General features: G+C 33.0%; 5 protein-coding genes and 5 pseudogenes across 7 annotated transcripts; 8 read left to right on the top strand and 2 right to left on the bottom strand.

Moving 5' to 3' along the window:
* Positions 1-10,080: 10,080 nt before the first annotated feature.
* LOC18594198 (uncharacterized) lies at positions 10,081-15,124 on the top strand. 2 transcript variants are annotated; one of them, XM_088807889.1, is made up of 4 exons: positions 10,081-11,188; positions 12,087-12,158; positions 12,532-14,394; positions 14,488-15,124. In XM_088807889.1, the coding sequence occupies exons 1-4, from the start codon at positions 10,258-10,260 to the stop codon at positions 14,847-14,849; spliced, it is 3,228 nt and encodes a 1,075-aa protein (XP_088664015.1). In that variant the 5' UTR covers positions 10,081-10,257; the 3' UTR covers positions 14,850-15,124. The 2 variants fall into 2 exon arrangements, with proteins under 2 accessions (XP_088664015.1, XP_088664014.1); XM_088807888.1 differs by having other exon boundaries at positions 12,388-14,394.
* Positions 15,125-15,590: 466 nt separating this feature from the next.
* On the bottom strand, positions 15,591-17,347 carry LOC148761585 (target of rapamycin complex subunit LST8-like). Its single transcript, XM_088808652.1, has 5 exons — positions 17,306-17,347; positions 16,778-16,855; positions 15,991-16,107; positions 15,806-15,900; positions 15,591-15,681 (listed from the first exon to the last, which is right to left on the bottom strand). Exons 1-5 carry the CDS (start codon positions 17,345-17,347, stop codon positions 15,591-15,593), a joined length of 423 nt encoding a protein of 140 aa, XP_088664778.1.
* Positions 17,348-20,525: 3,178 nt separating this feature from the next.
* LOC18594187 (receptor-like protein 6) lies at positions 20,526-24,428 on the top strand (annotated as a pseudogene).
* A 12,369-nt stretch (positions 24,429-36,797) lies between these two features.
* LOC148761584 (zinc finger BED domain-containing protein RICESLEEPER 2-like) lies at positions 36,798-39,410 on the bottom strand. The gene is made up of 5 exons (XM_088808650.1): positions 39,266-39,410; positions 39,151-39,167; positions 37,412-39,067; positions 36,982-37,309; positions 36,798-36,871 (listed from the first exon to the last, which is right to left on the bottom strand). Exons 1-5 carry the CDS (start codon positions 39,408-39,410, stop codon positions 36,798-36,800), a joined length of 2,220 nt encoding a protein of 739 aa, XP_088664776.1.
* Positions 39,411-43,187: 3,777 nt separating this feature from the next.
* On the top strand, positions 43,188-46,097 carry LOC18594186 (receptor-like protein 6; annotated as a pseudogene).
* An 808-nt stretch (positions 46,098-46,905) lies between these two features.
* LOC18594185 (peptide-N4-(N-acetyl-beta-glucosaminyl)asparagine amidase A pseudogene) lies at positions 46,906-49,188 on the top strand (annotated as a pseudogene).
* Positions 49,189-50,054: 866 nt separating this feature from the next.
* LOC108662971 (peptide-N4-(N-acetyl-beta-glucosaminyl)asparagine amidase A-like) lies at positions 50,055-52,265 on the top strand. Its single transcript, XM_018125134.2, has one exon. The coding sequence runs from the start codon at positions 50,256-50,258 to the stop codon at positions 52,116-52,118; it is 1,863 nt and encodes a 620-aa protein (XP_017980623.2). The 5' UTR covers positions 50,055-50,255; the 3' UTR covers positions 52,119-52,265.
* A 195-nt stretch (positions 52,266-52,460) lies between these two features.
* On the top strand, positions 52,461-55,978 carry LOC148761583 (peptide-N4-(N-acetyl-beta-glucosaminyl)asparagine amidase A pseudogene; annotated as a pseudogene).
* A 3,632-nt stretch (positions 55,979-59,610) lies between these two features.
* On the top strand, positions 59,611-61,841 carry LOC108662665 (peptide-N4-(N-acetyl-beta-glucosaminyl)asparagine amidase A pseudogene; annotated as a pseudogene).
* Positions 61,842-67,063: 5,222 nt separating this feature from the next.
* Positions 67,064-70,697, top strand: HEME1 (Uroporphyrinogen decarboxylase). 2 transcript variants are annotated; one of them, XM_007021674.3, is made up of 6 exons: positions 67,064-67,158; positions 67,253-67,407; positions 67,797-68,179; positions 68,292-68,576; positions 69,305-69,540; positions 70,102-70,697. In XM_007021674.3, the coding sequence occupies exons 1-6, from the start codon at positions 67,136-67,138 to the stop codon at positions 70,268-70,270; spliced, it is 1,251 nt and encodes a 416-aa protein (XP_007021736.3). In that variant the 5' UTR covers positions 67,064-67,135; the 3' UTR covers positions 70,271-70,697. The 2 variants fall into 2 exon arrangements, with proteins under 2 accessions (XP_007021736.3, XP_017980720.2); XM_018125231.2 differs by having other exon boundaries at positions 67,065-67,175.
* The last annotated feature ends 1,392 nt before the right edge of the window (positions 70,698-72,089 follow it).

Here is a 72,089-nt window from a genome sequence, read left to right as displayed (position 1 = left end):
TAAATTTCGATTTCGAGTGGTAAAATTACCATTTTGCCCTTATATTCTAAAAATACCGAAAACTCATATTTTTCACTGCTAAATCTTCCAATTGTACTTCAATACTCATATCATACTCAAACATGTCAAATGGGGCTAAGAAAATCTTTTCTAAAATTCTCATTTTGTCCTCAAATTGCAAAATGACCATTTTGCCCCTAAATAGTGAAAATTTCGGTTTGACTCCAAATTGATCTTCGAACTCTGAATTACCATTTTGAGTCATCCCTAAACTGTGAAACTCTTAATTTCACCTTAAAATTCCTATTTGAACTAGTTCGAGGCTTAATTGACTTAATGGTACCATTAGGGGCAATATCGTCTTTTAACGTTTCCTCGAACTTCCTAAATATGCAAACATTCTATTGAGCATGTAAATGACGTAGTAATTATTTTATAGAACAGGGTTTGACACCTTAGTTCTCAAAATACCTTATTATACCTCAATTCACATCCGATAAGCTTTATTTGTCACCATATCAAAGTACGGGGCATTTCATAATATTCATATTTTGGACCAATCAAAATTTAATTATTGGTTATCCAATTTGACTCTAAATAAATAAAAGTAATTTAAAGATAATATTCATATTTTGACCGCACCTGAGCATTTAGCTCATTGGTTGGGGCATGATCCCTTACTTAAAATAGCAGGGTTCGAATCCCCCTCCCCCAATTATAAAAAAAAAATTATATTTTTGACCAATCAAAATTTAATTATTAGTCATCCAATTTTTCTCTAAATAAATCAATGTAGTTTAGAGATAATATTCATATTTTTGACCAATCAAAATTTAATTATTGGTCATCCAATTTGTATCTAAATAAATCAATATAATTTAGAGATAAGATTCATATTTTGGACCAATCAAAATTTAATTATTGGTCATCTAATTTATCTCTAAATAAATCAAGATAATTTAGAAATAATATTCATATTTTTGACCAATCAAAATTTAATTATTGATTATCTAATTTATCTCTAATGAATGATAATTTAGAGATAAAAATCAAATTTGATTATTTAATTTATCTCTAAGTAAATTTAGAGATAAAACTTATATTTGGCCAATCAAAATTCAAGGACTCATAGTTCGGCCAATCAAAAGACTTTCAATGAGTCATCATAATTCACCTTTAATTAAATTAAAATAATTTAGAAATAATTCAAAAGGACCACATCCTCATCAAGGTCTCTCATCTAACACTATAAATATGGGGCTCCTCAAAGCCATTTGATTCATTCAGAAGCATTCGAAGATCCAGAACATTTCGAAATCTTGAAGAGTAAAAGATTTTTGAAGTGAAGATATCAAGTGGCAGCGAAGTTCGTGATCAAGATATCAAGCAATAACAAAGTGGATGAGTTTTTTTTTCTGTGGTTAAACCTATCCTCATTTTTTATTTTGATTGGGAAATCTAAATTATGTATGTTATCTTAATTTTTTCATAATTTAACTCTAATTAACTAATAGTATTATAGTATAATTGTTAACTAGATTTGTAATCTAACCAGATTATAGTATTGTATAATAACTCTAACTAAATAATTTGTATAATTATTTAAACAAATTTGTTAAGGGAAAACTACATACAATCATTTGAAAAACAACTGTCTCAAAGAGATAGAAAACTACATTCAACACGCTTTCATGCTTTTTCTTTCTCTAAGATTTTTCCTTTTTAACTTTTAGAAAAGTGCTTTTAACTTGAAAATGCAAATGCAGTGGAAGGATGGGAAAACTTTTCCAGCAATTTCCTATCTCCTCTCCTTTGAATCATGTTTGAAGCTTGACTTGTTTTTTTGTCAATGAATGATATTGCAAATGCAGTGGAAAAAAATGGCTTAATTTGATAAAGAAACTTGACTTGTTTTTTGGTCAATGAATGATAATTTTTAGGTCTAACTTTGTTCTAATGGATGTATTTATGTGTGTAAGATGCATGCATATAGACATGTTTGAATGTCTATGTGTGCATGTATATATACACACATATAAGGCAATGATTTTATTTTCAGCAAATAACATCCCCCAAGTCGTGTAATCTGTAGTTGGCTGGTAGGTATATATAATTATATAAGTATGAATGTTAGAATAATTTCTTGATCAATGAAAATAATTATATTTGTTTATTATATTGTTTAAATTATTATTTTAAATATTTTTATCATTAATATTAATAAAATTTATCTAATTTGTAAGAATTTAATCACATCAAATAACTTTGATTAAAAATATTTTTCATTATAAATATAATAATATTTTATCTCATTTATAAATAAGATTTTCAATTATATTTAATGATTTTCCTTCAAAAATATTTTTATTAATTTTAACAGTTTTGAATACCTTAATGGTTAATAATAAAAAAATATCAATTATATATAATTAAAACATGAATTATCTTTTATTTATAGATAATTAACTTTATATTTTAGAAATAGTTTTATTTCACATATAATTGTTATTTGAAAATAAAATTGAAAGTAAGTATTTACTTACAATACATGTGACAATAAATATTAATATTCATAAAAGAACTAAAACAAAAGAAATTTAACAATTAATTTTCTTGATACATTACCTTGCATAAAACTCAATTCATTCATACACAAGATTCATAATTTATAAATGAATATTAGTCACGTAAAAGATGATGATAAATGTATTAAAAAAATAATAGACCTTTCATATATTTCAAGTTTTAATTGCTAAAATATCCCTTCAACCTTTCAATTATGATGGTTAAAACCTTGCTTTACTTCTTTGCCAATAAAAAATATCTCTTCAACCTTTCAATTATGATGATTAAAAGGTATTGCGCTAAACAAAAAACTTAAAAACTTAAAAGAGCACAAATCACGAAGACTAAAAATGATTTGTATTGTATTTTCTTCAAAAACTTCTTTCTTTTAGGTGGAGTAATAATCTACTAAATATTGTAGTTGGAATAAGACATGAACCAAGATGGTATTAACTATGATCTGATGCAGGAGCAATCGCAAAACATTGCAAAATGAAGTTCTGACTAATTTTTCCCTCAGCTGGTATCCTAAACCTAAAGTATGCTTTAATAGTAATTTCAAGCAACAGATTCCGTTTTGGAACATTAACAACCTGTGCGATTACAAGTTCATATCTTGTTCTTGATAAATATGATTTATGCTTTTTTGAGAAAATTACAACTGTGCCCCACCCCCCATTGAAAATTGGCTTTTCTGAAATGTGAACTAGACAATATGGTTGATGCTTTTTTATCTGACAAGACAATACGTTCCCCCTTTTCCTCCTTTCTTATTTTATTTTATTCAAAGAAAGAGCAATCTGATTTAATTACGTCAAATAATGAATCATATGTATGAATGCGTTAAAAGCAACTTCAGGCTTGATAAAGGGTATATTTAACAACCATGCTGTAAATGACAAAATTATTTATTGTTGTAATCACTTGTCCACTAAATTCCTTTATTCTCCATGGTTTTATATATGCTGCTATAATATTATCAATTGTAAGGATTTTCATGAGGAGATCCCATGCAACTTCCATAAATAGTTTGCTCTTGATAGAGAAAAGAAAAAATAAATTATTTGGTTTTGTTCTCATTATTATTATGTTTTTTTTTTTCTAGAATGACTTTCTCAAACACAAAATTATACATGTAATGCACCTATATAATCACCTATAATAGTAATGGAGGATGAAGAAACTAGCAATACAAGTAGCATGCTTATGAAATTATATGCTCAGAAATTATGTCTATAGAAACATTTCTAAAATTTACTTTGAAAGAGAGTCATGACTTGGTCTTGGTTTGTTCGTAACCATTAAATTATTAGGAAAATAAATCCTCAAATAATTATGAGTGATGCTAAAAAAGCTTGAATTATTAGGACCCAATTAGTGTGAAGGAGGTCCCTTCATTATTTTAACACCCAACACCTAGAAAAGAGAAGTCATATCAGCTGCGAAGACTAACTGTGTATAAAGCATGAAAATGTAAACAAAGACTATCTTTTTTGGACTATATATTTAACAAAAAGTTAAAATATTTTTATATGTTTCTATTATTATATTAATTTATTAATTAATTTAATATACTTAAATATGATACATGGTACCTTTCTAACTCTGCTTGAAGATTTTAAAAATTTCATTGACAATGTATACAAAAATAATTTTTAAATCTACCTTCTCTTCTTTATCTTATTATTCTTAAGGCTTTATTAAGGATAACAAATATATTGAGCCTATAATGCTTCTTTTTTTATTCTTTTTCTTTTCAAATTTCATTCTTTCAATGTACATTTTTTTTGCTGTTAATAATTTTTTTTGAATATATGACCAACAAACATATCATATTTTCTTTGTAAAAAAACCAAAAGGAATTTCATATTTTCTAATTTTTTTCATTAGATTGTATTACAAGATTATTAAAATTCAGTGTTTATATGCCAATTAAGAAAAAAAACATACTGAATGAAAAAATAATAAAGAAATGAAAAGGGAAAAAATACAAACAACTCAAAATAATGTTAACCTTTTGTTTAATTTAGATATTCTAAATTAAAAATTAAATGGAAAAAGTAGTAGTACATACTTTCATTATAATAATTTGAAATAAGAATCTTGATCTCTAATTTTGAGAGCAAGAACCACAATTTAATATACTTAAATAGGTATATACAAATTGAATCTTTATTCTATACATTATATAAAAAATTTAAAACTCCTCAATCAAATTTAATTGATCATAGTGATTATAAATAAAAATGTTAACATTGAAACATTAAAATAATATACATAATTAAATAATTTAAATGCATAAATGATGATCGAGGAATCTATATTATCATATTCATAAGCCATTAAACATATATAATAATATATATTCTTTACTGTATTTCTTGTATATATTCTTTTAATTTCATAGCCTCTTCTTGTCATTTTGTTTAATTTTGCAGCTAAGGATCCATGCAAGACTGAATTAAGTTTGTTGAGTGAAGAGTGGCAGGCCCAATCTTTTGAGAAAAAACTGTTTGAAACAGTGAAGACGCTTTCATGCTTTTCCTTTTCAAGTTTTAGCAAAGTGGTTTTAAGGTGAAAATGCAAATGCAGTTTGATTGTGTGTGAAAGTGGTTTTAGTTTTGTCACACACGGCTTCTTGCATGTGAAATGAATTTCTTCCTTTTTGAGCTTTCTCTCTTTTTCTTGGAAAAAAACAAACAGAAAAAGCTCTCTCTCTGGCCCTCACTTTAATTGTAATAATAATAATAATAATAATAATCATTCCAATTTCTTAAAGTTGTTCTGAAGATGACCTGAATTTGTTGCAATCTATAATAAGAAGTTCCTTTATTCAATAAATTTTTAATTTTTTAATTACCTCAACTACATACAAAAATGATTTCATAGCTGCATTTTTCTGTTAAAAAAATTGAACAGAAAATTATGGATTAATTTTAGAAGTAAAATCGGAAACTCCAACAAACGGGGAATTTTAGGAAAATTTTCAATTCAACTATCTGATTTTTTATGTTTAATCTATTTTAAAAGTTATACAACTAAAACATGAAGTTTGTTTAATTTTTTGTTAATAAAAAGGAACAAAAATTAAATGTTTATTTCAATTATCATCTCTTTGTCACTTATATGTTCAATTTTATTACTTTTTTTGTTTCAAAGTTCACATTACCGTCTTTTGTATTGTTTTCAAAACAATATTCAATTTTGTTTTTGTATTATTTTTACTTTTCATTTGTTTTATATCAATGACAAAAGAATCATAAATTGATTCAATATTGAATATTTGTATTTATGAATATATTGATTTATCATAAATTGATAAATCTTATTTTTAAATTATTTAATTTTTTTATCAAGTGAGTTAAATAGTAAAAAAAATACAAAGAAAAATAATGCTAGTCTAACTTTTAGTAGGTGCTTTTTAACTTGAAAATGTAATGGAAGGATGAGAAAAACATGCTTATAAAATTTTCCAGCAATTTCCAGATTCCTCTCCGTTCTATCATCTTGAAGCTTTTCCTTTAATATTGTTAAGTTTGGTGCGGTTTTCTCACATGTCCTTTTTTGATCACTTCTTTGGGGCTTCTTGCTTGCGTTGAGATGATCGGCATCCTCCGAGGGGGATCTCTGCGGTGGGAGTGCTCTTTTGTAACCACTGGGAGGGTCTTGCTGTCTGGAATCGGGTTGATTTTAGGATGCTTTTGTTTTCAGGGCTGGATTCTGTTCAGGGAATGTCATGCCAATTTTACTTTGGGTAGATCTCTTTATGTTCACAAGTGTACAGGCTTTTATCCAGCTAAAACAACTTTTATGCCACCAAGAGTCTTTAGTCAATCAAGACTAAAGACTTGAAGTGGCAGGTTGAATGTTGGCTCAATAAAATCAACACTTTTCGAAAAAAAAGAAAGTACCGTCCCGTCACACACGTTTTGTTTTTGACATAGATTCTTACTTTTAAGTTATCTCTCTTTTTCTTGAGAAAAAAATTAAAAAAATCAAGATGGTGCACTTGAACATTTAATTCATTAGTTGGTGCATAATTTTTTACTTCAAAAAATAAAATTCAAATCTTTTTTTTTTAAATATAAAAAAATATAAAATTAAATTCTGACTATAATTTTTCCCTCATCTGGCATCCTACAGTAACAGTATGCTTCAACAGTAATTTCAAGCAACAGATTCCGTTTTGGAATAGCCAGAAGGAAAAAAAAAATAGAATACCAGTTATGGAACATTAAGAAGCTGTGTAATTACTAGTTCATATCTTGTGATGTTGCTGGTGCTTTCTTGGAAAGGACAATTGAAGTTGCACCCCCACCTCTCATAAAAATGGCTTTCTAAAATGTGAACTGGACAGCCATTGATGCTTTTCTATATGACAAGACACTATTTTATTCGTTTTATATTTTTATTTTATTTTATTTGAAAAAAAAGAAATTTGATTTAATTGTGTCAATCAATGAATCAAATGTATGAATTCATTAAAAATAATTTTAGACTTAATAAAGCATTTAAGCATTGACCTTTTGATTGATGCATGATCTCTTACCTAAAGAGTAAGATTCGAATTTTCTTTCCTTCAATTATATATATATATATATATATATATATATAAATCCTTTAAACTTGATAAAGGTTACATTTAACAACCTTGCCATAGATGATAAAATTATTTATTGCTGTCATCACTTTTCCACTGAATTCCTAATTGGTCCTCCATGGTTTTATGCTGCTATAATATCAATTGTAAGGATTTACATGAGAAGATCTCATAAGTCTTGATGACGCAGAAGTTAGAATTATATGCTAACAGAAGTCTTTAGCAATCGTGTAGAGACGTCGGATGGCATATTGGTTTTATTGTTAATAAAATCATTTTTTTAAAAAAAAAATCACTTTTAAAAGAAAAATTGCTCTTGAGGGAAAAAAGGAAAAAAATTATTTGTTTTTGTTCTCATTATTATTTTTTTCCTAGAAGTACTTTCTCAAACACATAAAATTATACATGAAATGCACCTATATAATCACCTATAATAGTAATGGAGGATGAAGAACTAGCAATACAAGTAGCATGCTTAAGAAATTATATGCTCAGAAATTATGTCTACAGAAACATTTTAAGATTTGCTTTGAAAGAGAGTCATGTCTTGGCCTTGGTTTGTTCGAAACCATTAAATTATTAGGAAAACAAAGCCTTAAATAATTATTTGCGATAGTAAAAAGCTTGATTTATTAGGACCCAATTAGTGGGAAGGAGGTCCCTTTCATTGTTTTAACACCCAACACCTAGAAAAGAGAAGTCATCTCAGCTGAAGAGTCCTGGTAAATATATTAATTAAAGAACAAACAAAAGCCAAGCATGTAATGGGAATTCGAAGTAAATTAATTAATTAAGACCAAAGAAAAGCAAAAGGATATCCCACATTTGAAGCAATCAGTAATTGCTGGGAAAGTTGGCGAAGACTAACTGTGTATAAAGCATAACAACGTAAACAAAGACTATCTTTTTTGGACTATATATCATTCCCTGTTGAGTTGTTAAATTTAACAAAAAAAAGTTAGAATATTTTCATGTGTTTATTTATTTATTATATTAATTTGTCTATTAATTTAATATGGGATACATAGTAACTTTCTAACTCTGCTTACAGGTTTAAAAATTTTCAGTGATGATATATATAAAAATAATTTTTAAATAATTAAAATTTAGAATTACTCTATATTTTATAAAAAAAAATGTAAATGGTGTTGATCATGTGTTGACATGGCATTGATTGAACAGATACCATGCATTTTGCTAACATGGGACTTGTTGGTATGGTGAAAATGTTGATGTGCACTCGCTGATGTGGCAAAAATGTTGTGGATATCAATGGACAAAAATCCATCAAATTTTAATCTCAAATACCTTAACCTTAAATTAAATGAGATTAACAAAAAAAATTAGGAGACAAAAAATATTAACAATCCAATAGAGGGAGACAAACATCTTACTCCTGAATTAAATGAGATTAACTACAAAGATCAGGGAAAAAAAATTAGCAACCGATTAACAAAAAAGATTGGCGAAAATCCTCAACTACACACTTATTTTACCCTTTTAGCTGCTTTCGGGACATGTCCTGTTTGTCTGCGTGCCATCGAAATCCTTCTTATAAAGACCTGTAATCGTAACTTCTTTGACAAATATGACACTTGTTTACAATTAAGTTAAATCCTCTCTGCCTTTAAAGAAAAGAAGAAGAAGAAGCTAAATCCGTTCTAGTCTATTCGTAGACTTGTAGTTTATCATCATTGCAAGTGATAGTTTACTAGTAAGAAGTCTAATTTTGTATTCACAAGCCAAACAAAAAATGCTCTCTCTCACCATCCCTAAATCCACATTTTTCACAAATTATTGTATGAAAACTAAATTCATATTTTTATTATATATATATATATATATATATATGATTAAATGGTTTGAGATACATCATTATTGATTTTGCCCATTTTCATATTGATTCCAAATTTTGATTCCAAATTAGTAAAAACCAAATGTCACCATCAACTTCTATTTATCATTTTAACATCAGATAACTCCAGTAGTGATGTGGAAAATATTTTTTTGTGAGGTGATCCAAATAAAAGAAAATGTTTTCGATAATTTATTAAAATAACAGAAAATATTAAATATTCTTGAAAAATATTTTATACTAAAAAATTTTCTCCACAATGTTATTTTTTGGTTACTAAATAGGCTTAAGTATTTGATTCAATAATAAACATATATATAATTTTTTATTTCAAAAATTAAATTTAAATTTTTAGATAAGCAAAAAATTAAAGATAATGAAGAGTTTTCAGTAGATTAATAATGAATAGATAAATAGTTCCAAAAAAACATAATAAATAGACACATGGGAACTGCAAAGCGCATGCATTACAAGAAAAACTAGTATCTTGAAAAATATTAACATTAATGATAATCGAGTTAAGGGTCGTAGAGTCATTGCGCTAAGTTCGACGTTGACTCAGTGGAAGTATTCTTACCAAGTGCGTGTTTGAGAAGACTTCATAAATTATAGCCACCACAAAAGTCTTTGTTAGAACTTATGGACGTTGACAGAAAGTGATTTCTCATTTTCACATTTTCATACGCTATTGTGTGGAGCTAATATCTTAATGGTCCTACTGTTTCGATGTTCGTTTTGATTGTCAGAATAAACTTTTTTACATATCTACACATATTTCCTTAATCATATATAGTTGTTTATTTTAGTATTTGAACAAATACCTCCTTGGTAATTAGAATTTAGGGTTTTAACTTGAAGTTTCAAGTTTTAATCATGATCTGATAGGAGGATGAGATTTATGTGATGAAGAGAGTTATTTCTCTTTATGTAATTATGTATCACATGTGTCAAAAAAATTAAATTGATAATTGTAATAAATTTTATCAATAAAAATACTTCTTTTGGACCTTTAAATATGTTAATAAAATTGAATAAAGAAATGATAACATTGCTCTCTAGAATTCTCTCCAATATGCAAGTGGTAAATTTCCTCTCAATGTGGAAGGGCGGTGGAAGCATGTGGAAATAGGTCCCATCACAATTTTGGTCACCTTGTGTGTATGGTAAATGAAACATCATCTTTCCCACTTATAGCTCAAAAATTTTCCTTTCACAAGTTCCACTTCTACATAGCATTATGGGAAACACTGGGTTCATTTTGGCTCTTACGGTGGCGGTGCTGTTGCCCACTTTTGGGGTTTCATTCTCTATGAAATCAACAACCAACATCAGTACAGACCAATTGGCTCTTCTTGCACTGAAAGCCCGTGTCAACAGTGATCTTCTGGCTACCAACTGGTCAACTGCTACCTCTTGTAATTGGGTTGGTGTCACTTGCGGATCCCGACACCACAGAGTCATAGCTTTGAATCTATTTGGCATGAATCTCTCTGGAACCATACCACCAGACATGGGAAATCTGTCTTTCCTTGCTTTCCTCAACATTGCAAACAACAGTTTTCATGGTTCGTTGCCTATCGAGTTGGCTAATTTGCGTCGGCTGAAATCTCTAGTTTTGCAATACAACAATTTCAACGGGAAAATCCCATCCTGGTTTGGTTCCTTCTCTAAACTTCAAAACTTGAGTTTGGCCAGTAATAACTTCGTGGGAGATATCCCATCTTCTTTGTGCTCTTTGTCAAAACTAGAGTTATTGAGCTTGCATAACAACAATCTGCAAGGACGTATCCCTGTGAAAATCGGAAATCTTTCTAGCTTGAGATTTTTATATTTGCACAAGAATCAGCTTCAAGGCTCCATACCTTCCTCGGTCTTCAGCATATCTTCATTGCTACGGATTTCTCTTGGCAGCAACCAGTTAATTGGTTCCATACCTTCCATCCCGCTCAACATGTCTTTCATGCACTCAATTGATCATCTATGTGAATTAAAAGGGCTTTATTTGAGTCACAACCATCTTTCCGGCCCACTTCCAATGGATTTATTCAAATGTCAAGAGTTAGAAGAATTATCCTTCTCTTATAATAATTTGGTGGGAACTATACCAAAAGAAATTGGGAATTTGACTATGCTTAAAATTCTCTATCTTGGTCGGAACAACCTCAAAGGTAAAAGAAAATTAATTGTTTTACCTGTTTTTCGGCTTATGATATCATGTGAATTTTCCACATCCTTCTATTCTATATCTTTCTAGTTTTTTAGAGTCTCTTTGGCCTGGTTTTTTTCTAACTTAAAAGCTATTATGAAGCTTTTATGAAAAAATAATAGTTTTTAAAATTAAGTTAAAATTATTTGATAAATTTTTTTTTATAAATTCTTTTTTATAAGTTATAATTTTAGTTAAAATTATCATAGAATGTATTTTTTTTATAGGGTAATATTGTAATTATTTTTAACAGATAAAGATATTTTTGAAATAAAATAAAAATTTTTTTGTATTTTTAAAAGAAGAGAAGAAAAGCTCCTCACAGAAGCTTTTCTTGAAGCTCTTTTTTTAAAAATTTTATTCTTTAAAAAAAAGCTATTTTTTTTTAAGAGCTTCTCAAAATTTATGTTTAGGTTGGCTTTTACTTTTAAGAGGTACATAAACTGAAAAAAAGTCAGACCAAACAAGCACTTAGAATAGTGTCGCACTCTTTATTTAAATAATTATTTTTATTTAAATTAATTATTACCATTGATTTTCACCTTTTTTAATTTCTTTTTTATATAATCAAGAATTTTATTTCTATTTTGTTCATGAATCATTCAACCAAAAATTCAAATATACTATCTACTTATCTATGTTCTTTTTTTTTCAACTTTTTCTAATATATTTTCATTGTATTATATAAATTTTAAAAAGGAAAATAATAAATTATTCACAAAGTGAAAGATTGCATTGCTTTCCATTATCTAAATTCTAAACTTTGTTTGATAATTTTGATAGTTTCATTTGACAAATAAATGGACCTTATATTTGTTGCTAAATTTGAAAATAAGTAATGGATCAATTTCATTATGCAGGCGAAATTCCACAACAAATTGGTAACCTAACACTTTTGGAAGTACTTGACTTTGGCGAAAACAACTTGACAGGTAATATGTTACATTTATTCTTATGTATGTTGAGTTTCTGCATAGTTGCAAATGTTATAAATATTTGAAAACTATTATTTACCAATCCCAACTGTTTCACTCTTTGTTATATATATTTATAATATAAAATATAAAAATAGAAATGTGTGTAAAACTTTGATGATTAATTTTGTTATTTGCTTCTGGATCATTGGAACAAATCCAAATGACTCTTGTGATTTTGTGGCAGGTAAAATACCAGTTGAGATAGGCAACCTACCAAATTTGGTACTTTTGAATTTGGGATTGAACAGTATCTCCGGACATATCCCTCCTGGTATCTTTAATAGCTCAACTGTGACGCTCATTGACCTCGATTCAAACCATCTCTCAGGTTGTCTTCCATGGAGCACAGGACTATGGCTTCCAAAGCTTGAACGGCTTCTACTTGATGAAAATGAGTTAAACGGAACAATACCTACCTCCATCTCCAATGCCTCTAAGCTAACAATTCTTGACTTGGCAGGGAATTTATTTTCTGGATATATTCCTGTTGATCTCGGCAATCTAAGAGATCTAGAATGGCTCAACCTACATTCTAATAATTTAGCTAGCACACTTTCATCCCCAAAATTGAGCTTTCTCTCATCTTTAGCATATTGCAAAGACTTGAGAATCTTGTCTTTTAGTTACAATCCATTGATCGATGCTGAACTTCCTATTTCTATAGGAAATCTTTCTATTTCGCTACAATATTTCTATTCTGAGGGCTGCAACATTGTAGGCAACATTCCGGAAGAGATTAGCAACCTAAGCAACTTGATTAGCTTGATCATAGCTAACAATCAACTGATTGGATCTATTCCCACCACAATAGGAAGATTAGAACAGTTGCAATTTCTCTCTCTTGAAGGCAATAAGTTAGAAGGATCTATTCCATTTGACTTATGCTGTCTGAAGAGTTTGGGTTTCTTGTATCTTGATGAGAACAGATTGGCTGGACCAATACCAGCATGCATGGGTGATCTCGTTTCTCTAAGATATCTATATTTGGGCTCCAATGAGTTTACAAACTCAATACCTTCCACCTTCACAAGGCTTATAGATATCTTGGAACTAGACTTGTCTTCCAATTTTCTTAGTGGGGCTCTCCCAATTGACATTGGAAAGTGGAAGGTTGTTACTCGTATTGATTTTTCCAAAAATCAATTATCAAGTGAAATTTCGAGTAGCATTAGTGCTCTTAAAGACCTAGCTTATCTTTCCTTATCCAGTAACAGATTGTATGGGTCTATACCTGAGTTATTTGGTGGGCTAATAGGATTAGAATTCTTGGATCTATCAAGGAATAATTTCTCTGGAATTATTCCAAAGTCCCTACAAAAACTCTTGCATCTCAAGTATTTGAATGTCTCATTCAATAGGCTACACGGAGAAATTCCTGATGGAGGACCCTTTGCCAACTACTCGATTCAATCATTCATGGGGAATGAAGCGCTATGTGGTGCACCTCGGCTGCAATTCCCACCATGCAAAACTAATTCTGCTAAACATTCTAGGAAAGTTACTAAGCTTATAATATTTATTCTATTGCCAGTTGGCTCAACGCTATTAATTCTTGCCTTAATTGTCTTTTTCTTGCAAAGACAAAAAAAGCATTCAAAGCAAAAAATTGATCGAGAAAATTCGAATGTTTTTGCAAAGTGGAGAAGAATTTCATACCAAGAGCTTCATCAAGCCACAAATGGTTTTTGTGAAAGCAAATTACTTGGTGAAGGGAGTTTTGGCTCGGTATACCAAGGTACTCTTTCAGATGGACTCAACATTGCCATAAAAGTCTTTAATTTGAAGGTAGAAGGATCATTTAAGAGCTTTGACGTAGAGTGTGAGGTCTTGCGCAACGTTCGCCACCGAAATCTAGTCAAAGTCATCAGTAGTTGTTGCAATGTGGATTTTAAAGCCTTGGCACTTGAGTTCATGCCTAATGGAAGCCTCGAGAAGTGGTTGTATTCTCATAACTATTTTCTTGATATCTTGCAGAGGTTGACCATTATGATTGATGTGGCATCCGCATTAGAATACCTCCATCATGAACAGACAATTCCTATGGCCCATTGTGATTTAAAACCTAGCAATGTTTTATTAGATGAAGATATGGTTGCACATTTGGGTGATTTTGGCATTGCAAAGCTGTTAGGTGAAGAGGGTTCAATAGTACAAACCATAACACTAGCAACAATTGGGTATATGGCACCAGGTAATGCTTAAACTTTAAATATTTTTATCCATTATGATAATTCGTGTAAAATCATTTCATACTTTGACTATCATTTTCATCATTTACATGTAGAATTCGGAGCACGAGGAGTTGTTTCCGTAAAAGGCGATGTGTACAGTTTTGGTATTCTTCTAATTGAAACCTTTACAAGAAAAAAGCCCACAGATGAAATGTTTGTTGAAGAAATGAGCTTAAAACATTGGGTGACTAAGTCATTACCATCTGCATTAACGCAAGTTGTAGATGCCAATTTGCTAATTAGTACCAAGGAGCGAGAACATTTTGCAATAAAAGATTGTGCATTGTCTATTTTGCAATTAGCGTTAGAATGTTTAGAAGAGTTGCCAAAAGGGAGGATTGACATGAAAAACATTGTTGCTCAGTTGAAGAAGATCAAAATCAAGTTTTTGAAGGATTCTAATAGGCGAGCTTGATGAAAATACCATCGTATTGATGACATTTCCATTGGACTCCCTTTAATCCCAAATCGAGAAAATAAGTTTGAGTGCAGGTTCAACATATCAATGTCAAGGTGCTTTTATTTTACCTAGTAATTGGTTGTTTCCTTTTTTTTTTTTTGGACGCAAGTGTTTGTCTTGATTTCCTTTTCTTTGCGTGATGGTTGCTTTAGGATGTTGTTTTTAATTTATTGAATTTTCAGAACTTTATTTAGTTTTATGTTATGCTATGAAAACTCAAGCCTAAATAATTTTTTTTTACAATATTATATAGAACTATTTTTTTTTTACTATAATTTTTTTTCACGAGTCATCAAAAACAATGAAGCTTCCAATAGAGAACAATATATCAGAAAAACATTATAGGGATCCAGCAGAAAACAATACATCAAAAAACCATGATAGGGATCCAGCAGAGAACAATTCCAATGATAATGCTAGAACAAAATTATCTTCAAAGCAATTATATAAATTAACATTAAATGACTTACAGAATTCATCAATAGCAGTATTTGGAATCAATTCTTCCAAGTATCTTGTTAGGCTCATTTGTTCGAAGTTGTGCCTTTATTCTTCAAAGAGAAGTTGAGGAACATTAACTTCCACCGTCTAAGAAAAGTAAAAATGACATCACAAATCATAAATCTTAAGTTATATTACAAATTAGAACCTCAAAATGTGTGGTTAGAATGATAGCATGGCTTAAAAGTTGAGACTTCAGTAGATGCCTATTAAAGTTTTCTCCAATGTGAAGCCATCAACATTCCATATCTTTACAGCGTGGTCAGAAGTTGCAGCGGCCAAATATCTGAGAGATATGCCAATGGTAACTACACTAGCATCTCAGTGCAGACACACAAAAATAATTGGTGCCTGTAAGAAGTCAAAAATGAAAAAAAAAAATAAATGGATTCAATCTTAAGCAGTAGAACCTGTGGGTTTCACAAAACTCAGGGGAAAGGAAACATTTGAGTATGTATCCATTATGTGCTTGTAGCTTGTGAAGTGGCTCAAAGTTAGTCATAGTCTGCAAGAAAAAATATGCCTCATAAGGCAAAACAAGCTAAGTTGATAAAGACAATAGATACCACAACTAAATCAGAGATAAAATTGTAACCTGATTTCCTCTTAATACGTGCCAAACATAGCATGTCCCGTGATTATTTGCAGCAACTACCAGGCTTCCATCCCACATGACTGTAAGAGACCTCACAGCTGTATCAACCTCAGGCACCTAGGTTTACAAAATTCATAATGTTGACTACTTAATGTTCATCATTATGAGGTGCATGACTGAGTCTATGCAGATAGGGGTTGGGGAATGGGGGAGGAGACGGAGAGGGGTAAAGAAGCAGATGATGCAAATGGAATAGCCAGAGACCTAAACTTAGCATATATATTAGGCCTTTCTGGAAGGACATAGGACCAGGATGCCTATTATAGCTTTTCGAGTTAGCTTGGGGTACAGTAAAACCATTTAAGTGTATGGACATGATATAAACAGCCCAAAAGTACTATAAACAATTTCTGGCTAAATTTATTAACACTGCAGTCTGAAATTCAATCGATTATTTTTCTTTCATGTGATGACCAGAACAGCTATCCTTGAGTGTTTCCAAGCTCCTCCACACAGCTTTAAAGCAGATATCTTTTAGAAACTTATAGATATATTTTAAAAATATTTCATAATTTTTCCAATGAGAAAATAAAGGAAAAATCCTATTATTTTATTAACAAAACACAAGTTTTAATATGGTATAGAACTAGCAATCTAGATGCCCACGAAAGCACAGGGTTCATGTTGATTCATGAGATATCTCAAGCATATGTTCTTAACTGAAAGCAGCAAATCCAAGATAAAGAAATAAAAAATTATAATGAAGATATTAGAAAGAAAACAATACCAATTCACAACTACAAGAGTTAGCTGTCAAATCCCATACACGAATGTTGCCATTTTGGTCACCAGATATCAACTCAATCTACAAAAGCATGGATATGCAATCAAGAAAACATTTCTAACAATCAATGCTGTACAAGTGAGAGAAAATGAACAAGAGCATCAACAAGAACTACTGGGTAAATGGGTGGTTTTCCTAGCTTCTTAGAAGTTTAAAATCTTACACTAGTTGGCAACACTACGTGATGGACCCTAGATCTTTATTTTTATTGGTATCAGTTTTGAAGCATTGGAAAAATAAACATTATTGTTGACTTGAATTTGACCTAAACATTGAATCATGATTTGTATATTCTCCTACAACAAGCATTTCAGATCTGAGGTTGAAGGAAAGTCCGAAGAATCCTGGAAAGTGGCTTATGTGACAGAGACAGGACTCTGCTATGTAAGCAACATATAAACAACTCATAAAGGCCACAACCCAAATGCTTCAGATAATTAAAACTATACAGAATAGTTGGAGGGCACATACAATTAAGTTGCATATTGCTACAACAAACCTACGGCTGATCATTGTTAAGAAAACAAATTTCTCTTTGGTAAATAAGTAAAATAAAATGATGAGTGCCCTATATATTGGCTGATGAGGCATGAGAAAAATAAAATAAAGCTGGTTGCAATTTAAACTTCCTAATTATATTTCTTACCTAACTTAATCACCTAAGACAAAATAATAAAGAATCTACTAATAAACCAGACGAAGGAAGCTAGTCTAATGGCCTATTCATTCATAAAAGTTCACATGGCAATAGAGGAACTGTGGGTATAAATTAAGAAATATATTAATGGAAGAAAGAAAAAAGAAATGAAGAAAAGACACAGATATTTGAATAGCAGCCCAATGCTATTAAGAGTCTGCACCAGTAGATACATTTTATTGAAGGCAAAGAAACTGAAATTTGCTTTAAATTACTTGAAGTTGTTTTACTAGAAAATTCAGAGTCAGGCCATTCAATGCATTTCTGGTACTCTAGATTGATATGAACGCCATCTCTGCCTTGAAAGCCAAATCTAAGAACTGGAAAATTAACTAGAACTTAAACATTTAGATCATGAGGAGCTATCATCTACAAACTACAGAAAAGGTCTTTCTACCATAAACTAAGGAAATTATTTTCTCTTTTTGCAGGAAAAGTTGCTCGCATCAAGTTCTCGACCTCTATTCACAACTGGTGCTTAAATCAATAAATCATGCTTAAAGTCCCTAATTGGTATTATAACAAACCCTAATCTAAACTTGAACTACATAAATCATGATCAAAATTTAAAAAAAAAATAAGAAAACAAAGAAAGAGTACCTGAATCAACGATTACACGAACATGTACCTTTGAGCTAAAACTTACACAATAAAAACTCTATTCAACATATATATTTGGTGAAGAAATAATGAAGAAAATTAACACAAATTTAAAAAAATAATGAAAAAAATTAACATAAAATCAAAAGACTTGAGAAAATCATCTTACTAACTAACCGAGAATCTTTAGATCCATGCCAACCAAGAATCTTCTTAGTAAGCAAAAGGAAAAATGAACAAATCATCTATTATTATTAGCTGAATGAAGAATCGAAGAATATTTAGTGAAAGTAGTGAAATTCTTTGATGAGATACGATTCAAGAAAAAGATAAAAAAGGATTTGGTGAAATTCTATGATGTGAAATTGAGAATGAAACAATCCAAAAATGGTTTGGTGAGAAATGAAGTTAGAGAGAAGAGTTGATGTAAGAGAGAGGAAGAGTTGAACCATAAGAAAAAAGAATCGTTAAGACTCACAAAAGGCAAATTGTTTACTTGGGCTGTCCTAATAAAATAATTATGTGGGCCATAGCTGTTTTTATTTTGTCAGCTTCTCTTTCTCTTATGAAATCTCTTTTAATAAATTTTAAGATAAATCTATTTTAATTTACTTTAAGTGATTACACTTCAAATAGTGTAGTTAAATAAAAATGTATTAAATGTTACAAGAAGAATTTAATTACATTAAAATAATTACAGCTAAAATTATGCATTAAAAAGTAAAATATGTTGTAGTGTCTCCAAATTTTCAAGTAATTACACAAGAATTGAATAGAGCACAGTAAGATGATATACTCAAATAACTTGGTCACTTTTTATCTTCACAATTCTATGTTAAAGTAAACTTTAGTTTCTGTTACAGAAACTTCAGATATATAAGAAAGATAATAAGGAAATTCATGTTTTGTCTGCTCAGGTTACCGAAATTGATTAAGAAAGCTACATTTTTCCTTTTAAGTTTATTTTTCAAATCATCAAAAGAAAATTCGAGGAAAGAAATTAATTCGATGCACATTAGTTTTGGATTTTCATCATCCTTTTCTTACACTACTATTAGCTTACGAGTCAATTTTTTGGCCCGCATATGCTAACCAGTTTTTATTTATTATTTAATTATTTGTTTTCAAGGTAAAACTTAAATGCTGAGATAGCTATATGTATTCAATTTTTAACTAAGTTTTTCAGCATTAGTTTTAAGTTTTACCTCCAACTTTTTTCTTTAATACAGATTAAACCAGCAAAGCTGGTATCTAGCCACCATTAATCATGGCTTCTTTTCTGTTCACTCCCTACTCTTTTTGTCCATGGCAAATCTATAATCAAAAGCCATTAAAAATATCTCAAAATGCTTATAGGCCTTTGTCTAGAGGTTTCTACGTATCTTTTCTAGAGAACAATGAGTTTTGTTATGGAAATTTTCCAACTGACTCGTTGCTGCAAATAATCTAAGCGACAGCTCCTGGAATGGACTCTTGACTGTGAATTAGTGTAGGTTGCAAACCACATTGATTCTATAATTGTTGTATAATTGCTGGTTCGAAATGAAGAGGATCCAAATATGTTACTATAACAATCCAGGCTAATCTTATTGCTTACAGTGCCCGACGTCAACAAATATGGTGGCACTGCAGGCCTTCGAGACGGTCATACCACCTCACTTAATTAGTTCCTAAATAAAAGTTTGAAGCCTGTACTACTCTAATAAAGCCTCAAGATTACTCATTGTGCAAATCTTTGTTTTCACTTGCATAATGTTACTCTGGAAACTAAATGTTAACGAAAAAAACTAAGCCCAATAATCTTGCGAACAATGTTCTTGGTCAAAACCGGCAAGTATTCTATAAATGCAGCCTTGCACCAAAACCTTCTCTGATTTGCCTTTATGCACAAACTACTATTTTACACCTTGTTCTAGTGCTTCTGTCACCATTGGGCGTTGATTTAATAACTTTTCTTTATGTGGAAACATTTGATCATATTAAAGTCAAAGGTTTACTTTCCTTTCGCTAAAGACAACCCCCTTTGTATCCAATGTGAAAAGAATCTGGGATGAGATTCATTTATTATATTTTAATGTTCATTATAGGCATTCCTGCCTCTCAGTTATAAATCCAATAAAATAAAATGTGGCACAGGAACTAAAGATTAACGTGATAGAAATAAAGTCTCCCTAATAAGTTCTTTCAAATTTAAGTCCCTTCCACTAGAAAAGATACAGGAAAGTTGCCCAAATGGGCGATCATTGTATAATTGACAAATGGAGTAGATATAATAGCTTGCTGGGAGCATAGTTTCCAAGCGCAACTTATATAAAGGCCAGAACCCATCTCTCTTCAGTCGTCATAATTTCTCATACAATCCAATTCTTCACTTCTTTCAGTTCATAAAGAAAGATGGGTTGTTGCCCAATGTGGCTATATCAAATGCACTGCTTCCTTTTGGCCTTCTTACTCTTTCAATTTAATTCTTCATCGATATCCCTTCTATCATCTCCTCCTCCTCCACAATTATGCCTTCCTGAACATAGTTCTGCTTTGATCCGGTTCAAGAACAGCCTGTCTTCTTTTAAAGAAATAAACATCCCGTCTTTTCCCAGTAGCTCTGAAATATGTAGAGATTCTGATCCTAAGACAGAATTCTGGAACCAAAGAACAGACTGTTGCTCCTGGGAGGGTGTCACATGCCACAGCATGACGGGTCCCGTGATTGGCCTTGATCTCAGTTGTACTAAACTTGAAGGCAGTCTTCCATCCAACAGCAGCCTCTTCCTCCTTCAGGATCTCCGGTGGCTTAACCTTGCTCACCTCAAATTTTCTGGTTTTCAAATTCCTTCTGAGTTTAGTAAGTTAAGGACTCTAACCCATCACAATCTTTCCTATTTAGGGTTCCATGTTATGGTTACAGAGCAAATCTCTCTTTTGTCAGAACTGGTTTCACTTGATCTGTCATCTCCTCAACTAATGCTCGATAACCATCATTTTAACCTGCTTGTGCATAACCTAACAAAGTTAAAAGATCTTTTCCTTGACCATGTGGATATGTATTTGGTTAGACCAAATTCCTTTCTGAACTTGACTTCCTCGTTAAAGCGTTTGAGTCTCTATGACTGTCAACTGCAAGGAAAATTTCCAAGTGAAATTTTCAGCCTTCCGCATCTAGAAAAAATCATTTTAAGCGAAAATCGTTTTCTCAGTGGTTATCTCCCTAAATCAAATTGGAGTAGTCCCCTTAGATTTTTGCACCTTTCAGAAACAAGTTTCTCAGAAGAGTTACCAGACTCAATTGGAAATCTTGAAAACTTGGAAGAACTTGACCTTTCTTTTTGTCATTTCACAGGGTCAATCCTTTCATCTCTTGGAAACCTCACAAAAATCACTTTCTTACATTTAAACTCTAACAATTTTGAAGGTCAAATTCCAGATGTTTTTGGGAACTTCAAGAAACTAATTATGTTGGATTTTTCTTTTAACAATTTACATGGTTTATTGCCCTCATCAGTATTTGACCTCACTGGAGTTACGGACATGGCCTTGAACAATAATCATTTAGGGGGTCCCCTTCCATACAACATAATGGACTCTCAAATCTTCAACACCTCTTTTTATCTGCAAACTTGCTTGATGGCAGAGTACCAGGTTGGTTGTTTAGTCTACCAGTGAACCTTGTTTTTCTTGATCTTTCATCAAACAATTTGAGTGGCAGCATTGAGTCATGCATGCTCTCAAAGCTTAGAAATTTACGGGAGCTTGATCTTTCAAATAGAGAAAATTGTGAGAAATGACTTTTCTTGATAAAAATATTTTAAAAGTAACTATCAAAATAAATTTAATTGTTTTTAGTCATATTTAGTCATGACTTGACGGAAATACTCTTTAAACTATTTCAAATAAATTAAATCATTCATCACAATTTCTCTCCATTTCTCCCCATTTGTGTTTTGGATTTCTCTCTCACCATCCCAGTCTCTCAAATTTTATCGATTTCTCTGTTCGGCATTCGTCTGCTATGCTTCTGATTTCTCTCTCTCACGTTTTCAGATTTCTCTTTCTTAGCTTTCAAGACACCAAGCAATGGTTTTAACATGCTTGGATGGGTGGCTGTTTGAAAAATTCAATTTTTAGATATTTTAGATAAAACTAAAATGGTATAAATAATCACAAATGTATGAAATAGCTTTTAATTGAATCAATTCAGGACCTAGATATTAATAAACTCAAAATTTTGAAATTATAAATTTAGGTGTTTAAAGAATTTTTTTTATTTTTAGTCAAAGTGGGTGTTTTAGATAAAAAAAAAATATTTGTATTTTGATTTATGAAAACATGTTAGAAACACTTTAATCTATGCCAAATTGTCAAAAAAAAAAAAGAAAAAAGGTGAGAGGATTTGAAGTTTCACAGGTTTTTGTACATGGCTTGTCACAGGCTTTTGTATATGGCGTGTCACACGCTAACCATAGCTTGTCACAGGCTTTTGTACATGGCGTGTCACACGCTAAACATGACTTGTCACAGGTTTTTGTACATGGCATGTCACAGATTTTTATACATGGCGTGTAACACGCTAATAATGGCTTGTTACAGATTTTTGTACATGGCGTGTAACATCATAGCGTGTAATTTTATCCAACTTGACTAAAAATAGTTAAAACTATAAAGAATGTCATTTTTAAAAATATCTTATCTTTAAGGACTACTTTTTAAAATGCTCATTTCAAATAACAGTTTATTATCATTGAGTAGCTGTAGCAATGACGTGAATTCCACCTTCCCCAAGCTAAATATTTTGTGTTTCTCTTCTTGCAACATACACCAATTCCCAAGTTTCTTGAGAGCATCCGAGACTTTGTCCCATTTAGATCTTTCTAATAACAAAATTCAGGGTTCCATTTCCAAATTGGAGGCCGAAGGGTGGGAGAGTTTGACCTTTTTGGACCTTTCTTTCAATTTGTTGACAAATGTAGACCACTTTCCTGGGAAGACTCTTCAGACAATTGACCTTCGTTCAAATTCGCTTCAAGGACCACTTCCTACTCCACCACATTCAATACATCATCTCTTGATTTCAGAAAATGAATTGACTGGAGAAATCCCTTCAGGGTTTTGCAATATAACTTTCCCTCAAGTCCTCGACATGTCAAAGAATAACCTGAGTGGAATCATTCCAAGATGTCTTGGAAATTACCGCTTCCTCTCTGTTCTGAATTTACGAATGAATAACTTCGATGGCAAAATCCCAAGAATGTGTACTGATGAAGGTAGTTGGTTGAGAAGCCTTAACCTCAATGGCAACCAACTAGAAGGATCCATACCACGATCTTTGGTGAATTGCAGTGAATTGGAAGTTTTAGATTTGGGAAACAACAACTTGAATGACTCCTTTCCTCATTGGTTAGGTGTAGTTTCGAGTCTTCAAGTCCTGGTCCTGCGATGTAATAAATTTCATGGTCCAGTACCAAATTTGAGGAGCACATCTTTCTTTACTAGTTTGAGAGTCATTGATATCTCTCAGAATGAGTTCAATGGCCACTTCCCAACTAAATTCTTTCAAAATTTGAAGGATATGAAGGATATCCATGAACAGCCAGCCGGTCCATCCTATATTGGAGAGGTATATTATAATGATCCCATGATTTTAACAATCAAAGGATTGGAGAGAAATTTTGAGAAAATACTGGATATTTTCACAACTATTGATTTTTCAAGCAGTCAATTCGAAGGACAGGTTCCTGAAGTAGTGGGAGAACTTAAAGATCTTTTGGTGTTCAACTTCTCTCATAACAGCCTAACAGGTCAAATCCCATCATCCTTGGGGAATTTGTTAGCACTGGAATCATTAGATCTCTCATCAAATAAGATTGAAGGAAGGATCCCTATGCAATTAACGAATCTGATATTTCTTGCAGTGTTAAATCTTTCTCAAAACAATCTCGTGGGACCGATTCCTAGAGGATATCAGTTTAATACTTTCACAAATGATTCCTACATAGGTAACTTACAGTTATGTGGAGTTCCATTGTCAAAGGAATGTGGGGAAAGTGAGGGAACAGAACCTCCTCCATCAATATTTGATGAAGATGATGATAATGGAAGATCACTTACTTGGAAATTTGCAATGATGGGTTATGGATGTGGACTTGTGTTGGGATTGAGCATGGGATACATTGTGTTCAGTTCACAACAGGAAAACCAGCTTGGCTAGTGAAGACAATCCAAAGAGCCCCAAACCAAAAAGTCAGAAAGCAAATCCACAAAACTAGAGGGAGAAGAAATAAGCCAATACAACTAGTACTCTAATGTCAGCTGTTCCATATAAATATAAGCAACTCTTCGAAGTTTAATAAATAGTTTCCAATAAAGTTTTTAACTCTATGTATACTTTTGTTTCTCCCATGGTGACCTAATTGTCAAGAGGTTGGGGTTCTTTACTTCTGTAGGATCTGCTAAAATGTAAGCTTCAGCTATTCTTTGTAAGCATGAAACATACTGCCGCTTGGATTCATTTCGTCCTTTTAGTAATATTGCAGAGAATGTTTTTTTTTTGTTTCCAAACTTTATTTCCTCTAGTTGTTGAGTTCTATACTGGGAAATGTTTGAGGTCCAAAGAGGAAATTCTAGATTTCATTATTGAAAGTTGCAGATCAGCAATTGGTTTTTTGTTTTGTTTAGCTCTTTGGATTAATTTTTCTACGAATTCTAGTTCATTCAATGCATACGCACATTTACTTTATAATCAGTGCAAAAGATAAATACTAGTGATCTAACAAGTTCACTTTAAAGTTACCTCTCCACCTAATGGTGGTACTTAATTAGATTCTGATGTTTTGGTCTTTGAAATTCATGTTTTCTTTGGTCAGAGATTTCTAAATTTAGTAAGGAAGGCTGTTTTCTCCTTTCTGATTTGCTTTCCTAAATTACCAAAGGCAAGTGAAGGGAAACTCACTACAAGCACCTCATGTATGTATTAGTTTCGTCATTGTTTTCACTGCTGCTTAGCTTACAAGGCAATATATTGTTGACCAATTTAAGCTTTGCAGTTTTTTTAATACTTATTTCTTTTAGAAGTAAAACTAAAATGCTGAGATAGCTATGTTCAATTTCAAATTCTAAAGGAAAATATTTAATTTCATGTTTCTGGTAAGCTGTCAAAAGTCATTACCAGTCGGGCTTCCTCAAGTTTGATTTTGAACACAGTTTTGCAGCAGTGATATCACTCCAACAATCTTTCTCTAACACACATTAAACCAGCAAATTAAGCAGCTACCAAGCCACCATTGATGGCTTCCTTTCTGTTCACTCTCTACTTCTTTCTCTTGCTGTTCCTCTACCAACCTCAATTCTCCATGGCGAATCTCCACAAAAGCAAGGATCTCCTTAGATCAAATCTCATCTCTCAACTGACCAGCACAATACCCTCCAATGACAACTCACCGACTCTCTACTTTGAAGTAACCAAACCCATCAGACGACCAAATACTAAACCATTTTCACCTTGTTCTTCAGCAAGATTTTGGCTTCACTTATGGACGACCCCCGGTTCTTGTAAACTACATCCCTCCTCATTGTTACTCTCAAAGTTTCAGCAAAATTGTGCTTGAATGAAAGGCAACATGCAAGTCTAATTATCCAAGGGCATATTTTAATCTTGCTAATCAAAACTCTCGCCAAGCAAGAGTAACTCCCTAACATGCAAAGATATTGAAATTATAAAATGTTAAGAATTAATGGAATGAGTGCAACCACAAAGCAAGTAACTGACATCCCTTCAGCCAAATTAAGCATGCTCAAAACATTTAGGCCAAAATTACTAATACACATATAGGTATCACAATAGAATTTTGAGTAATCTCATTCATAAACATATGTTTCAAAATTTCATTTTCTAATTATAGAAGTCAATATAATTTCACTTCAGCTAACAAAGTTAACAAAAATTTGAAACTTTCAAATATTAGAACAAAACATAATTTCACACCAATTTCAGATTTTATTGATCTACTATAACATGCTACCACCATACTTAACCCTTATGACATAAGTAAATAATGAAATCACAATTAACCCCAATAGAATGGTGTCATGACCCAATTCAAGGCTCACGACCGGCGCAAAGGTATCGAAGGAAATTACCTTCTTAACCCATGCAAGCCTAAATAGTGATTAAATCATGTACTCACAAGTACACCAACATAAACAAGATTAATTATGTATATAAGAAAATATGCTAATCATCCTGCACGCTCCCATGCTCAACACTGTAAATGCAAATAAATTTAAATCTAGGCATCAGCCATCCTATGGTGGATACCAACCATAAGCCATCTTGTGGCAAAACATTCAGAGTATAATTATCACAGAGTATTGATTATTACATGACATAAATAAGTCAAGTTTATAATCATCCGAAACATAGAGACAGATTTGACCAGCGAAGTACAACACTATAAAAAGGCTAACACCTACTAGATGCCATGACGATCATCTACTGGACCAACCACAAAAGATAGCCCCTCCCAAGTGGAAAGCGAACCAAGTAGTCTACTAATCTGAAAAAAATAATAGATAATAACGTGTGAGTCACAAAGACTCCGTAAGCAGATATGAGGAAGGGGAACAAGCAAATGTGAAAGAGTATTTAGAAAATACAATTTTAGAATCATGCAAATAGATATAAATCAATATTTGTTAAACTCGCCTTTTTAGGAATTACAAACCGAGTCTCGCTTACCAAGCATCCTCACCTATCATCTCTACTTACAGAGCATGTCAACAATAACTAGTCGTTAACCAGACCAATTTCATAACCCTTACATTCGTTATCTTTCAAACATCCTCAAGAAACATATGCATTTTACTCACTCCAAGACGATGTCTTTCAACTGGTTCAAGAATGGATAGTTCCTTTTATAAAACATGGTTGTAAAACAATTCATAAACCCTTTTAGAAAAATATTTGAAAAATTTATAAGTCAATCACAAGTTTGATTAAAACATTATTTTTCAAGAATGTTTGAGACATAATTTGGGTATTTTCAAGGCTTATCTTTGAAAATGAAATCATTTCTTCATTAGAAAAGCTTTTGAAAACGTTTAGTTTACACAACATATTTACAACAGTTATAACACAATAAACCAATTCAAGAATGAGTTCAACAATGTTTTAGTCTAAATCACCATATTAGACATTCATCCCTTAATACTTAGCCTAAATCACCACCTAGTGTCTTCACACTAGAACCGAATAGTCCATTACTCTATGACTGACAACTATTCATGAAAAGGTAGTACTTTGTTAGCTACCAAATCTAGCAAGTCCCCGAGGAATTTCTCAACCAGCTCAAGCTGCTTCTCATTGTGCACAATGGCTAGTGTTCCCTACCTCTAGCTATAGGTCCTTATACCAATAGGCTCCAACAACCACAATACACAATTCAACATACAATGAACAATAATCCAAGGAACAAACAATTCATCAATAGACATAATTATAATCCTTAGTTAAACAACCATCACTACATCCGTAATAATTAACCACAAGTACCATGGCATCTATAAAGAGAAAACATTTATCATGCATCTTTTTAAAATCCATCTATCATGCATCGATCATTCACAAATGAGATGTTAAGGTATAAACACACTGAAATGCTTGTCCCCCATTTTCAAATACCATATAGTAGACTATATATAGCTAGTTTATAGCTTTCACAAACATCCTCGAAAGCATTTATTCGCCACACAAACGTAGTCAAAATCATTTTTATGCAAGACTAAAAGATTGGCATACTTAATTATATCAAAATAATTAAAAATGCCACATCTACCCACCTCAATGAAGCATGCCTTGCCCTCCAAGTATTTTTGTCGAACATATGGGCTCCCAAAAGTTCAATCCTTCTCCACAAAACCTACCATAAGGTTTCCAACAATAATACTTTATTCCTCTGAGCTAATAATCATCAAATCATTCCTCAAAATTTTCCAACAATGCTTAATCCAAAATCCAGCATCTAATCTAACCTCTAACTAAAGAATTTAAATCAACTATATGCTAGAGTTAAAGCAACTTTACCTTGGTGAGCCTGAGAATCTCAAAACCTACTCAAAAACCTATATTTCAAGATCAAAATGAATTTCATCAACTTTTAAAATTTTTGGAAATCTAAGCTTAAGATTAAATGGTTAAAAATTGATTATTTACCTCCAAATCACTTGGGATGGAAAACCAAGCTTAGAAATCACTTTAAATCTTCAAAATCCTTCGATTTGATGAAAAATGGAGTGGAAAGCATAAGGTGGCAATGCATTTGAGAGAAAACCAAGTTTTTTCCATTTTGGGAAAAGTCTGAGAGTTTAAGGGTTTTAAATGGAGGGTAAAAGACTAAAATGCCCTTTTTTTAATCTAGACTTCATCTATCAATAGATCGGGTCTATCTATCAATAGATTTGACAATTTATTGATAAATGTTCATTAGATTTTAAATTTCTATATTTTTGGGTTGATCTATCCATACATTTATCGATAGATACACTCCAAATTGCAGTTTTAAATCCAAAAATCAATCCTTTTAACCCCAAAAAGACTCCATCTCTAAGGTAAATTTATATGTTTAATAAAATATGAATTTCCAAGTTAAAATGCTTTTATAAACACATTTAACAATGTTAAATCACTAGCTCCCCAAGTTAGGTTACCATTCTAACCTTTATCTAAGAACGAGATTTCACACATGGATCAGAATCAAAACAACAATTAACCCAATGGCATATGTCAGAAGTATGTTACAAGCAACCATTGGCTGCACTGAATAAATATCACAAATATTACTATTCTGCAATCGTTAGTGCGGTTGAGAAATCGATCTTTAATCATATAATACATGTTGAAATGGCCAACATTTAACCCCCATTGGTAAGGTCAAAGCATAACCATACTAAGAGACAAAACAAAACATTAGATTACCCAATTTCACAAAACAGTATATCCACTTTCACAAAACAGTATATCCACTTTCTCAAAACATATCTCATGCACATCAAAAGCATAATCGTTGCAAACTAAGTATTTACAATGATATTAATATATGCATACATTAAACAAAATCATATTCGAATTTCAAAATCAGAAATCATGCTTTGCAAAATTCATATTCTAAATCCAACATACAAAAATTATATATATATATATATATATATACATATATACATTATATATATACATATATACATTTTGCATGCTCAACTTGATTTGAACAAATCATAGGACAAAATATATTATACATTGTCAATTAAAAATTCTACCTACGTATCGAACAGATAGTATAATGGTAAGCAGAGTATCGATCCCACAGAGAATTATATTAGAATATTACTAAGTACTAAAATTAAAACAATTTAATTTTATTCAAATAATTAAAATTTGAACACTAATTAAACTAAAAATTAATTAACTAAATCTAAACTAATTAAATCTAATTAAAAATTAAAAAAGATAAATGAATAAAAATTAAATTGAAAAAGCCTAAGATTATAATATCCCTCACACTTCATTTAAATCTTGCCTCTCTCTCTCTTAACTTAATCCAATGGTTTGAATTGCTAATCTAGAGTCTTCAATTATTTATAATACTGTCTTGAGTCTCTTATAAAAATATCTACTTTAATCAAAACACTATATTCTTATGTGAATTGAAATTAAAATAAACTCATTAAGTTCAAGCACTATTCTTGGCTACATACGGCATATAGGTATATTTCTATCCTATACACAAATCAATTAATAGAATCATATACTATTCCAATTTTAATCTACACTAAACTCCCTTTCTCAAGTTCTTTTAGGTTTCTAGATTAATTTAATTGGTGACGAGACAATTAAAAAACATTAAAAATAAATTAGAATAAAAAATTCAATTTCATTGAAAATAAGCTAAAAAGAGATTAAAAATCTAAACTACATGTGAGTTAAATTGCAATACTAGAAAAATAAATTTAGTTAGACATAATAAAAATAAAAACTAAAAACATATGAAATTTAGCCATCAAGAGTATCAAGAAAAATAAAGCTAAGGAAGAAGACAAAACAAATATTTGCAGCCTTACTCTCCAAGCTTCAGCCCCAACTTATAGCGTCTTAAATGTCTCTCAGGATTTCTCTTCAACGTATATATCTAGATATACAGATGTGTGGCTATATGTGTATGGCTAACTTCTCCTTAAACTAACTATTTATAACCTTAATTAAACTAATTCTACCTAAACTAAACTATATCGGCCTAAAAACTCTTAATTTGGGCTTAGAATAAATGTACAGCCAATAAGAACTTAACCAACCCGTAGCTTGACTATTGCTCTTTGTTAAATTTGATTTAGATTTTCTCCATCTTCGAGATAGAACTAGACAAAGTGATCTCATGAAAGTTCTAGCTCTATCTCTTAGCTTTCTATTGATCCAAAAATCACATCATTTGGAGTTATGGAGCAAATGTTATGCTCAAAATACCACGATATATACGAACAAGGCCTAAACTCCTTAAACACCTTTCTTCATCCAATTAAGCCTTATTTTTCTACAATCCTACAAAAATATAAAAACTAATAAATAATAACTAAATTAAGATAAATAAACATAAAATTAAAATAACTTAATAAAATTAAAGTAAATAGAAAATTAACTAAAAATAACTAAATTCTAATCTAAATTCAAGAACATATCTAACTTTTAAGAACAATTTGAGATAAAAAAATAATTCTATTTCATGAAATTATCACACATAATATACGAAATTCAAATTCACATCGAGGATAAATTTTTAAGGTATGAAAATACCAAAGAGATATCAATCACTTACCTAATTCGCTAAATCAAAACCAAATAACTAAGAATGAAAATCATTCTGAAGCCTTAATCACTACTTTCTTGAATAGATTTTCCTTTTTATACCTTCTTCTTATTCTCTAGGACTAGTTTCTCCTAAATGGTTTTCTTTGTCTAACTCTTTTTTTCTTTTCTTTTAAACGTGTCTTATTGCTTTCCTTTTCAAGCCTCATGATCTAAAACTAACTTAAACTTTTGCATAAACATGATAATATAAAACTGCCTTTAACGTGATAAAGTAAATTGACACTAACTAAAATAAAAGCACTCTATTTGCTAAAATGTCATTCTATTCTCTCTTTATTAATAAACCCCAAGGTTATACCTATAATTATAAAAAAAATTAAACTTATATTATATTTATTTATTCATTCATTTAATATAGACTATAACTTAGTGATTACTAATTTAATTTTTTTATAACAAAATTAATTAAGTAGAATTTTTTTTAAGGGTATTACATACGATGCACGTTGTGCTTGCTTCAACCCATATAAGGCTTTATGCAGCCTATACACCTTGTCTCTATCAACTTCCACTCCAAATCCCATGGGTTGTTCCACATATATCTCTTTGTTCAGTTTGCCATTTAAAAATGCAGACTTAATATCCAAATGAAAGACTTTCCAACCATGAGTTGCTGACAGTGCCAAGAAAAGCCTAATAGTATCCAATCATCAAAATAATCCACTCTTCGAATTTGAGAAAAACCTTGCAACAACTCTCACTTTGCATTATTCAAAGAACCATCTGCATTCATCTTCTTCTTTAAGATCCATTTCACATCTATCACTTTTCTATGTTTTGGTCGATCGACAAGAGTCCAAGTCTTGTTTTTTTTCAATCATTGCAATTTCATCTCTTATGCTTGATCTCCATTTCTTGTGAAATGCAGCTTCATCAAATGAGGCAGGTTCTGCTATTGCAACTTGACATCTATAGTAAATGTCTTGAATAGAGATAGAACCTTGTGCAGGAGTTTCATCAGTAAACTCATCAAGATCAAGTTCACCACTATCATCATTCTGACTTTGAACAACAATATTTGATTCTTTGATTTGTTTCTCATTCCAATCCCAACTGAGTTCTTCTTCGAACATGACATCTCTTGTCACAACCCAGTACTCCCCTCGAGCCCGTGACAACCGTCGCGGTGTCCCGGTAGACACTCATTGCCCGAAATGTCAACCCGAAACCCCGCAAGGCTTTACTATCAGTTTCTCATTTCTCTTATGAGCAACCATTGTCAAATATCGTGTTCGAAAAGATTTTAAGCTGTTTCCAACTTTAAATAAATAAAATATTAATTTTCATCTCACATGGGTATTTTGGTCATTTTTCTCAAAAATTTTGAAACTGGCTAAAATGTAATATACAAGTACAAAACACATAATTCATATTCAAAATGAGTTTAAAAGTCTAAAATCTTCATTTAAAACAAAATTATGGTTATTTGAATATAATAAGAAAATAAAAGAAATATTAAGTAAAATATTCTATTTTCTTATAAAACAATATTTATAGAGTTATACGTGAATAATTTTTATAGCGTAAAAGCTAAATAAATTTATACATACTGTAATACAGTAAGCCAAAATATTTAATTTAATTTACAATAACAAGAGGGCCCCCAAATAAACAAAAGTAAAGAGGACTGTGAACCTACGGTTTGGAAAATGCAGACCCAACGGTAGTCCTCAATGAGATTAGCTATCTACAGTCTATACTGAACCTGAAATGGGTGGAAATGAGGGTGGTGAGATTATAAAATCTCAATGAGTAAACCGACATCATCATAAACATCTAGAGTTGAGTACATGGAGACAATAAAGTAAATCATCGTCAACTGGGTCATAACATTAGAATACATTTTATTTAAAACACGTAAAGAGGCTTATGAATCTCATAAAAATTAGGCTTATGCCATAAATCCATTCTCAGGGACACCTTGGTCGAGGCATCCTACCGAGACCGCCAAGGCTATTAAAATTCACATTTCACATAAATCATGTTTTTGTTTTAAAAACATAGTTGTTCCTTGGCGTTGGCTGAGTTCCTCCTCACGTGGTGGTTTGGCGTGAAGTGAACCCTAAGCTTTACCCCAGGAGATACCCTACGCGCCTCTCCGTTCGAGGTAAGAATATAATGGGATTTACCGTGCCCCTCTAAAAGGTTGGTCCACAAAAACCCCCTACTGCAGTGATTAATTAATATATAATCCACCATACAATAAAACTCAATAACATGATATGGCAATTTTTTTGTAATTCGTAGTCTTTCAATGCAACCAAACAATTCGTGTTTCAATACAATTGCCAACTAGCCAATCATGCCCAATTTATCATAAGCCAATCAATTTAAACAATTAAATTGCCACAATTAACAGTCTCCGTGTACTCTATTTTTCAAAATCACTATTAATTTCAAAACAATTTATAATTTAATTTTATTGGAACACCTTTATTTATAAAACATGAAAATTTACCTTTTTAAATCCATCTTTCCATAGAATTAATGAAATCATCTAAAAATCACCCTAGATAATTAAAATGACAATAAGTTTACTCACAATGTCTATAATGCAGACTTTCGAAGCACTCTGTCTACTGGTCCTCGGATGCAATTTCCTTGCCTTTATCGGAGGACTCACCACCTTGACATAGTACAAAATCGAGAAATTCACTAAATTGATACTAAATTGAAATTAAACTAATTTAGACTATTAATGCATAATATGGAATGCAAAAATGCACTGGTAACTATCTAAACTCGGTATTAGCCTAATTCGCTTTATCACCCGATTAAATTACTAACGTGTCCAATTTAATCTCAAATTACTCCAAATCGTTCCAATTCTTTTCCAATATCTTAATTCACCAAATTCAAATCAAATAACCTAAAATTTGGCAAAACTATCTTCACTTTTCTTCTTAAAATTTTCGGCCAATAATGGTGCATTAACACCGTGATTTTTCCTACTGCTTTTTCACACCATAATTCGTCATTTCTTAACCAATTCTCTTAGAATAAAAATCAAACTCATCCTCACTCAATACATGGTAAATTCGGCCATTAATGGTTGTGGGAGAAAATAAATTCTTTTCTTGTTGTTTTGTTTCTAAATATGCTAAACTAACTAAAAACACTAACATAACTTAAAATCAAATCAATCCAACAACTTTCTCTCTCCTAACCCATTTTGATCAGCCAACAATTCATCACAAAAACATGTAATTTAAACATGGAAAATAAGGAGAAATGCTTAAGGAAAATAGATTTCAAGCTTAAGTTGAAAAATCCTACCTTTTTCACTTGTTTTCCTTGATTTTTCACACTTTTTTTCTTGAAATTCCTCACCTAGGGTTTGTTCTTCCTTTCTTTCCCTCTCTTCCTTGCTTGGCTGAATATTTGGAGAGTAATGGGCTGATTTATGCTGATTTTTAAGTTAAATAATAAATTATCCTAAGCTTGACACATGACATTTTCTTATTGGTCCATTTTTAAAATTTTAAAAATTTAAACATTTTATCTCCACCACATGATTAGTCAAAGGTCAAAAATGAGGATAAAGGATGACCATGTGCTGGAAAATTGTCCTGGTGGTGGAAAATTACAATTTTTCCCCTAGAGTGACAAAATTACCATTTTACCCCTATACTCCAAATTATACCGAAATTAAACTTTTTCACTTCTAAACCTCAAATCATACTCCAATACTCAAATCATACTCCAATAAGTCAAATGGGGCCAAATAAATCTTTTCTAAAAATTACCATTTTGTCCCCAGGTGGTAAATAACCATTTTACCCCTGGATAGTGAAAATTCTGATTCGACTCCAAATTGATCCTCAAACTCTGAATTACCATTTTCAGTCATCCTTGGACTGTGACGATCTTAATCTCACCTTAAAATTTCTATTTGATCTAGTTCAAGGATTAAATCAACTTTGTTGTACCTTTAGGTACAATACCGACTTTTATAAATTTTTCGGGACTCTCCTAGCATGCAATCATGCTATCATCACATGTATGTCATGACTAGTATTTTATAAGGTCGGGCTTTACATCTCTACTGATGGAAATCTTTCCAAAGTCAATATGATATATGCGGTAGGCTTTTGATTGTAGACTATACGCTACAAATATTCCTTTCACCACTTTATATTGTAATTTATCACTTAAAACATTAGGGACATGCTAATAACAAATGTATCAAAAAACATGTAGGTGACTTACAGATGGCTTTCTTTTAAACCAAGCTTCATATGGAGTTACAATTCTTAAAGCTCTTGTGGGGAGAATGTTCAACAAATATATGGCCGTATTGGTTGCTTCCACCCAAAAGCTCTTTTGTGGCTCTTTGTCAAATAACAGACACCTAGTCATTTTTATTATAGTTTTGTTTTTTCTCTCACCAACTTTGTTTTGATGAGGAGTGTAAAGAGCTATGAGTTGATGTTGAATCCTTTCCTTCTTGAGATACTGAGAGAACTCTAAAGACTTGTACTCTCCACCATTGTTGGATCTAAAAGTTTTAATTTTTGTCCCAAATTCTTGTTGAACTCTAGCCTTGAGCTTCAAAAAGAGATTAAACACTTCGGATTTATGTTTCATAAAATAAATTCAACACATTCTGTAAGCATCACCAATGACGGTTAGGAAGAACTTGCTTCCATTTAGAGATTCTTCACTTATAGGGCTTTCTACATCGGTGAACCAGTTCAAGCTTCTTGATTACTCTACTTGAATGAGCAAATGGAAAGGGATTTCTTGTAGGTTTCCCAAACTGACATGTACTACAAACTTGGTTTGATTCAATTAAGGAAGACAAATTCTCCTTCAAGCTTGACTTGTTAACCTAAACCAAGGAACCAAGATTACAATGCCCAAACTATTTATGCTAAAGGGTTGTCATATTCGATTTTACCTCAGAAGCTGGATAACAAACATCTTTCAGACTCATAGGAAAGCATTTTATTTTCATGGGTACACTCATAACAAACTCACCCAATGGATCATACACAATACATGATTTATCTTTAAAAAGCAAGACATAATCATCATCGACCATTTAGCGTACGTTTAGGAGATTTTGAGCAATATCAGGAAAAAGCAACACTTTTGTGACATTCTTGTTTCTCAAGGAAGTTTAAATGTTGATTGTACCTTTCCCTACTGCATATAGATACCTACCATCGCCTATTTCAACACTGACGTGATGCAAAGTATCAAGTTCAGCAAAAAGTTCTTTGTTAAGGGTCATGTGATTTGAACAACTGTTGTCCAACAACCATTGATTTGAGTCAACTATCTTGAGTTTGCCAAGGTCATAACCAACTACTTTTTGGCAACATTAGTCATCTCATCTGCTTAGGGTGCCTTATCATTAGACCTGTCAATATGGGTCGGCCCGGCCCAGCCCGGCCCAAGCCCTTTTGGGTTGAAAAAATATGGGCCGGGCCGAGCCAGCCCATATTTTGTATGGGCTATAAAATTTTCAACCCAACCCACCCCTTGCTAGCCCATGGGCCGGGCTGGGTCAGCCCTTCTTTATTTTTTTTTTTACTTTTTTATCAATAAAATTATACAATAATTTAATACATAAATTGAATAATAAAAACATATTATAAACAAATAAATTACACTAAACATAAATAAGCAAATACACTACATCAAATATAAATAAAATTTCAATCTTTAACATAAATACACAAACTACAATCCCATTAGCATGTAACATAAGTATAAAATCAAATATTTATAAACTTCAAAACTAATTTATATTCTTCTCAATCTTCATCCTCAATCAAAACATTTGAGTCTTGTTTGGACAGCAATGATGTTTCCAACTCTGAATCATCATCTAATATTCATAATCATAAAAAAAAAATATAGTGAGTTTTAATTTTAACTAAAATTATTAATTTAACAAGTAAAGATTAAAGACATTAAAATATATAAAATAAACAATACCATCAGCAGCTAAAGAAAAGCCATGCAACCAATTTTTCGTGCAAACAAGCATTTGAACATTTTCATGGTGGAGGGAACTTCTAAACTTGGTGAGAACATGACCACCAATACTAAAAGCAGACTCTGATGCTACCGTAGTAATCGGAATGCTCAATACATCTCGTGCCATAACAGAAAGATCAGGAAAGCGCTTAGCATTATCCTTCCAATAATTAAGCACATCCAAGTCTTCAAACACTTCATAATCAAGCTTTGCCTCATCTAAATAAACATCCAACTCAGACTTTCCAGCAATAGAAATTGTTTCATTTTGAAACATTTTGAACTCCTACAATTTTTAAATACATAGACAAAAAAAATAATTATCAAAACATAAATAAAGTAACATAAATTCTCATGTAATAAGATGAAAGAAAGACACATAACTTACACTAAAGATCTTTAATCCCTTGGGTTTAGTTCCTCCTCCAGCTTGCTTAGGCAAATTACTCGTTGAGTAAGAAGATGTACTTGATGCACCAGTGTTGCTTGCATATTGTTCAAAGAGCTCGTACAACTTTGTCTTCACATTTTCTAACTTTTCATGACAAGTAGAAGCATCAATCTTAGAATAGCAAAATCTTAAGAAATCAAGCTTCATCCTTGGGTCAAGAATAGCTCCAAATGCAAGCACTACACTGTAATATTTCCAATACTTATCAAATTTCATTTTCATCCTTTGAGACATATCCTTGATCACCTCATCTTCATTATGCAAATTCTCATTTAAAATCGATTCAATTTTCCAAACTTGCATGAAATACAAGTTGAAAGTTGGATAAGATGAACCAGATATCAAGTTTGTGGTCTCATAAAAGGGCTCCAAGAATTCACAAATTATCATCGCTCTCCCCCATTCCTCATCAGATGGATTATATTTATAAGTTTTATCAACAAACTGGAGGCTAGCAAAAGCTTTTTGATATTTGATTGCACTCTCAAGCATCAAATATGTTGAATTCCATCTAGTTGACACATCTAAACGCAACCCAACACCTGCATCAATACCAACATGTTGAACACATTCTTGAAATTTTTTCATCCTCCCGTCCGATGCCTTTACATATTTCACACCCTCCCTAATTTTAAACAATGCTTCATTGACTGCTTTCAAGCCCTCTTGAACAATAAGATTTAATATATGAGCACAACAACGCACATGAAAAAATTCACCATCACAAATCAAGCTACTTTGCAAATGAAGATGGCTTTTCAAGATACCTTGCATGTTATCATTAGCAGAAGCATTATCTAAAGTAAGAGAGAAAACTTTTCTATCTATTCCCCATTCTTTCAAACAATCAAATATAGTAACAGCTAATTCAACTCCAGTATATGGAGGAGGCATACGACAAAAGTTGAGTAACTTGCTACATAACTTCCAATTTTCATTGACAAAGTGAGTAGTCAAACAAATATAACCCTCAGAAGTAGATGTTGTCCACACATCAGAAGTTAAGCAAATTCTATTAGGTACCTTGGCCATGGCTTGTTTAAGTTTCTCTTTCTCTCTCAAATGAATTCTCTGGATATCAGATACAGCAGTGTTTTTAGAAGGCATCACCACATCTGGATTTACATACTTAGCCCAAGCTCTAATCTTATCATATTCAACAAAAGCATAAGGCAAGTCATGCTTAATTATGGCTTCAGCAAGCATGTCACGTGAAATCCTAGGATCAAACTTTCTAGCATTTACTTTCCCTTCATAATCCATTAGCATTTGATGTGGGTTGAAATAGGAAATGAATTTACAAGTGTCAATGTGACGACGCAAATGTGAAGTGCCATAATTAGAGCCACCGGGTTTAGGGCCAACCTTATACTCTGTTTTACAACCATTACAAGTTGTCCTTTCTACTCCATCTTGGTTTTTGCCTATTTTAGTGAAATAATTCCAAACATTTGAAGTTTCTTTTTTTACCCTCTTATTTAATTGTTCAGATTCATATATATGAGATTGAGAGGGAATTTCATCCTCATTCAAAATGTTCATGTCATCATCCACATTTATATTGTTTTCAACTGATTGATCTATCACCGTTACCTTCAAATAACATAAACATGAATAAAAAAATATTAAAAATTTATAAAAACTTATTGATTCAATTCAAAAGTTGGATTATAGACAATGGTGAATTCATTTTCTAACATTTCACAAATTCACAATTCACAAAAATTAAACCACTTCTAACATTTCTAATTTTCTCTACAAAATTACTATTAAAAGTATTTGAAGGTTTACCTGAACTGCCGAAGATCGGTCCAGTCTTAAGTGGGTCAAGTAGGAGAAAACTCAGAGCACTAGGCAAGACCGCAAGAGTGGTAGTGTGGTAAAACTGTACTCCAAGAACAGTACATTCAGCATGCATCACAAAATGATAAGCCATAATGTTTAATATATGCAACTTTTGAATCTATATTTACATTTATTTTATTTATTTATTTAAATTTTGGGATTTGGAAATTGGGAATTATTGTCCTTAAACAGCACATGTGCATTTGTTAAGGCTACCCTTATGTATTTCTTCATTTTTTTTCTTCTCTTTTTAACAATATCATCACCCTTGTTAGGTAATGTATCTATTGGTGGTGAGTATTGTCAATGGATAAAAGTATTTTATTCTCCAACTTATAAGATTACCAAGTATATTAATTAGTAGAATAAACAGCTTCAAAAGTTCTTAATTTGGAGAGGTGAAAGGAGAGGGACATCAAATTCTGTTGCCTTGAGGCACTATCATTCATTATCTTATATTTTCTCTCTCTTAGGTTCTTTAGTTGTCCCATGTATAATCAAAATTAGATTTCATATTTTCATGTTCCCTTTAAAATATAGAATACCATATGCTCTTTTTGATTTTAAAATAAAATGTATATCTTAAGAATTTAACACAAATTTGGTCTAATAAATTACAAAGTGTTTCTTCAATTTGCAATAGACATTTGAAGGTCCTCCATGTGCCACTATAATGAAAGATAATACCAAACAAATTTCCAAATAGAATGCAATATTGTCAATTGTCATCAAAGTAAATACAGTGACAAAGACACCAGTGGCCAAGGGAGCTCATAAACAAAAAATTAATCATCGAAAAGTCCAAGCATATATAGCCCAAATAACAAATCATTGAGTAAGAATTTCAAAGGCAAGACAATTTCTGTCTTCAGTTAGACAAATCATTTGGAAAAAGTTAATACCAGATGTTGTCATATTTTGAGAAGTTAATACCGACAATGGGGTGTTAGTTTATACCTTATACCAGGGGTGATGCGTCGATGCCGATGGCCAAATGTCAATGGTCGGATGCCAGATAGGGAGTGAGAACTAAGAGATGAAACCGAGAAGTTGAAAAACTTTATAGTTGGGAAGCAAAATGAGACCGCGAGATGGCTCGGGCGGATTGGGAATCTGGGGATTAGGCGATTGCTGATTATCGATTGGCTCCAACCTTAGGCGAGACAGCGAAAGAAGTCCATAAGGACCATAACCTAGACCAGAACAGCTGCAGTGCTATAAAAGAACAGATGGCTCGGGCAGCGATAGGGGATTTGGGGATCTGGGAGTTAGGCGATTACCTATTGCTGATTGCTTATTGCCGATTGCCTCCAAGCTTAAGCGAGAGTCGCAAGACGGCGAGAAAAGTCAAAACCCAGACCAAAACAAGTGAACAACAGCAGAAACAGCTCCCACTAACAGATCACAAATGGCTCGTGTGGCGGGGGGATTTGGGGATTTGGGGTTAGCCGGTTAGGACTTAGGCGACGGTTAAGGTCCTTAGGGAGTTAGGGTCTTGGGCTCTTAGCTTGGGCTTCTTAGTCTTGGATCTTACTTGCCTAGCACTGTAGAATTTTTTTTGGCCCATCGGGCTAGCCCGCCCAAACCCGAGTCAGCCCCCTAATCAAACGGGCTAGCCCATTTAGGCCCGATTATAATATGGGCCTCAAATATTCAGACCCAACCCTTCCCATATTTAATAAAAAAAAAAGGCTGGCCTATCGAGCCTGGCCCATATTAACAAGTCTACTTATCATGCTTCTTTAGTTTATTTTTACATAATTTCCTAAGATGACCTAATTGGTTACATGCACAACACCTTACACTCGGTCTAAACCAACAATAGGCCTTTGAATGGCTTTTTTTCTTATAATGAGAGCACATCTAGAACTTGTTTTTCTTCCCATGGACTTTGTTATACTAAAGCCTTCCTTTTTCTTTCTCTTTCTGATCGCTTGAGCCCTTTTTTATGCTTAACTCACCTCTTGCTTTGGCTTTCATCTTTGCAAATAAAGCATTTTCTATTGTATTATCAACTCGCATTGTTTTCCTTTGAGTGCATTCACTACATCATTAAGTGTCAAGGTGAAAGGTCCTTTGACCCTTCTAAGGATGTAATCGTAGATTCAAATCTTTCTGGTAGAGAGACAAGGACTTTTTGGACTACACAGCTTTCAAAAAGATTCTCTCCCAATAGTTGCACCTGGTTCACCACTCGCATGATTTTGTTAATGTAATCTTTGACATTTTTGGTATCCTTCATTCTCAAGGTCTCAAACTCCCTCAATAAATTCATCACTTGCATCTGTTTTGTCCTCTTTGAGCCTTGGAATTCCTCCTTAAGTTTATCCCATGCATCCTTGGTTGATTTGGATCCCTTTATCCTTATAAATATTACATTCGAAATAGCCCCATGGACACATGCCAACGCTCTATATCGCTTAGCAACTTCTTTGCTGTGTTGCGTAATTTGTGTGAAGGTTGCAATCTATCTTAGGACAAGCACCTCACCTCTTAATTCTATGACATCCCAAAAGTCGTAGCCACAAAGATAGGCTTCCATTTTAACTGACCACATTGCATAATTCTCTTTATTGAAGCTTGGTAGAGATTGATGACTAAGAATATTACTTGAGGTCATTTTGCAAAAATGATGGTTTTCTTTAGATTTTCGAAAATGGCTTTTTGATTATCTTACAAAAACAATCCCTTAACATCAAAAGTAAGCCCTGATACCATGAAGATAAAGTAAGGACAGGAATAAAGTTGCTATATGAAGCTACTGTTAATGAATCAGACAAGAAATTTTATAGAAGAACAGAATTTGTTCTAATAAAAGGCATACTTTATTCATATGAGACAGCCCTATTTATACACAAAAAAGTAGAATCCAAGTCTTCATAAGTGTAATGCATGTAACAAGTGTTGAGGCATGGATTACAAGTATTAAAGGAAGTTTAAAGATAGTTTAACATGTAATAACTGCAAGTAACTGCATGTCTTAATTCAATTAATCAGCTAAGTACATGTACAAGCATTATTCTCAACACTTATTGTTTACAGCTGTGTCGGGCGGTAACAAATATGTGGCATTGCAGCCCTTGGGGACGGCCAGACCACCTCACTTAATTAGTTCCTAAATAAAAGTTTGAAGCCTGCAATACTCTAATAAAGCCTCAAGATTGTACTCATTGTGCAAATCTTTGTTTTCACTTGCATAACGTTACTCCAAAAACTAAATGTTACCTAAAAACTAAGCCTAATAAACTCCTGAACAGTGTTCTTAATTAGTCAAAACCGGCAAGTATGCTCTGCCACCTTGCTCCAAAAACTTCTCTGATTTGCCTTTCTGCACAAACTACTAATTTACACCTTGTTCTAGTGCTTCTGTCACCATCGAGATGTTGATTTCAAAACATTTCTTTATGTAGAAACATTTGATCATATTAAAGTGTCGGTATGTCTTTGAAGATTCCAATGAACAAAGCCAAAGGTATACTCTCTTTTTGCTAAAGACAACCCCCTTTGTATCCAATATGAAGATTCATTCATTAAATTTTAATGTTCATTATAGGAATTGCTACGTCTTAGTTATAAATCCAATAAAATTAAAATGTGAGACAGATATTAAAGACTGGCGTGATAAAATAAAATGTCTACCTAATAATTAATGTCTTTCAAATTTAAGTCTCTTCCACCAGAAAAGATACAGGGAAGTTGCCTAAATAGGCAATCACTGTATAATTGACAAATGGAGTAGACATATTAGCTTGCTTGGATGAACACAGTTTCCAAGCGCAAATATATAAGGACAAGAACCCATCTCTCTTCAGTCTTCAATAGTCTCATACAATCCAAATTCTTCACTTCTTTCAGTTCATAAAGAAAGATGGGTTGTTGCTCAATGTGGCTATATCGAATGCTCTGCTTCCTTTTTGCCTTCTTACTCTTCCAAGTTAATTCTTCATCGATATCCCTTCTATCATCTCGTCCTCCACAATCATGCCCTTCTGAACATAGTTCTGCTTTGATCCAGTTCAAGAACAGCCTGTCTCTTGTCAGTGACTCTGAAATATGTAGAGATTCTTATCCTAAGACAGAATCCTGGAACCAAAGTATAGACTGTTGCTCCTGGGAGGGTGTCACGTGCCACAGCATGACGGGTCGCGTGATTGGCCTTGATCTCAGTTGTAGTCTACTTGAAGGCAATCTTCCATCCAACAGCAGCCTCTTCCTCCTTCAGGATCTCCAGTGGCTTAACCTTGCCCACCTCAATTTCATTGATTCTCAAATTCCTTCTGAGTTTAGTAAGTTGAGGAGTCTAACCCATCTCAATCTTTCTTATACAGGGTTCCACGGTATGGTTACAGAGCAAATCTCTCTTTTGTCAGAACTGGTTTCACTTGATCTGTCAACTCCTCGATTAATGCTCGATAACCATCATTTTAACATGCTTGTGCATAACCTAACAAAGTTAGAAGATCTTTTCCTTGACCATGTGGATATGTATTTGGTTAGACCAAATTCCTTTCTGAACTTGACTGCCTCGTTAAAGCGTTTGAGTCTTTATGACTGTCAACTGCAAGGAAAATTTCCAAGTGAAATTTTCAGCCTTCCGTATCTAGAAAAAATCATTTTAAGAGAAAATCATTTTCTCAGTGGTTATCTCCCTAAATCAAATTGGAGTAGTCCCCTTAGATTTTTGCACCTTTCAGAAACAAGTTTCTCAGACGAGTTACCAGACTCAATTGGAAATCTTGAAAACTTGGAAGAACTTGACCTTTCTTTTTGTTACTTCACAGGGTCAATCCCTTCATCTCTTGGAAACCTCACCAAAATCACTTTCTTACATTTAAAATCTAACAATTTTGAAGGTCAAATTCCAGATGTTTTTGGGAACTTCAAGAAACTAATTATGTTGGATTTTTCTTTTAACAATTTCCATGGTTTATTTCCATCATCAGTATTTAACCTCACTGGAGTTACTGACATGGCCTTCAACAATAATCATTTAGGGGGTCCCCTTCCATACAATATAAGTGGACTCTCAAATCTTCAACGCCTCTTTTTATCTGCAAACTTGCTGGATGGCAGAGTGCCAGGTTGGTTGTTTAGTCTACCAGTGAATCTTGCTTTACTTGATCTTTCATCAAATAATTTGAGTGGCAACATTGAGTCATGCATGCTGTCAAAGCTTAGAAATTTACAGGAGCTTGATCTTTCAAATAACAGTTTATTATCATTGAGTAGCTGTAGCAATGATGTGAATTCCACCTTCCCCAAGCTAAATATTTTGTGTTTCTCTTCTTGCAACATACACCAATTCCCAAGTTTCTTGAGAGCATCCGAGACTTTGTCCCATTTAGATCTTTCTAATAACAAAATTCAGGGTTCCATTTCCAAATTGGAGGCCGAAGGGTGGGAGAGTTTGACCTATTTGGACCTTTCTTTCAATTTGTTGACAAATGTAGACCACTTTCCTGGGAAGACTCTTCAGACAATTGACCTTCGTTCAAATTCGCTTCAAGGACCACTTCCTACTCCACCACATTCAATACATCATCTCTTGATTTCAGAAAATGAATTGACTGGAGAAATCCCTTCAGGGTTTTGCAATATAACTTTCCCTCAAGTCCTCGACATGTCAAAGAATAACCTGAGTGGAATCATTCCAAGATGTCTTGGAAATTACGGCTTCCTCTCTGTTCTGAATTTACGAATGAATAACTTCGATGGCAAAATCCCAAGAATGTGTACTGATGAAGGTAGTTGGTTGAGAAGTCTTAACCTCAATAACAACCAACTAGAAGGACCCATACCACGATCTTTGGTGAATTGCAGTGAATTGGAATTTCTAGATTTGGGCAACAACAACTTGAATGACTCCTGTCCTCGTTGGTTAGGTGTACTTTCGAGCCTTCAAATCCTTGTCCTGCGATCTAATAAATTTCATGGTCCAGTACCAAATTTGAGGAGCACATCTTTCTTTACTAGTTTGCGAGTCATTGATGTCTCTCAGAATGAGTTCAATGGCCACTTGCCAAATAAATTCTTTCAAAATTTGAAGGGTATGAAGGATATCCATGAACAGCCAGCCGGTCCATACTATATTGGAGAGTTATATTATAAGGATTCCATGATTTTAACAATCAAAGGATTGGAGAGAACTTTTGAGAAAATATTAGATATTTTCACAACTATTGATTTTTCAAGCAATCAATTCGAAGGACAGGTTCCCGAAGTAGTGGGAGAACTTAAAGATCTTTTGGTGCTCAACTTCTCTCATAACAGCCTAACAGGTCAAATCCCATCATCATTGGGGAATTTGTTAGCACTGGAATCATTAGATCTCTCATCAAATAAGATTGAAGGAAGGATCCCTATGCAATTGACGAATCTGATATTTCTTGCAGTGTTAAATCTTTCTCAAAACAATCTCGTGGGACCGATTCCTAGAGGATATCAGTTTAATACTTTCACAAATGATTCCTACATAGGTAACTTACAGTTATGTGGATTTCCATTGTCAAAGGAATGTGGGGAAAGTGAGGGAACAGAAGCACCTCCATCAATATTTGATGAAGATGATGATAATGGAAGAGCACTTACTTGAAAATTTGCAATGATGGGTTATGGATGTGGACTTGTGTTGGGATTGAGCATGGGATACATTGTATTCACAGCAGGAAAACCAGCTTGGTTAGTGAAGATTATCCAGAGAGCCCCAAACCAAAAAGTCAGAAGGCAAATCCAGAAAACTAGAGTAAGAAGAAATAAGCCAATACAACCAGTACTCTAATGTCAGCTGTTCCATATAAATATAAGCAACTCTTCGAAGTTTGATAAATAGTTTCCAATAAAGTTTTTAACTCTATGTATTCTTTTTTTTTTCCCATAGTGACCTAATTGTCACGAGGTTGGGGTTCTTTACTTCTGTAGGATCTGCTAAAATGTAAGCTTCAGCTATTCATTGTGAGCATGAAACATACTGCCGCTTGGATTCATTTCGTCCTTTAAGTAATATTGCAGAGAATATTGTTTTGTGTTTCTAAACTTTATTTCTTCTAGTTGTTGAGTTCTATACTGGGAAATGTTTTGAGGTCCAAAGAGGAAATTCTAGATTTCATTATTGAAAGTTGCAGATCAGCAATTGGTTCTTTGTTTTGTTTAGCTCTTTGGATTAATTTTTCGACAAATCTGGATTTTCTTTTCTTCTAGTTCATTCAATGCTTACTCACATTTACTATATGATCAGTACAAAAGATAAATACTAGTGATCTAACAAGTTCACTTTAAAGTTACCTCTCCACCTAATGGTGGTATTTAATTAGATTCAGATATTTTGGTTTTGGAAATTCATGCTTTCTTTGGTCAGATATTTCTAAATTTACTAAGGAAGGCTGTTATCTCCTTTTCGATTTGGTTTCCTAAATTACCAAAGGCAAGTGGGGGGAAACTCACTACAAGCACTTCATGTATGTATTGGTTCCATCATTGTTTTCACTGCTACTTAACTTACAAGGCAATATATGCTGACCTACTTAAGCTTTGCAGTTTCTTTAATACTTGTTTCTTTTAGAAGTTAAACTAAAATGCTGAGATAGCTATGTTCAATTTCAAGTTCTGAAGGAAAAGGTTTGATTTCGTGTTTCTGGTAAGGTGTCAAAAGTCATTACCAGTCAGCCTTCCTCAAGTTTGATTTTCAACTCAGTTTTGCAGCATTGATATCACTCCAACAATCTTTCTCTAACACACATTAAACCAGAAAATTAAGCAGCTACCAAGCCACCATAGATGGCTTCCTTTCTGTTCACTCTCCACTTCTTTCTCTTGCTGTTCCTCTACCAACCTCTATTCTCCATGGCGAATCTCCACAAAAGCAAGGATCTCCTTAGATCAAATCTCCACTCTCAACTGACCAGCACAATACCCTCCAATGACAACTCACCGACTCTCTACTTTGAAGTAACCAAACCCATCAAACGACCAAATACTAAACCATGCTCATACCTTGTTCTTCAGCATGATTTTGGCTTCACTTATGGAAGACCCCCGGTTCTTGTAAACTACATCCCTCCTCATTGTTACTCTCAAAGTTTCACCAAAATTGTGCTTGAATGGAAGGCAACATGCAAAGGAACACAATTTGATCGCATTTTTGGGATTTGGCTAGGAGGTGTAGAGCTCCTTAGGAGCTGCACAGCAGAGCCTACATCAAATGGAATTGTTTGGACTGTTGAGAAGGATATAACAAGGTACTATTCATTGCTCTTGAAGAAGGGAACACAAACTTTAGCTGTTTTTCTTGGTAACATTGTGGACAGGACTTATACTGGGGTGTACCATGTTAATTTAACATTTCATTTTTATCCTGCTGAAAACAATTTGAATGATGATAAGCAGATTTTGCATAACTTGGCATCTGACTCTAAGGCTGATCTGATCTTACCTATTTCTCGGGATCTGCCACTAAATGATGGTTTGTGGTTTGAAGTTCAGAATTCCAATGATACTAAGTTGAAGCAATTTAAAATCCCCCAAAATGTTTACAGGGCTGTATTAGAGGTTTATATATCTTTTCATGAGAATGATGAGTTCTGGTATGGCAATTTTCCAAATGACTACATTGCTGCAAATAATCTAAGTGGCACTCCTGGAAATGGACCATTTAGAGAGGTTGTAGTCAGTCTTGACGGTCAAGTGGTAGGTGCAGTTTGGCCTTTTACTGTGATCTATACTGGAGGAATTAATCCCCTATTTTGGAGCCCCATTACAGGCATTAGTTCTTTCAACCTCCCTTCTTATGATATTGAAATCACTCCATTTTTAGGCAACATGTTGGATGGAAAATTCCATACATTGGGGTTCAGTGTTACAAACGCCTTGAATGTCTGGTTCATAGATGCTAATTTGCACCTCTGGTTGGATAGCAGGAGTGTGAAAACTGAAGGGAAACTTCTGATGTGCAATAATAAGGTTGTTGGTGTTTCCGAGGAGTCAGATTTTGAGGGCTTAAATGGAAAGTTCTTGACAAGTGCAAACAGGTTCATATCTTCAACTGGATGGATCAAGTCTTCTTACGGGAATATTACAACTCATTCCATTCAGGAGTTCAGTTACAGTAACTCGCTGCAAATTGGTAAGGATGGGAATTTTCAGGTTGTGAATCAGACGATCCATTTCAATGACAGAGTTTATGCAAAGATGCCATTTCCTTATGTTCATGCTGAGGAATCATTTAAACATTTTCCCCTTCACTTGTACGTGGACTTATCAGAAGAAGAAAAGGGAACGTTCCTCTATGTCATGAACGTCACATTAGGATTTAATGAGAAGAAGTACAAGAATGTTGGCTTTAAATTCTTTATCAGCTCTCTGCAAAATATGCAGAATGCGCAAGCAGTTCTTGCTGTGAAAAACCACTTGATTGTCAATAGATTGGCTGGTACACGACAAGTATATGAATACCATGGAAGTGATTTCTGCTACTCCAGGAACATAAGCAGCTCCAACAGCATCATTGATTATGATGAAGTGAGTAACTTGTGTAATAAAGGAGCACTGCTACTTTCAGATTTTGAACTCAAGTCACCAAAAGGACTGCAGCATTTTCCTACAAAGGCTTTTCTAGCATCTGATCATTGATGTCTTAGCAACGAAGGGGAACAGGACACTGAATTCGGTTGATTCTTGAGCTGCTCAATAAAGGAGTTTTCAATGTTTCATTCTAGATATTCCAGAGGAACTCTATATGTAGCTTCACCAAATGTAGCTGTGATATCATTTGCACCGATGATTGTGGAAATTGTGCCATCTTAAATTTCTTTACTTTGTTCTTTTAACCTTATCTTACGCACTTATAAGCAATAAATTAGACTGTGTTTCAGCAATGCCAAGGTTTAAAAGTGACCCCCTCTTATCTGCAAACTATGATTGACTCCGCTTCTTTTGGGTGGAGATTTGGTGGGATTATCACATTCTTGCATGAAAGTGTCTCCAAAATAATGATTTAGCAGATAGTCATAGCAGAAATGATGTAACACAAAATTTTGGAGTTTCAAAGGCAGAAGTATGTAGCTGAAGGGTAAATGCTTATTCTTTTTCATTCTGATTGGTGAACTGAATGCATCAAGCTGAAGCTCAAGGAAATTCTGAACTATCTCAGTTACTGCATAAACTTAAACTGTTAAGCAAATTTACTTCAATTGATTTATTTTCTGACTTCAGCTTCTTGTAATCTAGCTTTCACATACCAAATACTGCTACTTATTCTTGCATGCATGCTTTATTCACTATGGTCAGTAAAATCTTAAGAGGTCAAAATAAGGTAAACAAGTCCTTGGGCAAAGGCTGCAGCTTAATTGGGTAGGGAACCTTCCAATTTAATATTTTTATCATATGTCCGCCAACCTATTCTAATCCTAATGGGTGTGTGATTTGAGAAAAAAATAATAATATACAAATAAGTAAACTTTTATTTAAAAATTTTGAATTTAACTCTTTAAATGATGAATAATTTTATCATTTAATTAAATGATCCGAGACAGTAAAAAGAATCTTAACTTCCTAAATGACTAATTTCCATCCATCACACATTTTTGTTTTTATATACAATGAATCTTTGGTCACTTGGGTCAAATACAATGACAATGGATCATGCCATTAAATAGCTAATTTTGAAGGTATTTTTCTCCTAAAAGCCAACCTGTAATTTAATGTCATTATTTCACTTTCTACTAAAGTCAGATCTTTTTCTTTCTATGCCTACTATTTCCAGTTTCCGTTCAATGTCTATCCCTTGTTTCTCTCCCCAATTCTGTCCACTCCTAACTTTTTCTATGTTGTTTTTGCCTTGAAGTATTCAATTGTAGACATTGCTTTTAACTCCAAAAGCAAACTTACTGGTAGTTGTACCCTTCAAAGGAACAATCTCCCTATTCCCTACCATCCACCATCCATGTCTTCCACCTGCTTCCCTTTGCTCTTCTTTCTATCCCTTCTATTTCTCCATCCTCTCTTCAGCCAAGCCAATATCCACAAAACCAAAACCCTCCTCAAATCAACCCTTCTCTCCCAACCATCAACCAATGACACCATCCCACCAACTCGCTTTTTTGAAGTCACCAAACCCATCAGAGTCCCAAACGCCAAGCCCTGTTCCCTCACTATTCTGCAACATGACTTTGGCTACACTTATGGTAAACCTCCTGTCTTTGCAAACTACACCTTTCCATCTGATTGCCCTTATCAGGAATTTTCCAAGATCGTCCTGGAGTGGAATGCTACATGTAAAGGAAGGCAATTTGACAGGATTTTTGGAGTTTGGTTGTCTGGAGTGGAGCTACTCAGGAGCTGCACAGCTGAGCCTCGAGCTACTGGGATTGTCTGGAGTGTCAAAAAGGATATCACAAGGTATAACTCATTGCTTTTAATGAACAAGACTCAAACTTTTTCTGTTTATATGGGAAATCTTGTTGACAAGACTTATACTGGTGTTTACCATGTCAACATAACCCTATATTTTTACCCTTTTGTTGAAAAAATGAATCGTTTTGAGGAAAAAGCGGAAATTTTAGGATCTGGGGTTGGTTCTAAGGCTGATTTGATCATACCCTTTTCGCGGGATTTGCCACTGAAAGATGGGTTGTGGTATGAGATCGAGAATGCTACTGATGTTAAAGTGAAGGAATTTGAAATTCCTCAGAATGTTTATCGGGCTGTGTTGGAGGTATATGTATCTTTTCATGAGAATGATGAGTTTTGGTATGGAAATCCTCCGAACGATTATATTGCTGCCAATAATCTTACAAATTTGGCAGGGAATGGACCTTTTAGGGAAGTTGTGGTTAGTTTGGATGGTGAAGTGGTTGGAGCTGTTTGGCCTTTCACTGTGGTGTATACAGGAGGAATTAATCCTCTCTTGTGGAGACCAATTAGTGGAGTCGGTTCATTTGATCTCCCTACTTATGATATTGAAATTACCCCATTTTTGGGAAATTTATTGGATGAGAAAACCCACAAACTAGGTTTTAGTGTTACAAATGCTTTGAATGTGTGGTATATTGATGCTAATTTGCATCTATGGTTGGATAGTAAGAGCACTAAGACTGAAGGGAAGCTTTTGCAGCATGACATTGTTCCTCTGGGTGTTTCTTCTGTGTCAGACTTTAAGGGTTTAAATGGAACATTCATTACAAATACAACCAGGTTCATATCCTCCACTGGATGGGTCAAGTCCTCTTATGGCACAGTCACAACCAAATCTATTCAAGATTTAAGTTATAGTAACTCAATGGTGATGGCCAAGGATGGAGATCTGCAGATCGTGCATCAGATGATCCATTTTAATGACAGTATTTATGCAATGATGCCAGCCTCTGATGCTAAATCAAAGAAATCACTCAAGAGGTTTCTATTATACTTATACTCTGACTATCTCGATCAAGGAAATGGAACTTCAATGTCCGTAGCAAATGTCACATTGGGATTTAATGAGAAGAAGTATATAGATGCTGATGCCAGGTTGCCTAGCAGTTCACTCAGGAATTTGCAGAATGGACAGGGTGTTATGGTTGTAAAGGACAACTTGGTTGTGAGTGGAGTGGGAAGTACCCAACAAACATACAATTATGATAGCAGTAAATTTTGCTACTCCAGGAACATAAGCAGCTCAAACTACACCATTCTTTATGATGAAGTGGGGAAGACATGCAATAATAGAGCAAAATTTCATTTTGGATTTCCCCTCAGCAGATGGTGGCCTTTTCCAGCCCGAAGAGCCTTTTTAGCATCTCATGTGGTTGATCCTAATGGAAATTAGTAATTTGACTCCATTGCTTTTGAGCTGCTTTATGTGGAGTTCTCCAATTAGATCTTTCAAGATTTCCACATGTGGATACTCCCAATAAATTGTAAGTGTTTCCATTTTTTAATTTCAATTTGTTATGAAGACAGATGAATCTGTAAATACACTTGTATCCTTTCTCTTTTCACTTTTTGTTGTTGAATGAACTTAGGTGTTTCTTTTAACTGGACTTTAGTTAGACTCTTCATCCTAAAACTAAGCTGTTATAACCTATTTCTTGACATATACCACACATTAGTTTATAAAGAGAATGGTAGGATCAGTTGTCAAGTTTTATAAGGTAGAATTTTGCAACCGAATGCCCTTCTCTATCATGATATAAGCTCTAAGTATATTGAGAGACTTCTGGTGTATTATACTTTCATCCTTTGACTTTACAACATGTTTAAAATGGTATCTGAATTAAGTGCTTCCGGAATAATCTAGTTGAAGTGAAATTTTTGATCATTCACCTTTGCCAATTCAATAATCTAGTTTGTGCTAGGTTAAGATATATGCGGCACTTCTTGTGCAAGTGCCAGATATATGTAAAATGATGGAAAGGTCATTTTTCTAACATAGCCAAAAAAAATGTGTGCCATGTATCCTTTTTCTCATCACTATTCTTTGTCAATGATAATATGTTTCATTTAGATTGTAAACTCTTATGTTGCTTGTTCCTCAATTGCTCATGCTTATTCTTGGTCTTCAATCTGAAGTTCACTATTAAAACCGTGGCATTTTGCTTCAATTGATTAACTTTATCCATTGTCATGGAGCTGTAAATAATGGTTTGTATTCCAGACAAGTGACTACATCCCATAATTTGATCAAGTTTTTTTTTTTTTTTGAAAATTTGATCAGATATTGTAATTTTCTTGTTGATATATGCTTGTTGCATAAACTAAAAAAGTAATAATATACAAATAAGTACTTTTTTATTTAAAAAAATTGAATTTAACTCTCTAAACAATGAATATTTTCAGCAATAAAATTACGTAATTCTCACAAAAAAAAAAACAATGAATAATATTTATTATTCAATTAAATAATCAAATACATTTAAAAAAATCTCAACTTCCTAAACGACTAATTTTCATCCATTGCACATTTTATATATATGTATAATGAATCTTGGGTCTAATACAATGATAATGGATCATGCCATTATATAGCTAATTTTGCAGGTTTTTTTCTCCTAAAAGCCAACTTGTAATTTAATGTCATCGTTCTACTTCCTAATCAAGTCAGATTTTTTTTTCTTTCTATGCCTACCACTCCCAGTTTTGGTTCAAGTCTATCCCTTGTTTTTCTCCCCAATTGTCTGCCCTTCTAACTTTTTCGATGTTATTTTTCCCTTCAAATCTTCAATCATAGTCATAGCTTTTAACTCCAAAAGCAAACTTATAAATAGTAGTACCCCTCAAAGCAAAAACCTCCCTAGTCCCTCCCAAGCGGCAAGCACCATCCATGTCTTCCTCTAGCTTCCCTTTGCTCTTCTTTTTATCCCTTCTATTTCTCCATCCTCTCAGATTTTTTTCTTTCTATGCCTACCATTCTCAGTTTAGGTTCAAAGTCTATCCCTTGTTTTTCTCCCCAGTTGTCTGTCGTTCTAATTTTTTCTATGTTGTTTTTCCCCTTCAACTCTTCAATCGTAGACATTGTTTTCAACTCCAAAAGCAAACTTATTAGTAGTAGTACCCTTCAAGGCAACAACCTCCCTAGTTCCTACCAAGCACCAACCCTGTCTTCCTCTTCCTTCCTTTTGCTCTTCTTTTTATCCCTTCTATATCTCCATCCTCTCTTCAGCCAAGCCAACCTCCACAAATCCAAAACCCTCCTCAAATCAACGCTTCTCTCCCAACCATCAACCAATGACACCATCCCACCAACTCTCTTTTTTGAAGTCACCAAACCCATCAGTGTCCCAAACGCCAAGCCATGTTCCCTCACCATTCTGCAACATGACTTTGGCTACACTTATGGTGAACCTCCTGTCTTTGCAAACTACACCTTTCCATCTAATTGCCCATATCAGGAATTTTCGAAAATTGTCCTGGAGTGGAATGCCACATGTAAAGGGAGGCAATGAGACAGGATTTTTGGAGTTCGGTTGTCTGGGGTGGAGCTACTCAGGAGCTGCACAGCTGAGCCTAGTGCCACTTGGATTGTCTGGAGTGTCAAAAAGGATATCACAAGGTATACCTCATTGCTTTTAATGAACAAGATGCAAACTTTTCCTGTTTATATGGGAAATCTTGTTGACAAGACTTATACTGGTGTTTACCATGTCAATGTAACCCTTTATTTTTACCCTTCTGTGAAAAAAATGAATCATTTTGAGGAAAAAGCAGAAGGATCTGGGGTTGGTTCTAAGGCTGATTTGATCATACCCTTTTTGCGGCATTTGCCATTAAATGATGGGTTGTGGTATGAGATTGAGAATGCTACTGATATTAAAGTGAAGGAATTTGAAATTCCCCTGAATGCTTATCGGGCTGTGTTGGAGGTGTATTTGTCTTTTCATGAGAATGACAAGTTTTGGTATGGAAACCCTCTGAACGATTATATTGCAGCCAATAATCTTACAAATTTGGGAGGGAATGGACCTTTTACGGAAGTTGTGGTTAATTTGGATGGTGAAGTGGTTGGTGTTGTTTGGCCTTTTACTGTGGTGTATACAGGAGGAATTAATCCTCTCTTGTGGAGACCCATTAGCGGTATTGGTTAATTTGATCTCCCTACTTATGATATTGAAATTACCCCATTTTTGGGGAACTTGTTGGATGGGAAATCCACAAACTAGGTTTTAGTGTTACAAATGCTTTAAATGTGTGGTATATTGATGCTAATTTGCATATATGGTTGGATAGTAAGAGCACTAACACTGAAGGGAAGCTTTTGGAGCATGATGTTGTTCCTCTTAGTGTTTCTACTTTTGCAGATTTCAAGGGTTTAAATAGAACATTCATTACAAATACAACCAGGTTCATATCCTCGACTGGATGGGTCAAGTCCTCGTACGGTACAGTCACAACCAAATCTATTCAAGATTTAAATTATAGTAACACAATGGTGATGGCCTAGGATGGAGATCTGTAGTTCGTGCATCTGGTGATCCATTTCGATGACAGTATTTATGCAAAGAAGCCAGGCTCTGATGCTAAATGCAAGAAAGCACTCAAGAGGTTTCTTTTTTACTTATACTCATGACTATCTCGATCAAGGAAATGGAACTTCATTTTCTGTAACAAATGTCACATTGGGATTTGGTGAGAAGAAGTTTAAAGATGCTGATGCCAGGCTGCCTAGCAGTTCTCTCAGGAATTTGCAGAAGGGACCGGGTGTTATGGTTGTAAAGGACAACTTGGTTGTCGGTGGAGTGGGCAGTACCCAACAAACATACAATTATGATAGCAGTAAATTTGCTACTCCAGGAACTAAGCAGCTCAAACTACTCCATTCTGTATGATGACGTGGGAAAGACATGCAATACAAGGGCAATTTGGATTTGGCCTCAGCAGAAGGTGGCCTTTTCCAGCTCGAAGAGCTTGTTTAGCATCTCACGGAATTGATCTTAGGTGTTTCTTTTAACTGGACTTTAGTTAGACTCTTTATCCTAAAAGTAAGCTTTTACAACCTATTTCTTGACATAGGCTGCTGTTTAGTTTATAAAGAGGCTGGTGGGATCCGTTGTCGCATTATATAAAGTAGAATTTTGCAACTGAATGCCCTTCTCTATCATTGATTTAAGCTGTAAATAGTGGTTTGCATTCGAGACTAGTGACTGTGTCCCATAATTTGATCAGATATTTGAAGAAAAGCAGGTTCAATCATATGGACTTTTCATTTTCTTGTTGATATATGCATGTTGCATAAACCGAGAAACATGCGTGGTCTGTGCTGGTGGTAAGATGACTGCAATTAAATTGGGGTACTTTGCATAAACTAGAAGAGGCATATAAACCTTTGACCACCAGTTGATCTCTCTATGGTCCTGGGACGAAATGAAAGTGTCATAATATTATTTAAGATAAAATATTTTTTAAAAAAATTTGGATTAAAATTATACAGGGATATATTGATTTTCAAAATAAACATATTGTTCTCAAAAAATATTTTTTATTGGACAGGAAGATTTAATCGTTAATCAATTATTAATATTTTTGTCAACTTACGATGTGACAAAAGTAAAAAATAATTTTATTTTCAATTAATTTTTAAAATTATTATTATATAATTTTATTTTTTTATTAATAAAAAAAACTCCCCACCTGCGGAGCACCAATGCTCCTTTTGGGAGCCCAATCAATATTCCCTATGCTCCCCTACGCACTCCATTTTCGGGAAGATCGATGCTTTTTTTTATTATTTTTTTAAATTAATAAAAAAATAATATTTTAATTTTTTTATAATTTTCTTTAATGATAATTATATTATTAGAACAGAGTGTTTATTTTAAAAATCAATAAATTTTCATGTAATTTCTATCAAAATTCAAAAATAAGAGTATTTTATCCCATTATCTATCATAAGCTGTTATAAAATTCTATCAACAGTGCCAAAGAAATCTTTACTGTCAATAAAAAAGCTTTTATTTGATCTAGGTGAAGTGTTTTTTTTTTTTTTGGTAAAATACAATTACACCTTTAAATTTTAATCATAATTTTGCACAGGTCTATTAGGTTTCAAAATATACAATCCGTCTTAAAAGAATATTTTTCACTGAATATATAAGTTTAATGGTTAATATTTTCGCTAATTTAATGACATGATAATATTTTTAAAATAATTTATGTTTTATTAATTTTAAAAATTACTTTTATATAAATTATAATTTTTTATTATTAAAAATTTTTCTCTTTTGAAAAAAAAACCCCTCAATCCGATTTGTGACTACTAATATCAGTAAAATGGAGATTTTCAAAACATGAAAATTTCAACATAATATTATTTATATTATCAAAATTCATAACATCAAAGAGTAATTCCAATTTCGTTATCTTTAAAATGAAATTAAAACAAAGAAAAATAAAATTCAATGTTATATATTTTTCTTGAAAAAGAAAAACAGATTCCTTTTTATTAGATTTAAATATTTTTTAATACACGTTATAATATTCATTTATAAAAATTATAAAATTCATATCTATAATAAATAGTAATATATTATATATACTGTATTGAAAAGTCAGAAAAGATGTTAAAGAGGTATGTCTACTTTGACAACAGATTGTATGGCCCTGTTTTATCCAAATGTCCGACGTGGTAAGATCACAGCCATCAACTCAACTTACTATAGCTAAATCAAACTATCGACGTCTTTTCAAAGATCAGAAAACAAAGCTGAAAAAAACAGAGAACTTCCACCCAAACTCCAAAACTCTCTCCCCTTATTCTCCTCTAAGAGAAAAAAATGAGCTTTTTTTTATTTTTTGGGTACTTAATATGAAATCATTTAATTATCAAGATATTCGAATTTTATTAAAATATATATAAAATTATAAAATACTATGAAAAACTGATAGTGACAGATTCAGGATTTTGTACAAGGGTAGCTAAAAAACAATCATACAAAGTTATGAATCGAATCAATTATTCAATTCGAAGAAAAAATTAATCACTTTTAAAATAAAATAAAATTATAATATAAAATTTTATTTACAGTTTGAATATAAGTTTTCAAATTAATCAATATAAATAAACATAAAATAGAAAAAAAAATTAAAATTATATTTTCACTTTAAGTATAAAAAGTTGCGCTGAACTTGCTTTAATACTTTCAAATGCATAGAAAATTAAATCTGTGTTAATGATTCTGACAATCACTTTATACTTATTTAAAGATTATTGAAATTTTTTAAATATTTTAATCACATTTTTATTCAATTTTTTATATTAACGTATGATGTATTGCATATGTGTTTAAATCGAATCAATAGATTATACGAAAATCAAAGTAAAAAAATTATACTCTATAAGCAGTTAAGCAATACATCTTTTACTTTATAGGATTATAATATATTATATACAATAATACAAAATATTTTTGTAATATTACGCTAAAAAAATAAAAAGTTTTTAGGAAAAGTACATATTACATAAATACTCAAATTGAATTAACAGATTGTAAGAAAACTCAAAATAAAAAATTATACTGTTTAGACAGTTATACTCTTTAAGCAATTAAGTAATGGAAAAAAGAAAAATAATTTCAAAATTTAGATTTACTCTATAAGAAAAATGGGTTTACTCAAGGAAAAAAGAAAAATAATTTTAAATTTAGACAGTTAAGAAATGTATCTTTTACTCTATAAGAAAATTTAAATTTACTCTACGAGGGAAAAATTATAATAACTTTAAAATTTGAAGAAATGCATTTTTTACTCTCTAAGAAAATTTAAATTTACTCTACGAGGAAAAAAGAAAAATAATTTTAAAATATAAGCCTAGAAGACATTGAACCAGGCCACCAAAATTTAATTTAAATGAGTTACCACTATGCCAAGCCAAATCATTTGATTTAAATAAGGGTGGTAAATTTATATATTTGCAATTTTATACCCGTAAAAATAAAATTAAAATTAAAAACTAAGCAAAACTTAATAGTAAAGAACCAAACTCGTTAAATACCTGTTTACACAAGGTAAATTTTTTTTTATTTTGATACCCCTTAAAAACCTATTTAATAATATATTGTCAATATTTATTAAAATAAGTAGTTGACAAAATTGGCAAAGGCTTGGAGTGTTTCTTATCTTCTTATAAGTTTAAGATAAGTTTATCTTAAGGTAAGGAAGATAAAGGTTCATATCTCCCTAAATTTAAAATTTTTATAATATTATATATAATCAAGTTTAGGATAACTTAAAAGTGATATCCGAATTTATATAAGGTTTTAAAAGCTTTAGATACCTGAAACCTACCTAACGCAGAATCTTAGATATCCCCGAATTCATATCAAGTTTTAAAAACCTTACCTTAATTCACCCCATAACTAAATATAAGATACCTTCATTTTATGTTATCGGGGTTGCAAATTTACGAATACTCGTATAACAATAACCCATTTACTATATATTTAAACATCAATTTTTAAAGGTTTTGCTTTAATTTTCTTTTTTTTCTTTTACTGCATAAACTTAAAACTGATAAGCAAATTTACTTTAATTGATTTATTTTATGACTTCAGCTTCTTGTTATCTAGCTTTCATATACCAAATACTACCTATTCTATTCTTGCATGCAATGCTTTATTCATTATGGTAAGTAGAATCTTAAGAGGTCAAAATCATGTGTACAAGTCCTTGGGCAAAGGCTGCAGCTCAATTGGGCAGGGAACACTTATCCTCCATCCTTTTCTAATTTCCAAGGGCAGTGTCATTTGAGAAAAATAATAATAATATACAAACAATTCTTTTAAAAGAAATTCAAATTTAACTCAGCAAATTTATTAGTGGTAGTCTGATTTTCAAAAAAGTAGTACTACCCTTCAAAGCAACGACCTCTCTATTCCCTACCAAGCACCTTCCATGTCTTCCTCTTGCTGCTCTTTGCTCTTCTTTCTAACCCTTTTATTTCTCCAGCCTCTCTTCAGCCAAGCCAATCTCCACAAATCCAACACCCTCCTCAAATCATCCCTTCTCTCCCAACCATCAACCAATGAAACCATCCCACCAACTCTCTTTTTTGAAGTCACCAAACCCATCAGAGTCCCAAACGCCAAGCCCTGTTCCCTCACTATTCTGCAACATGACTTTGGCTACACTTATGGTAAACCTCCTGTCGTTACAAACTACGCCTTTCCATCTGATTGCCCACATCAGGAATTTTCCAAGATTGTCCTGGAATGGAATGCCACATGTAAAGGGAGGCAATTTGACAGGATTTTTGGAGTTTGGTTGTCTGGGGTGGAGCTACTGAGGAGCTGCACAGCTGAGCCTAGAGCTACTGGGATTGTCTGGAGTGTCCAAAAGGATATCACAAGGTATACCTCATTGCTTTTAATGAACAAGACTCAAACTTTTTCTGTTTATATGGGAAATCTTGTTGACAAGACTTATACTGGTGTTTACCATGTCAATGTAACCCTATATTTTTACCCTTCTGTTGAAAAAATGAATCGTTTTGAGGAAAGAGCAGAAATTTTAGAATCTGGGGTTGGTTCTAAGGCTGATTTGATCATACCCTTTTCGCGGGATTTGCCATTGAAAGATGGGTTGTGGTATGAGATTGAGAATGCTACTGATATTAAAGTGAAGGACTTTGAAATTCCTCAGAATGTTTATCGGGCTGTGTTGGAGGTATATGTGTCTTTTCATGAGAATGATGAGGTTTGGTATGGAAATCCTCCGAACGATTATATTGCTGCAAATAATCTTACAAATTTGGCAGGGAACGGACCTTTTAGGGAAGTTGTAGTTAGTTTGGATGGTGAAGTGGTTGGTGCTGTTTGGCCTTTTACCGTGGTGTATACAGGTGGAATTAATCCTCTCTTGTGGAGACCCATTAGCGGTGTTGGTTCATTTAATCTCCCTACTTATGATATTGAAATTACCCCATTTTTGGGGAATTTATTGGATGGGAAAACCCATAAACTGGGTTTTAGTGTTACAAATGCTTTGAATGTGTGGTATATTGATGCTAATTTGCATCTATGGTTGGATAGTAAGAGCACTAAGACTGAAGGGAAGCTTTTGCAGCATGACATTGTTCCTCTCGGTGTTTCATCTGTGTCAGATTTCAAGGGTTTAAATGGAACATTCATTACAAATACAACCAGGTTCATATCCTCGACTGGATGGGTCAAGTCCTCTTATGGTACAGTCACAACCAAATCTATTCAAGATTTAAGTTATAGTAACTCAATGGTGATGGCCAAGGATGGAGATGCGCAGATCGTGCATCAGATGATCCATTTTAATGACAGTATTTATGCAAAGATGCCAGACTCTGATGCTAAATCAAAGAAATCACTCAAGAGGTTTCTTTTATACTTTTCCTCCGACTATCTCGATCAAGGAAATGGAACTTCATTGTCTGTAGCAAATTTCACATTGGGATTTAATGAGGAGAAGTTTAAAGATGCTAATGCCAGGTTGCCTAGTAGTTCACTCAGGAATTTGCAGAATGGACAGGGTATTATGGTTGTAAAGGATAACTTGGTTGTTAGTGGAGTGGGAAATACCCAACAAACATACAATTATGATAGCAGTAACTTTTGCTATTCCAGGAACATAAGCAGCTCAAACTACACCATTCTTTACGATGAAGTGGGAAAGACATGCAACAAAAGAGCAAAATTTCATGTTGGATTTGGCCTCAGCAGAAGGTGGCCTTTTCCAGCGCTAAGAGCTTTTTTACCATCTCGTGTAATTGATCCAAATTGAAATAGTAATTTGACTCATTGCTTTTGAGCTGCTTTATGTGGAGTTCTCCAATTAGATCTTCCTAGATTCGCACATGTGGATGCTCCCAATTTGTAAATACTCTTGTACCCTTTCTCTTTTCACTTTCTGTAGTTGAACGAACTCAAGTGTTTCTTTTAACTTGACTTTGGTTAGACTCTTTGTCCTAAAACTAAGCTGTTGTAACCTATTTCTTGGCATGCACTGCAGATTAGTTTATAAAGAGACATGTGGGGCATTTTCCCCACTATGGCTTGTGCTCCGAAGAGCCAAGAAAACATCTTTAATGAAATGACATATCATTTGCCTTTCAAAAAAAAAAAGTTTATGAAGAGACTGGTAGGATAAATTGTTGCGTTCTATAAAGTAGAATTTTGCAACTGAATACCCTTTTCTATCATGATTTAAGCTCTAAGTATATTCAGAGACTGCTGATGTATTATACTTCCATCCTTTGACTTTACAGAATGTTTAAAATAGTATCTGAATTAAGGGCTTCAAGAATAATCTAGTTGAAGTGAAATTTTTGATCATTCACCTTTGCCAATGCAATAATCTAGCTTGTGCTAGATTAAGATATATGCGGCACTTCTTGTGCAAGTGCATGATCTATGTAAAATGATGGAAAGGTCATTTTTCTAGCATAGCCAAAAAACTTTGTGCCGTGTTTCCTTTTTCTCGTCACTATTCTTTGTCAACAATAATATCTTTCCTTTAGATTGTACACATTGATGTTGCTTGTTCCTCATTTGCTCATGCATATTCTTGGGTCTTCAATCCAAAGTTCAATATTAAACTCTGACATTTTGCTTCAATTGATTAACTCTATGCATTGTCATGGACTGTAAATAGTAGTTTGTATTCCAGGCTAGTGACTACATCCCATAATTTGATCAGATATTTGAAGAAAAGCAGTTTCAATCATATGGATTCTTCATTTTCTTGTTGATATATGCTTGCTGCATAAACTTGAAAATATGCATGGTTTGTGCTGGTGGTAAGATGACTGCAATTAAATATGGGTACTTTACATAAACTAGAAGAGGCCTATGAACCTTTGACCACCAGTTGATCTCTGTGGTCTTGGGATGAAAGGAAAGTGCCATAATATTATCTATCATAAGCTGTTATGAAATTCCATGAACAGTGCCAAAGAAGTCTTTACTGTCATTATAAAAGCTTTATTTGCTGTAGGTGAAGTGTTTCCTTTTTTTATCTATTCAAGGAAGAAAGATCGGAATCATGCTCTGTCTCTTTGAGCGAGAAATTATATGCAAATTACTGAACCAAGTGTTCGAGTGCAGGTCCAACTCATCCTTATCAATCGGTGTTTCACTCTACAGAAAAGAGTTAACAAGTGTTCTCTTGGGCTTCTTTTTTGGGATAAATTGAGATTTCTAATTTGATTTTTGGACTTCTAATTTTAAAGTGGCATGAGTGATGATTAGTGAACTCTGAAAAAAACCAGTAAAACTAAAACTGTACTTCAGGTCTACCAGAGAAGAAATTAACATACAAGTGCTCAGGAAGGACCGAATTGATGATGAAAAGGGAAGAATGGGAAATATTTTGTTAAAAATGGCTAGCTTTAAAGATATAGGCAAATAAGCAATATTTTCTGGAAATTGGGGCAAATAATTGGAGCGCAATTACCCTCAAATTTTATACTTTTGATAAACAAAATTGGTAAAGAGTAATTAGGAAAGTCAATTCTCTTCTCATCACTGGTATGTGCTCCTATTATTCTTCTGTAATTTGTATATTGAATTGCATTTGTTCAATTTAGTACCATTAATTATGTAATTATTTGAGATTCCTAATATGGGTATATATGGAGATTATCAAAACATGACAATATTAACATAATATTATTATATTATGAAAATCTATAACATTAAACAGCAATTAGATTTTATTATTTTTAACATAAAATTAAAAAAAGAAAAGAAAAATGAAATTCGATGCTATATTTTAAAAAAAAAGGTTCCTTTTTATTATTTTTAAATTTTTAATACACATTTAATTATTATTCACATTATAATATTTAAGGTTAAATACATTAACACTCTTAAGTTTTAACCATAATTCCTCGCGAGTTCATCAGTTTTCGAAATTTACAATCAATCCAAAAAAAATATCTTCCATTAGATACATAAGTTTGTCGTTAGTAAACCGTTAATGTTCTATTAATTTAATAATGTGACAATACTGAAAAAATAATTTTACTCTTCATTTATTTTAAAAATTACCAAATTATAATTTTTCAAAAAAAAAATCTACCTTACCTCTCATCGGCTGGCCACCTCGCAGTCGGCCATTTCGCAACTAGACAGATCAAGGTGCTCCCTAGGGAGCATCGAGGAGAACCAGATTGGCAATCCCCAGATCTGGTGCTTCTTAGGGGAGATCCAATCGGATCTAGCATTCCATAGTTAGATTCTGCCATGGGATGGCCAACTGAGTAAGAGAGCATGGTCGACCAAGTAAAGGAACGTAGCCGACCAGCTTGAAAGAAAAAAAAAGAGTAAAAAAAAAAAAAATATTTTAGACATTTCACATTTAAATATTAATGCCGTTTACATATTTAGGACAGAATATTTACTTTGAAAACTAATGAACATATAATTATAATAAAAAATTACGAAAATCAGTGTATTTTATTTTAATATTTATTTTTAAAAATTAAAAAAATTCATATTTTTATCAATTAAACATCGAAATGAGTTATGAGAGTAATTCTTATTTTATTTCATTTCATTAATCAAATTATATATAATAATTATTTTATTTTATTCATATTTTATTTTTCTAAAACAATTATTTCAATTTTTTTTTTTTAATTTCGTGAATCAAAAGGATCATTTCCAAATTTTTCTCTATATCGTGAAGCCTTTTCTAAGTTGATGGAACTTGCTTAAATTTCCCGACGATACTGGTGAAGGTGGTCTTTGCTCCATATTTGAAATAAGACACCACCGTGACCGTGCCAGCAAATAAAGCAGTGCTCTCTAAGAAACTAGAAATAACACCCATCTTACCGACGGTGTTTAACATCGCAGCAAACTTGTTTTTCGTTTCCATCACTCCTTCCACTCGGGAATAGTTTACTCACATTTCGTGCAGCACCAGTTTTTTTTTTTTTTAAGCATTAGTTTTTTTTCGTGCACCACCATTCTCAAATAAGTGTCAGAAGCATTATCTCTATGTTTCATAACACACCATAAGTAACAAGAAGAGACATTACAATACTTAAATAAATAATATTTGATATATTTGAAATACTATTGGATGGAGGAGCATTGTGAGTACTTGTTATTATTACAAAAATAATAACAAATGAATAGATAAATAATTTTAATAATAAACTAAAATATACACAAACATAAATAAAGTACTTGTCTTCCTAAATCCATTTGTCCAAAAATAGTTAATCCATCGTAAATATTTCAATAATAAAAAAAAAATAGTTAGTCCATCAGAAAGATTTCAGTAATCACTTTGTCATCAATAAGTATTAACCCACACAACTTTAGTTAACCTAAATTATTATAAACAGTGTAAAAACCTACAAGTCCATATACCACCATCACCAAAGCCACCACCATTCCCACCACCATTACTGCCATTGTGGCCCTTTTACTTCTTGTTACTACTACCGTTGCGTGTTGCTGCTGGAGATGCAAGAATCGCTTTCACAACAGATGCCATCCTACCTTTCGTAACAAGTGCCGACCTGGCTTTCACTATCAACGTGTCAAGCTTGGAAATACCATTTCCTAATTTTTCTCTATGTTGTGAAGCCTTTCCTGAGTTGATGGAACTTGCTATAATTTACCGACGACCTTAGTGAGGTTGGCCTTTACTCTGTGTTTGAAACAAAGACACCACTGTGCCAGCAAACAACATTTCTCTTTAAGAAACCAAAAATAACACCTATCTTACTCATTGTGTTTAACATCGCAGTAGACTTGTTTTTCGTTTCCATTGCTCCTTCCACACAGCAATAGTTAACTCATATTCGTGTTGCACCAGTTTGTTTTCTCATGCGACACCATTTTTTTTTTGCACCACCGTTCTCAAATAAGTGTCAAAAGTGTTATCTTTACGTTCTATTACCAGAAAGTACGACACACAGTAAGTAATAAGAAGTATAACAATACTTAAATAAATAATATTTGAGTTATTTGAAATACTTCTAAAAAAATAAAGAGTGTTGTGAGTACTTTCTTTCGAATTGAGTCATTCTTTTCATTTTCTTTTGGATTCTTACTTTTCTTCTTTCTTCTTTAGTAAACTTATATCCCAAACTAAACTTTTCTTCATTCTTGATTAGAATTAAAAGTTTTTCTAATTCCTTGCAAATTCTTTCTTAACCCAAACCGAGCATGGCACTGTTTTCCCACTTAACTTCCATGTTAGCTGCCTTTAACAAATTTAGAGTTGGTATAACTGTTACTCTTCCACATAAATAGCATTAACAAATTCAAAAGACCTAAAATAGCATCTAAAGACTTTTTCTACTGTCTCTGTATAAGGAGCAGATGAGGATTGAATGACTAGTATATCTTTCTCTGCACAAATGCTCACTAATTAATTCTCAATTATGAATTTAAGTTTATGATACAAGGAAAATAGTATAACTCCTGTCATGTGAATCCATGGATGTCGTAGTAAACAATTATAAAGTGCGGCAATGTCCATGACTTGAAATTAGATATTAAAAGTGTAGGGGTCAATTTTCATCAATATTTTAATATCGCCTATCACCGACCATCTGATCACATCAATCGCTCTTTTAATCATGTAATTAGTTCTCATATAAGACATATCAATTAAGTTATTGCTACAAGAAATAATAATAAACGAATAGACAAATAGTTTTAATAATAAACTAAGATATAAAAAAAATCTAAAGTTGTACAAATAATACACAAACATAAATAATGTTCTTGTAATTCATAAATCTATTTGTACAGAAATACTTAATTCATCATAAACATTTTAATAATCACAAAAATAATTAGTCCATAGTAAACATTTTAGTAATCACTTTGTCATCACTAAGTATGAGTAAAACTTGTCATACAAGCGATCTAACTTGTTGTTTAAGCGATCTCTTCTCAGTTGCACCATCCATGTGCTAATTATGATTGATTCAAGCCATTTCTATGTTACACAAGAGGCCATGGGAAGTGCAAAGTCGACATATCTATGGAGAGGCCAATATGGTAGGGAATCATATGGCTAAGGAGGACTTTTCTTGAGAAAAACTTTGCAGTGTATAATAATCCACCAGTTAATTTGAGACAGTTAATTGACAAATGATGCAGGGGATTTGTTTAATAAAATCTTTTTTTTTTAAAAAGCAAAATAAAAAAAATAAACAGCGTCTACTTTGACAACAGATTGTAGGGCCCCGTTTTATCCAAATTTCCAACGTGGCAAGATCACAACCATCCGTTTAGCTTACCATAGCCAAGTCAAACCATCGACTTCTTTACAAGGATAAGAAAACAGAGCCAAAAAACAGAGAACTTCCGCCCAGACTCCAAAACTCTCTCCCCAGATTCTCCTCTAAAAGGAAAAATGAGCTTCTTTTCACTAGCAAGGTCGAAATCCCATTTCAGTAAGGAAAAAAAAGGTTTAGACTTTGATTTGTTTAAGGGTTTTTCTTTAATCTTCTTCTTTTTTTTTTTAATGTAGTGCTTGCAGTTCCTTGGGAGTTAAATCCTTAAGCTTGACAGTGCAGTTGGGTTTTCACTCTAATGAAAATAATGGCTTCCCTGGAGCTTTTCTCTCATCTCCTAAAAAGACAAAAATTAAGAAGTTTTCTATAGCTTGCTCTTCTTCTATTGCTGGTAAAGTTCACTTCTTCATCTCTTTGATTTTTTTTTTTGTTTTATATTTGGTTTTGGCTGTAAAGTTTGCCTCGAATGTTAATATCCAATTGTATTATGATGAGGTTTTACAATTTTTGATGTTTTGAAGAGATGATAATATGATGAATGGTGTTAATTGTAAAAGCTGTGAACTTACATGGCATTGTGGAACCAAGATGGGTATTTTGTCAATTTGGGATTCTTTTGTGTAATCTGTACAAATTTGACCTTTATTTACCTTGCTAGTGTGATATGCATTTTTGTAATGATGTTGGTATGCCAGTGATGGCAAGAACATTTCTGTGTTTGGACTTTAGAGTTACGTTCAACTTCCTTATGCTCTTTATCTCTGTTCATCTTTTATTTAGATCCATTGTTGGTTAAGGCCGCGAGAGGAGAACCTGTAAGTCGGCCTCCGGCATGGATGATGCGGCAGGCAGGAAGGTATATGGCTGTTTACAGAAAGCTTGCAGAGAAACACCAATCCTTCAGACGGAGGTCGGAGACAACTGACCTCATTGTGGAAATCTCTTTGCAGCCTTGGGAAGCTTTCCGCCCTGATGGAGTGATAATTTTCTCTGATATACTTACTCCACTACCTGCATTTGGTGTCCCATTTGACATTGAAGATGTAAGGGGTCCTGTTATTCAGTCACCAATTCGTTCTGATGATGGCTTGAAGTCATTGCATCCAATTGACTTGGAGAAACTACATTTTGTTGGGGAATCCCTTAAGATTCTGCGCCAGGAGGTGATTCTCCTTTTTCATTGCATGATTAAGATAAGGTTGTGATTACTAATTTTCTACAAATTTTATAATTTCCAAATTTCCATTAGTTTTAATATAAGTTCTTTTTATGTAGGTTGGAGGTCATGCTGCAGTGCTGGGTTTTGTTGGAGCACCTTGGACAATAGCCACATATATAGTAGAGGGAGGTACAACACGCACTTATACAACCATAAAGAGTATGTGCCACACAGCTCCAAATTTATTGAGGACTCTTCTTTCTCATTTAACAAAGACAATATCTGAATACATTATTTACCAAGTGGAGTCTGGAGCACATTGCATACAAATTTTTGATTCATGGGGTGGACAACTACCACCTGATATGTGGGAGCAATGGTCAAAGCCTTATATAACAGAGGTAATTTGGAGCTTAGTTGATTTTGGATAAAGCATCTTTATGTTGACTTACCAAATCATTCTCACCTCATTGCTTAGAAATTTCATAGCTCATTATTTTTGTCATAAAAGTAATGAAATATGCATGGAATGAGTGGAAAAGTTCTCTCTTATATTGCCTTGACTATTAGTTCTATTGTTAATATCACTTAAGTGGCTATGCAAAAATTTATGATACTTCAGGCTAGATTGCTGTTTCTACTTCTTACTTTTTGCTTCCTTAAAAAGTGCTATAAAGTGATAGAAAATTGTAATAACAAAATCATTTTTCTTTAAAAATGAGCGAATGATTAAAATGTAACACCAATTCAAGTAATTGTTCGATATGAAAGTGCAGTCATGCACTTTTTTCATCCATGAAGTTAAAATTAAACTTTAATTTTTCAAAAGATTGTTTGCTTTGAACCTAGAAATATGTTTCGCTTTTTTCCCTAGCAAAAGTAACAATCAGATAGGAGCATAGGAGCATGAGTTTTGAAAATTCATTTATTGTAAGGGAAGAGCCCTACTTTTTAATAAATATATAAATAAAGAGGAGACAGAGACATTAGACAATACTCTCTTCCATTACTAGTTACTACATGCAACCAAATCTTGTTCAGTGGTTTGAGAAAATTTGCCCCAGATAACATGTTTTTATACCTTTTAATTTTACCCTTGTAGTCATCTATTGGGTTCCTGAAATTGCAGATTGTGAGTTTAGTACGGAGTAAATGCCCTAACACACCACTTGTTCTCTACATTAATGGAAATGGTGGCCTCCTTGAGCGCATGAAAGGAACAGGGGTTGATGTGATTGGACTTGACTGGACAGTGGATATGGCTGATGGAAGGAAGCGTTTGGGCAGTGATATCAGTGTGCAGGGAAATGTCGACCCTGCTTATTTGTTTTCTCCACTTCCTGCAGTGACAGAGGAAATTCAAAGGTTTGTCATGTCAATCGAACTTTGCGTTTGAATCTTGCCAGCTTGTATCTATATTTGAATCTTGATTCTTGTTTTGTTGCTAATATTTTATGGGCACACACACAAAATCCACTTTATTAATGAAAGACGGTTCAGTAGATCTATGGTCATGGCAAGTGTAAGGAGGGGGTCCTTACGTCTTGTAGTGGCAGTTGAAATTGTCTTCCCAGTAGCCCCAACCATCCACCAATAAATGAAGGGGAAAGTGACTCATAATGAATGTCTTGTTCAATTTAAATTTTATTGATTTTATTCTTGCAAAAGTAATGTACCTAATTTAAGGACTAAATGTATTATCCTGTGTGTCTGACCTTACTTCCACAACTATTGACTTGTGGAATATTTATCAATATGTATGTTGGTATATTCAAAGGCACTAGAATTGCCAGTGTAAGAAAATCAGTCACATAGATTCAGATGTGTAAGCTTTTGAATCTTGATTTTATGTTTCTGAGTTAAATATAACTTAAAATAAGCTTCTGATTGATCCAGTAGTTTAAACTAGTACAATCTATTTTTCAGGGTTGTTAAGTGTGCAGGACCACGTGGCCACATTCTCAATTTGGGTCATGGCGTTTTAGTCGGGACACCTGAAGAAGCTGTTGCACATTTTTTTGAAGTCACAAAAAGCTTGAAGTATGACAGTTCATTTCAAAATCATGCCGTGGAGGAATCTAAATTGGTAGTTTGAGAACATTAGGGTTAGGCAAAATCACGTAATTTTTTTCTATAAATTGGCCATTTATGGTTAAATTCACATCTTATCCGTGCATCATGATCTATTGATCTCAAATCAACTTGCATTTTTAAAGGGATGGATTAGAGCTTGGTTTTTGTACATGCTTGAGGATAAGCCAATTAGGTATATTCATTGTGCCAGTTAGTAATTGCTGGGGGATGAATCAGTATCCTGCTTTTTTGTTGTATATTTGAAGTCTATGCATACTCAAGCTTTTGTTCGAGTTTTTTGTTTTCCCCTTTTACCTGGGTGGTAGAGGATATGAGCTGCAGAGACATTCAAGAGCTTTGAAGTGACTAGTAAAAACATGTGCAAAAGGATATATGGACTATAACCAAATATTTACATCCGTAATGAATTTATTCTTTGACCTTATCAATATAGTCACTACCACTTGACCCCAGCTGTTTGAAAGATTGACTTATTCTTATTAGCTAAAGAAGTGCTACTTGACGAACTGTCACAAAGAAGATTTCTCTAATATGGTTGGCTGCCTTTAATCAGCTTGATCAGTCTAACAATCTTGTGCTAGCTTTCTATTGTTTAATCTGAGAATATGTGTATGTGTGTATGTGTTGATGGGCCTATTGCTGAAATCTCTCTTTCTATATATGCTTGAGGGATATTATTTTAATTTTTGAGATTCCATGTTTATATGCATGTGCTGTCTTTGAATTATTTATGTAATGATTGCTGAATATTGGATTTTGTTAGAGATTATTGGTTAATTATTAAACTACATTGATTTGTCTGGCCCCCTTAAAGGTTTGCATGACATAATGCATGCACTGCATAATAGGAGACAGCATTATAACAATGGAGCAAACAATTTTGTAGAACTTTGGTAAATAAACCATCAAGTTATCCCTTTTTCTTCTTCAAGAAGTTGTAAAAATCAAGGCACTGTTCCAGAGGGACTTTTGTTTATGATGAAGAGAGAAGCAATTCGCGAGCCAGCAGGATGCTATGTCTTGCTTTAAGTTTTTCTCTTCCCTTCATATCATCAACTCCTTATTTTGCAGCTAGGACGAATCTAGCCAGGTGAAGTTCTCCAATCTGTATACAAGTTTATTGATTCTTATGAACCTTGAGACCATTGGCTGTGGTTCCCTATTATTCCTTCCCTACCCATCCCCTACTTTCCCCAACCCCCTCTTCCCACCCTCCAATGCCAATAAGTAAATCCAACAAAAGAAAAGACCTAAATGCACTTCGCTTTCTAATTTGATATTTCTGTGTCTTTCTTCTGTATGCTAATTGCCCACAAGAATGCATTACCATTAAAATTATTAATGTATCTGTAAAGTAGGTGTCATTTGCGTTGCTCTTCAAATAAACAGACTAGTATTTTACTAGCAGCTGGCTGCAGATCCTGAGAAAATTTTCAATTTACTTGTAGTAGGTGACTTTTTGCTGCTGATTTTGCTTCAAAGTTGATAGACCTCCCAGAGAATGTTTGAAGCTGAGGCCCTTCCTGCAAAGGGGAAGGACTGCAGGCAGTAATGCTTGTGTTCTCTACTTTGAATTTTCTGCTTAGGAGTGTGAATGCTCACATTCTGCAGGTTTGTTCATAAGTTGTTAATAAGCAACCAGTGTGAAACAATGAAGTTAACTTGAAGTATAGGACATTCAGAATTTGATAAGTTTTACTGCCTTTTGCTTGATTGATTCATTGCAAACTGTGGAATCAGAGAGAAGGAAAGTTACCATGATGATTTGGAGCATGGAGTTTATAGCACGATTGCTTGAGAAAGAGCAGGATCTTTTATGT

The sequence above is a fragment of the Theobroma cacao genome, chromosome 7 (assembly GCF_053813885.1).
Source record: "Theobroma cacao isolate CCN51 chromosome 7, ASM5381388v1, whole genome shotgun sequence".
Classification (NCBI taxonomy): Eukaryota; Viridiplantae; Streptophyta; class Magnoliopsida; order Malvales; family Malvaceae; genus Theobroma; species Theobroma cacao.
The sequence above is the reverse complement of the archived record's forward strand: the minus strand, read 5'-3'. Positions and strand labels throughout refer to the sequence as shown.

Excerpts from the sequence above, each read along its gene's own strand:
- LOC18594198 (XM_088807888.1), top strand. The coding sequence starts at position 10,258 with ATGGGAAACACTGGGTTCATTTTGGCTCTTACGGTGGCGGTGCTGTTG. Across the intron at positions 11,189-12,086 it reads TGGTCGGAACAACCTCAAAG|GCGAAATTCCACAACAAATT; the intron begins GTAAAAGAAAAT and ends TTCATTATGCAG. Across the intron at positions 14,395-14,487 it reads AATTGGGTATATGGCACCAG|AATTCGGAGCACGAGGAGTT; the intron begins GTAATGCTTAAA and ends ATTTACATGTAG.
- LOC148761585 (XM_088808652.1), bottom strand. The coding sequence starts at position 17,347 with ATGATCAGCCGTAGGTTTGTTGTAGCAATATGCAACTTAATT. Across the intron at positions 16,856-17,305 it reads TAGCAATATGCAACTTAATT|ATTGAGTTGATATCTGGTGA; the intron begins GTATGTGCCCTC and ends ATGCTTTTGTAG. Across the intron at positions 15,901-15,990 it reads ACGTATTAAGAGGAAATCAG|ACTATGACTAACTTTGAGCC; the intron begins GTTACAATTTTA and ends TTTTTCTTGCAG.
- LOC148761584 (XM_088808650.1), bottom strand. The coding sequence starts at position 39,410 with ATGGCTTATCATTTTGTGATGCATGCTGAATGTACTGTTCTTGGAGTA. Across the intron at positions 37,310-37,411 it reads AGGGATTAAAGATCTTTAGT|GAGTTCAAAATGTTTCAAAA; the intron begins GTAAGTTATGTG and ends TAAAAATTGTAG. Across the intron at positions 36,872-36,981 it reads CTTTTCTTTAGCTGCTGATG|ATGATGATTCAGAGTTGGAA; the intron begins GTATTGTTTATT and ends TATGAATATTAG.
- LOC108662971 (XM_018125134.2), top strand. The coding sequence starts at position 50,256 with ATGTCTTCCACCTGCTTCCCTTTGCTCTTCTTTCTATCCCTTCTATTT.
- HEME1 (XM_007021674.3), top strand. The coding sequence starts at position 67,136 with ATGAGCTTCTTTTCACTAGCAAG. Across the intron at positions 68,577-69,304 it reads CAAAGCCTTATATAACAGAG|ATTGTGAGTTTAGTACGGAG; the intron begins GTAATTTGGAGC and ends CTGAAATTGCAG. Across the intron at positions 69,541-70,101 it reads GTGACAGAGGAAATTCAAAG|GGTTGTTAAGTGTGCAGGAC; the intron begins GTTTGTCATGTC and ends TCTATTTTTCAG.